The sequence below is a fragment of the Papio anubis genome, chromosome 12, assembly GCF_008728515.1.
Source record: "Papio anubis isolate 15944 chromosome 12, Panubis1.0, whole genome shotgun sequence".
NCBI classification, from domain to species: domain Eukaryota; kingdom Metazoa; phylum Chordata; class Mammalia; order Primates; family Cercopithecidae; genus Papio; species Papio anubis.
In genome coordinates, this window is record NC_044987.1 from 70,277,815 (window position 1) to 70,349,903 (window position 72,089).

The following is a 72,089-nucleotide window of genomic DNA, read 5'->3' on the forward strand; positions in this document are numbered from 1 at the left end:
GAATTCCAAAACAACAGTGTGGAAGGTAAAAGGTGTTAAGTCAAAAGATGTCACTGGATTATAAATACATTCTGGGTAGGGGCTTTATATTGTTAGCGCTTCTAAAAATTCTACTCTCTATGCAAAGGGCAAAAAGAGCTGATGCTCAGGCCACTGCTCTGTGTTTCACTTGCTTGCACTCTTTATTAAATAATGTCTTAGTTATAGTCCCAGCCACTTTATATCCTATTTGATCCTTTTTTTTTTTTTTTTGAGGTGGAGTTTCGCTTTTGTCACCCAGGCTGGAATGCAATGGTGCGATCTCGGCTCACTGCAACCTCTACCTCCCGGGTTCAAGTGACTCTCCTGCCTCAGCCTCCAAGTAGCTGGGATTACAGGCGCACGCCACCACGCCCAGCTAATTTTTGTATTTTTAGTAGAGATGGGGTTTCACTATGTCAGCCAGCCTACTCTCAAAATCCTGACCTCAGGCAATCCACCCACCTCGGCCTCTCGAAGTGCTGTGATTACAGGTGTGAGCCACTACACCCGGCCTATTTGATCCATTTTTATGAAGGTTTGTATAAATGTCCTCTGATAGACATAGTTTCATAAAAAGAAGCTCCTACCCAGGTGTGCAAGCTTAAATACCAGTACAGGAAGAATTGTTAAACGATGCTTTGTGGTAGCTAGAGAGACTACATCTGTTGAGCAGGGTGGTGAGTAATATGGCACAGATCTGAAGTTAAGGTGGTTTCTTCTTGTTGTTGTAAAAATTATGGTTGGAGCTGTTTTCAAAAAACTCATAAGAAGGGATGATTGTACACATGTGTGTTTCAGTTCATGTGTACAAATACAAAGACCGGGGACATAGGGATGTTGACTGCCACTTACAGCAGTGTTTTGAAAAGTTTAATAAGCACATGAAGTGCTTGGGCATTTTTAAAAATGCAGATTCTGACTCAGCACATCTGGGATGGGTCCTGAGATTCAGTAGCTCTAACAAGCCCCCAGGTGACATTGATGCTGCTGATCCAGAGACCACACTTAGAGGAGCAAAGACCTAGGAACCTCATGAGGAAGCACCCTGATAGCACTGCAGTCTGGTCCTCAGCCTAAATCCTTCAACTGCAACTTTGAAATCCAGAAACAATAAAAGCCAAAAGTATTTTTGTAACTCCTTTTGAGGCAAAACCTGATTTTGCTCCTGTGAAAACATTCATAATGCTTATTTCCTATATCGCATAAATATTCATGTTTTCATTGCAAAAAGATTGGTGTATATGATTATGGGAAACATCCCCAGACTGCACTGGGGTGTGATGTTATATGAGGCACAATACCATATCCAAAATATCCAGAAAATTTCTGAATTCAGAAACACCTCTGAGTCTCAGAGTTTGTGGACCTGTGACAATTTGGGGGGTGCTTACTCTATCTATAGTCTTCCTTCTTCTTCTGGAAATTGTTTTCAACTTCATGAAGCTGGGCCTACTCTGTCCTACTCCCAGCTCCCCCCACCAGCCGCAGATAATTTGATCAGGGCTGGATACTTGATCCAAATTGGGCCAATCACATTTTCTTTGTGAGACTGTAGAATTTGAATTCATAGATGTTCATCTTGGGTACGCGGACTGAGGCAGGTGAGAGAGAAAGTTGATCTGGAGAGAGAAAGAGAGAGAGGGAGAGAGGTGTAAAGAGAAACAGAAAGGAGTGTACGTGCAGCCTGAGAGTGGGAGGGGAGAGCATCAGCAGGAGTGTGAGAGGCGGACTGTGATGCTATAACATAATTAGAAAATATGTATTTGGTCTTTGTCTCTGGTTCCTGGCACAGAGCTTCTAAAACCCTTGTAACTTCTTGAGCATAGGGAGTCAGAGGTGTATCTTTTGTTATAATATTTGGCTTTTGTCCCCAGTTCCTGGTACAGAACTTCTAAAATCCTTGGAATTTCCTGAATGATAGGTGTGAGAGAAACCTCTTTTGTCATTTATAATAAGCCTCTTGCAATCATACTTGAGTTTATGTGAATGGGGTGATTCTTGGAGGGTGCAGGCTGGTTACCAGAGGAACCAGCCACGTGATTAGAAGACTGGAACTTCCAGCCCCACCTGCTGACCTGTGGGAAGGGGAGAAGGGCTGGAGATTGAGTTTATCACCAGTGGCCAATGATTTAATCAATCATGACTACGAAGTGGAACCTCCATAATGACCCTCAATGGTGGGGTTAGAGAGCTTCCTGACTGGTAAACACATCTATGCGCCAGGAGGGAGGCACACCCCAACCCCAGCGGTTCAGAAGCTCCTTCATTCTGGACCCTGCTGGCCTCTTCACCTGGCTATTCATTTGTGTCTTTCGTAATAAGCCAGGAAGCATAAGTAAAGTTCTCCCCTGCATTCCGTGAACCATTATATCAAGTTATTAAACCTGAGGAGGGGGTTGGTGGCCAAGTCTGAACAAAGTGTAAATAACCTGGGGACCAACTGCTTGCAGTCGGTGTCTGAAATGAGGGACAGTCTTGTGGGACTGAGCCTCTAATCTGTGGGGTCTGCAATAACTCTGGGTAGCTAGTGTCCGAATTGAATTCAATTTTAGGGCACCCAGTTGGTGTCCATATAGAATTGGAATATTGCTTGGTGTGGAAAACCCATACATTTGGAGTACAGAAACAGTTTCTCCTAGTACAGACCAAGAGTGAAGGCAGAGGCTTCAATCCTGATGGTTTTCTGATTTCTGGTTTTCAGTCCCAACAGCCCTTTCTTCCCTTGAGTTCTGCAGCATACAACTACCATCTTATAATAAATTTTTACATTTTGTTAATGCTAGATGGAGTGGGTTTTATTGACCCAAAAGGCCTTAACTAACACACTAACATAACTTTTTCTGTTAGTGCAGTAAAATTTTTTTTAGACTCTGGAGAATGGACATGCAAATCAAATTCCCAAGAGAATGCTGATTTATTAATTTCCATGCAGAATAACTGCCAATGGGACCAGAATACTCCTCACAGGTCAGCTTGTTCCCTGCTCGTAGGAAAATCTGCACGGGAAGTCAAGTTGTTATGAGAAGGCTGCTTGATGAGTGCAGACAGAACCAGATAATGAGGGGATCTGAGTAGACTGTCTCCAAGCTAGCCAGGATGGCTGGAGGCCCTTTTCCCTACTTTCAGGATGGAGCGAACCTGCCAAGTGGTGTACACGTGTGCCCGTGCTATGGCACCGTTGGAAAATAGGCCAACTCAGTAAAACGAGTTCACCCATAAGCCAAATCAGCTAATGAGCTATTTACCTAAAATGAGTATTTGTTAAAACATTTCATGTGTGACGGGATGGTTTCCATAGCTTTCTGAGTCTTTTCTGTCTATGGTGACTGGTGACTGTTTTATGTTCTGCAGTTCTTACACCTCTTTTTCCTTTTCTCTTCCCTTCCCTTCCCTCTTTTCTTCCTCCCCTTCTCCCTTTCCTCCCTCCCTTTTTCCTTCCTGCTTTCTCTTCTATTCTTTTTTTTTGAGACGGAGTCTTGCTCTGTCGCCCAGGCTGGGGTGCAGTGGCCGGATCTCAGCTCACTGCAAGCTCCGCCTCCCGGGTTTACGCCATTCTCCTGCCTCAGCCTCCTGAGTAGCTGGGACTACAGGCGCCCGCCACCTCGTCCGGCTAGTTTTATGTATATTTTTTAGTAGAGACGGGGTTTCACCGTGTTAGCCAGGATGGTCTCGATCTCCTGACCTCGTGATCCGCCCGTCTCGGCCTCCCAAAGTGCTGGGATTACAGGCTTGAGCCACCGCGCCCGGCCTCTTCTATTCTTATTTCAAAGATATTTTTGCCTACTTATCTAAGGTTGCCCACCTACCCTACTTCATGATCCCACCACCCCATCATCTCCTAGAGCTCAAGACTGGAAATTGCATCTTGAGAGCTAGGGTAGCCATAAAGCCAGAAACAGTGCTGGATGGAGAAAATGTGTGTGTGTGTGTGTGTGTGTGTGTGTGTGTGTGTGTGTGTGTGTGTGTGTATGTATGATGGGGGGAAGCCGGAAGGGCAAGAGCCAGACACTCCAGACAACTTGAACCACCGAGACCAAAGCAGCAGAGGCAAGACTGTCAACTGGAAATCAAACCAAGAGTCTAGAATGGAACAAGAGACTGGATTGAAGTAAGGAGATAATAATAGTAGTTTTGTATTTCTATTGCCCATTACCTATCTTATAACTTTCTATTTTTTAAAAATTGCAGTATGTGCCTTTTGGAAACATTTGTGTTATGTTGAATTTGCATAAATCTAGAGTTGCCCAACTCAGGGGGTGTTTTATTTATGATTCATCAACTTTCTCCTTTTTTCTTTTTAGCTTCTCCTTCCTACTGCTTATAGTGTGCATCTTAGACTTTTGTGCACTAGATGTCATTATTAAGCAAATTAACCCAAATTCAACGTTTGTTGCTCTGTCATGAGGCATTTTTGTGTTGACAGTGGAAGTGAAAAAATAAGACATTCATCAGAAACATATTAAGCTCTATTGCACTTTATAGCTTGTGACACCTAAATGACAAAGTAATACTGGACCACGAATATTAACCCATATTATATTTTAATGTTTTTTTGAAACAAATAAAGTCCATCTTAACCAAATAAAGTTTTTTCCACCATAAAAATTATATATATTTTTATTTCTTTCCTGCTGTTGATGTAACAATCACAATTTAGTGGTTTAAGACAACATAACTCTTTTTTTTTTTTTTTTAAGTGAGACAGGGTCTGGCTTTGTTGCCCAGGCTGAAATGCAGTGGCATGATCATGGCTCACTGTGCCCGCGACCTCCTGGGCTCAAGAGATCCTCCCATCTTAATCTCCCAAGTAGCTGGGACTACAGGTACACACCACCATGCTCAGCTAATTTTATTTTTTGTAGATACAGGGTCTCACTGTGTTGCTCAGGTTGGTCTTGAACTTCTGGGCTCAAGTGATCCTCCTGCGTCGGCCTCCCAAAATGCTGGGATTACAGGCATGAGCTACTGCACCTGGCCCACAAATTTATTATTTTACTGTTCTAGAGATCAGAAGTCTTAAAATCAAGGTGTATGTCCCTTCTGAAGGCTCTCAGAGAAAATGTTTCCTTGTCATTCCCTGTTTCTGGAGGCCACCTGCATGCCTTCACTCAGGGATGCTTTCCTGCATCTTTAAAGCCAGCAGAATACTTTATTCAAATCTGTTTCTCTGACTATATCCCCTGCTTCTGTCACCACATCAACTGTCTTCTCTCTTGCCCCTCTGTCTACCTCTTATAAGGACCCTTTTGATTATATTAGGGCTACCTAGACAATCCAGGTCCTCTCCCCATTTTGAGATCTTAATCACACCTGCAAAGTCCCTTTTATCATGTAAGGTAACATATATATGGGTTCTGGGGATTGGAGTGTGGACATCTTTGGGATGGTCTACCATAAAACTCCTTTTTACTATTTAGCCTACCATAATATTAATTTATAAAGCATTAGAAAAGAGTTCAGAAACAAAGAAAGAAGAAAAATGTAACTCATTGTTACACTACTGAAAGATAAACAAAATGAACATTTCCTTCTAACTTTAAAAAATAGTTTTTACATAGATATGTATACAATTTGAGATCCTGTTTTTTCACTAAATATTATATCAATATATTTTCCATGTTAGTCTATAGTCTGAGCAAACTTTTTTTATTGACTACACAATATTCCATTGAGTGTACACACCATATTTTACTTAAGCCTGTCTTTATTTTTGAAAAGTTATTTTTAATTTTTTGATGTTATAAATAATCCTGGACCAAATATTTTTGCTTACAAGGACTTTTGTGTTTGTATTTGTTTTTCCTTGAGATAGATTCCCAGATGCTGAATTACAATGTCAAAGGCTTTTCACAGAAAATTTTTTCAAAGAGTTTATACCAATTTTTGGAACCAACAGAAATAAGTTAGTGCCCATTTTACTATATTCTCACCAGCACCAAATAAAACGACAATCACAATAATATATTTGACAATCAGAATGTATATCTGATGGACTATCTGGTGGAATATATATCTTATACATATGACATTAATATTTGGTGGCATAGATATCTTTTGTTTTAATTTGCATTTGATTGTTTACAAGGGAGACTGAACATGTTTTCATGAGATTCTTTGCAGGCTAGCTATAATTCTTTTTTTCTTTTTTTGAGACAGAGTATCGTCTCCTCCAGACTGGAATGCAGTGGCTGGATCTCAGCTCACTGCAACCTCTGCCTCACAGGTTCAAGTGATTCTCCTGTCTCAGCCTCCCAAGTAGCTGGGATTACAGGCATGCACCACCATGCCTGGCTAATTTTTGTATTTTTAGCATAGATGGGGTTTCACCATGTTGCCCAGGCTTATCTCAAACTCCTGACCTCGAGTGATCCACCCGCCTCAGCCTCCCAAAGTGCTGGCATTACAGGTGTGAGCCATTGTGCCCAGTCTGCTAGCTATAATTCTTTGATAAATTATGAATTCAGGTCTTTACTTTTGGGGGGTCTGTGTTAGTCTGTTCTTGTGTTGCTATAAAGAAATACCTAACCCAGCTTAGGGAACATAGTGAGATCCCATCTCTAAAAGACAAAATAGTTGGACACAGTGGCATGCACTTGTAATCCCAGCTACTCGGGAGGCTGAGCTGGGAGGATCACTTCAGCCCAGGAGTTCGAGGCTGCAGTGAGCCATGATCGCACCACTGCATACCAGCCTGGGTGATACAGAGAGACTCTGTGTCTCAAACAACAACAAAAACAAACCAAAAAGACAAAAACCAAAACAAAAAAAGAAATACCTGAGACTAGGTAATTTATAAAGAAAAGAGTTTTAATTTGGCTCACAGTTCTGTGGGCTGTACAGGAAGTGTGGGGCTGGCATCTGCTCCTGGTGAGGGCCTCAGGAATCTTATAGTCATGGTAGAAGGTGAATGGGGAGCAGACGAATCACATGATGAGAGAGGAAGCCACAGAGAGAGACAAGGGTGTGGTCCCAGACTCTTAAGCAATCAAATCTCATGTGAACTAACTGACCAAAAACTGACTTATCACCAAGGGGTGTTAACCATTCATGAAGGATCTGCCCCCATGATCCAATCACCTCCCACCAGGCAATCACATTGGGAATCACATTTCAACATGAGATTTGGAGGTGACAAACATCCAAACCATATCAAGGTCAAAGTATTTTTAAAATCAATTGGTCTAAGATCTACATATTTTTGAAAGCTTATTTAATGTTTGTGATACTTGCTATAATTTTTTTCTCTCATCTGTTGTTTCTATACTTTTTTATCTAGAAGTTTTACATTTGTATATATATAGTCTAATCTATCCACTTTTTTTCTTCTTCTTCCTTGTTGTTTCAAAAATCTTCCTGTTCCAATGGTTAAATACATAGTACGTTTAATATTCATATAGTTTTTCTTATAGCTTAAAAAGTGTCTCTTTTGTCCATCTGGAATTTATGTTGGTATGAAATCCATGGAGAAGATCTGACCACCTGCTTAAATTATACCCAGAGGAGGAGCCAATTTGCACTTCTGAGTTTTCTGCAATGAGCCACCTGCCTTTTTCTCCTTGTTGAAAAGAAAGAAAAACGATGACAGAACAATGTGAAATGCTATGCTGTTTTCCTAGTTACGGGGAATAAGTTTCCCTTTTTCTGAATCTAACTTTCTCCAAATGTTCTCATCTTCTGATTAGTATTTTAACTTAAAATTGAGACAGAAATAGCCTTAGACAGAAATAAACAGAAATAGCCTCAGATTGGTATTCATGGAAAGTGCTCAAAAGTGGACAAATTAGAAAAAAAAAGCACCAAACTTTAAAAAATGTTGGAAATCATTCTCTCTGGTGTAAAATATTGTACATTTAACAAATATGAATTCTTGATAAATTGGTTCAGGTAAATTAAGCCAGAGCTGACAATCTTCCTTCAGGACAATAATCTAGACCAGCATTGTTCAGTGGAAATAAAATATGGGCCATGTATGGAACTTTAAGCCTTCTAGTAGCCACATTAAAAGGTAAATAGGAGCAGGCAAAGGTAATCTAAATGTACTTTCTTTAACCCGATATATGAAATATATTATTATTTCAACACATAATCTATGTTAGAATTATTAATAAGGTAGTTTATTTTTTTATATTAGGTCTTTGAAGTCCATTGTTTATACTATGCTTATGGTACATCTCAACTTGAATTAACCTCATTTCAAGTGTTCAGTAGCTACATGTGGCTAGTGGCTGCCATATCACACAGAGCCACTCTAGACACAGGAACACATTTTGGCTGTTTGACTCCTTTTTTTCTATACTCTACCCTGAGCAACTTTTTAAAAATGTCTCTTCTCAGGGTCAGTTGTAGCTGATTAGCTTTTGGTATTGTGTTGTTACAATCATTTTAAACATAACTCTTATGCACAGAACTTGGGTGTTGCCCAATCTTGCAGCCATGGTTTACGGACAACTGCTTGGTCACTCCTGCTATTCTGAGGTTAGCACTGAGGTTAATCCTTCCCTCTGTCACTCTCTCTGTCTGCCTCTGCCTCTGCCTCTGCCTCTCTCCTCCCACTCATTCCCCTCCATTTTCAGAATAGAAATAGCTGTCTTACTTTCTTCTGATTAAAAAAGTAATAATATATGTTTATAGGTTTTTTTTGAAAAAGAAGCAGGTGCTCAAAAGGAAAAATGAATAAAATGAAACTGTAGCTTACTACACAAAGATAACCATTAGTAGCATTTTGGTAGCTTATCTTTCAGTATTGCAAACATATATTTATGAAAACACGATCATACCATATATACTATTTTACTTTGCCTTTTACAAATAATAATACCTGTATTAAAAATGTAAATTGACCTCATTGTTCTTTATGTTCCTCCTAGTATTCCATATGTGTATTTACCATGATTTATATAACCAGCCTCCTACTATTGGACATTTAGGTTGTTTCCAATATTTCACTCTTATAACCAGTTTTTGCATGGGTGTATAATTTTCTAAGAAAAAATGTCTAAAGTAGGTCAAATTTTGATAGACAGGGATTGATTGTCCTTCAGAAGGATTAGGCAATTTACATTTCTTACAGCAGAGTGTGAAAATGCTTGTCATCCTGCATCTTGGTTGGCACCGGAAAGTATCAATCCTTTGTAATCCTGTCCATTTTAGTTTGAATCTTCCTAACTTTACTCTTACAGTTCTAGAAATATCTTAACATTGATTGTAATATATGGAGAAGTTCAAAGCTCTGAGTGAATTAAAGTGTATACTGAATATCTCCAAATGACTTCATGTACAAGAAAGGATCTAACCTGATATATCAAATAAGATAGGTTTGGTTATACTCAAGTAAGAAGCAACTCAAAATCAATTTCTTGCTCATGATCCATATCCAAGGCAATTCAGTAGGGAGTTTGTCCATCATAGACACCTGGGGGCTCAGGTTGACAGAGGTCCAGTCTGGATATTTGCTTCTAGAATCACCCTTGTTAGGTGGAAGAGGACCTAACAGATCATGCTCTGGTTCATAAAGCTTCCACCTCAACAGACCTAAGTCACTTCAGCACACATTTCACTTCCCAAAGGAAACCATGAGAACACATCTGACTTCAAAGAGGGTGGGGAAGTACAGACCTACATATACCTGGCAAGAGAACAGGACTCTGTGAGCATCCCTAACGACTGTCACACCTTGGAGGAAAGGAGATACTACCAGGTACATATTATTATCCAAATGTCACAGATAAGAAAACAGAGACTTAGTGAGTTTAAGAAATGCTCAGTGCATTTCTCAGGTGGGTGCAGGGGCTCACGCCTGTAATCCCAGCATTTTGGAGGCCAAGCAAGAGGATCGCTTGAACCCATGAGTTTAAGACCAGCCTGGGCAACATAGTGAGACCTTGTTTCTACACAACATCAAAAAAAAATTAGTTAGGTGTGCTGGAATGCACCTGTAGTCCTAGCTACTCGGGAAGCTGAGGTAGGAGGATCACATGAGCCCAGGAGGTTGACACTGCAGTGAGCCATGCTCACACCACTGCATGACAGAGTGAGACCCTATCTCAAAAAACAAAACAAAACAAAAAAGTAGCTCAAGGCCACTTAGCCAGTAAGTTGGGGATTATAATTATCTGGGATTATAATTTAGGTCTGTCTGATTTCAAACACATGCTCTTTGTAATACTTTGTCCTCTTAGGAGCATCAGCAACATCTTCACAAAGAAGGCCCAGCTTTGGGACATACATCTCCTTCTAGTTCTGTGTCAGTGCAGGTTCTTCAGATTCTCTGGGGCTGTTTTTCTCAGTCAACACATCAAATGCATCATTGTACTTTGTCCTTGGTAGGACTTCCTGCTTCCCATCTGACAAATTCTACCTGGAGTCAATTCTCCTGTTGTGGCAATTGTTCTGCAAAAGCGTCCACTGTGATGTCCTCCTCAGAAGACACATATTTTGGCCCATCATTTGTAAGCATAACAGTATCACTGCATCGGGGATATCTTCTTGCAAATATTCGATGCTCTGACTATATTTCAGTGCAAAATAGGTCCAAAGAACATTATCTTGGACAACTGTGTAGGTCTTGATAACGTGCAAGCTTCTCATCTGTGTGCATTTTGTGTTTGGGCATCATATTCTAGGAAAAGGAGACTAAGATTTGTTGAGAAACTACTGTGTGTCAGGCACTGTTCTAAGTGTTTTAATGTATTTTTATCCTCCTTTATTCTTCATAACAGCCCCTCTGAGGGAGGAGCTGTTATTCAGGGGTATAATTGTCTAATCAAATGGGATAATGAAAGTCAAAAATAGATTTCTGGTTTCAGATTTCTGAGTAGGATAATAACTATGATAATTACTCTCATGGAGAGTTTTTCAGCTTCTGCAGGATGTTTATAATTTCTAAGAGGTGTGTTTGGCCATCCCTGTAATATTTGGAAATAGGTATTGAACTTGAGAGCATATCTTTAGGATTCTCTTGTATGTGAGCAATGGAAAACTTGGCTCATCTTGGCTTAAGTAAAAAAAAAAGTGGGGGGCAATTTATTGGGTTGTGCAACTAAAAAGTACAGGCATATATAGCTTCAGGTATGATTTGATCCAGGGGATTAAATGATATGACTAGATCCAAATCTCACTCTATTTCTTGGCACTAGTTCTCCCTAGATTGATGTCAGCTTCAGGCTGTAAGTGGTAGTGAGAAGGCAGTGCCAGCCTTTTGTCTTTCCTGATTTAAGTCCAGTAGGAAAGATCATGTGTTTCTCTCTCAGCAGTTCCACAAAAACTTTATTGCATTTCATTGGCTGTGATTAGAGCAAACTCTGTTCCTTAAGCAATCCCTATGGTAGGGACTGTGATGCTGTGATTGGTCAGGCTTGACTTAATGTTCATGCCTGGAATTAGGGCTTCCTTTGTATGTGGACTTCGTTTTTTTTTTTTTCTTCTTCCAACTTTACTGGAGTATGTTTGACAAATAGAAATTATATATACTTAAGGTGTACAGCTTCTTCTTCTTCTTCTTTTTTTTTTTTTTTTTTTGAGATGGAGTCTTGCTCTGTTGTCAGTTTGGAGTGCAGTGGCAGAATCTCAGCTTGCTGCAACTTCTGACTCCCTGGTTCAAGCGGTTCTCCTGCCTCAGCCTCCCAAGTAGCTGGGATTACAGTCAGGTGCCACCACACCCGTCTAATTTTTGTATTTTTAGTAGAGACAGGTTTCACCATGTTGGCCAGGCTGGTCTCAATCTCCTGACCTCGTGATCTGCCCACCTTGGCCTCCCAAAGTGCTGGGATTACAGGCATGAGCCACCACGCCCAGCCCTCATGTTTTTTTATATATATATGTATATGTGTATATATATATGTGTGTGTATATATACACACACACACACACACATATATATACACACACATAGTGAAATAACCACCACAATCAAACTAGTTAACGTAGTTATTTTTTTTTTTGTGGTGAGAACACTTTAAGATCTACCATCTCAGCAAGTTCCAAGTATACAAAACAGTATTGCTAACAATAGTCGCCATGCTATACATTCGATCTCCAGAGCTTATTGATCTTGCATAACTGAAACTTGGTACCTTTAACCATCATCTACCCACTTCCCCTCCCACTAGCCTTGGTAACTACCATTCTGCTCTCTGCTTGTATGAGTTCAGCTAATTTAGATTCCACATGTGAGATCATGCAGTATTTGTCTTTCTGCATTTGGCTTATTTCACTTAGCATAATGTCTTCCAGATTTATCCATGTTGTTGTAAATGGTAGGATTTCCTTGTATTTATGCAAATAAACATCTTTCATGTGCAAAATTGGGATAATATAATGTATACTATATAGCTTTTTAAAATCTAACAATACACTGTGAATAATTTGCCATATTTTTAGATATTATTATATGTGATTATTAAAGACTGCGTGGTATTCTCCAGTGGATATACTACAATTTACTTACATGTGCCCCTACTTCTTTTCTGTTATATAAACATAATATCACAATGGACATGTTTGTGGACAGCTACAATTAATTTTTTTTTTTTTTTTTTGAGACGGAATCTCACTCTGTCGCCCAAGGTGGAGTGCAGTGGCACGATCTTGGCTTACTGCAGCCTCTGCCTCCCAGGTTCAAGCAATCCTCCTGCCTCGGCCTCCCAAGTAGCTGGGATTACAAGTGTGTGCCACCACACCCAGCTAATTTTTGTGTTAGTAGAGATAGGGTTTCACCATGTTGGCCAGGCTGGTCTCAAGTAATCAATCCATCTCAACCTCCCAAAGTGCTGGGATTACAGGTGTGAGCCACCATGCCCAGCCAGTTACAGTTAATTCTTCAGAATAAGTTTTAGAAGTGAAATATGTTCCCTCAAAAGGCTGTACCATCATATACAATTTTTTAAATAGCTGGTAGACAAGTAATAGAAATATCAGTAGTATATTGCTACTTTGCACAGGAATACTAAGCTACAGTTGTATACATTTAGTAGTTTCCTGGGGAAGGTCACCTGATTGACAGTCAAGCTGTTTTTGAAAAGTCATTCGACAATTCCAATTTTCCATCTGCCTTCTCCTCTAATGGACAAAAGATATTTTTCCTCTTATGGTGATTTTATCCTGTTTTGAAGTCATATCAGGCCATTAATGCCGTCTAACTAAGGTTTCGAGGGCGCATCCTAAAAAGGCTTGGAAAAAAATGCAGTATACAAGTTACAGCAGACTTCCTGGAGGAGGCAGGCTTGGTTGGGACCTGTATTTAGGTACATTCAAGTAGGCAGGAATGAACAGACTGTACACACTTTGTAGAGGCAAAAACCATTTGAGGTGCCTTGTATTAAACCAGCACAGCATAAAATCACTTGTACACAAAAGGAATACAACTAGGAAAAGTGAAAACCTATTATGCCACCTTGTTCATAATGACATTTCCCCATCAGTGAACATAATGCTTTTTGACCAGTATGTGTTTACCCTTATAAGAAGCCTCTGTTTAGGGTCTTGCCGATATCAGGGATATACCTTCTCTGGGGTAGGCCAACCTAGATTCTTTTCATTAAGGAATGAGATGGCTATTTCAGGCATGATGAGCTACAGACAAGTCAAATGAATAGTCTTTGTTTATATTTTTTCTCTATGGAAAGTGTTACTGAGCAACATTCAGATGCAATCTGCACTGTTTTTTAGTTCGTCACCAAAAGTGGGGTTGTTCTGGAAGTTTGAATAGTCTAGGATTAGCTGGCATGGCCTATTTGGTCTTAGTGGGTAAACACAGAAGTCAGTTGCCTGTTCTGGCCAAGCTTGTTCTGGCCATGTTCTATTTTTGTTTTTATTTTTTTGAGATAGGGTCTCACTCTGTCGCCCAACTGGAATGCAGTGGCACAATCTTGACTCACTGCAACCTCTGCCTCCCGGGTTCAAGCAAGTCTTGTGCCTCAGCCTTCCGAGTAGCTGGGAGTACAGGCACGCACCACCACGCCCAGCTAATTGTTGTATTTTTAATAGAGACGGGGTTTTGTCATGTTGGCCAGGCTGGTCTTGAACTTCTGACTTCAGGTGATCCGTGTGCCCTGGCCTCCCAAAATGCTGGGATTACAGGTGTGAGCCACCATGCACAGCCATGGCCAAGTTCTGTGAGCACTCTCAAGCTCCTTTACCTCTCTGGGGAAGAAATTGGAGTGTTTCCCTGTTGGGGTGGGCAGTCTCAGTAGGCAGGCTTTCTCTATCCTTAACAAAAATACTTAAAGTGTAAGTGAATATAATTGCTGGAGAAGGAGAATTTATTACAGAAATCTTGCACCTCTTTCACGTTGCACCTGTTGAAGTAGAGCTTCTGGAAAGGTGCACACAGATGTGGTGTGACTTCAGCACGAGGGTCAGTCACAATTGTCTGCCTCATTCGTATCCCATAAGAAGGAAAAAAATATGAGGAATGTTAGGAGGTGTTTGGGAATTTCTCCATGGTCCTCCAAGCCTTCTATATCAGATTAAGCCAGTAACTGAAGAAACACAAACCACTTTTATGTGAATTATAATGGCTCTAGAAATATTGCTATTACTGGGTCATTCAAAGGTATAGCTAAATAGAAATTCCAGGCAGGTGAAAATGAGAAGTTTTGGATTACTCCACTGTTTGAAGTTCCTTTGGGATAAGTACTGAGCATGGTGTCAACAGCAGTGCGACTTGGCCCAGTGCTCTGCACTTTGCATGACCCAGGCCCCAAGAGCCCAGCTCAGCAACCCAGAGCTCCCTGCAAATATGATCTGTTGGTAAAAGTGAACATACACAGGTGACAGACTGAGAAGCCTCCAGAATAAGTCCTTGTTTGCCTTCAAAATCCTCATGCTAAGGGCAGGACTTCTGTGCTATTTATTCTACATCCTCAGCACCTGCCACAGGCCTGGCCCACAGTGCGTATCAACATCTGCTAGAAAGATGAACAGATGGATGAGTGAGCTGACTAGACCAGTTCCAGCTGTCTCCAGTACTGGCCGCCTGGTGTTCATGAGTGTGCAGAGCTGTCCCTCAGCAATGAAAGACAATATGACAAAGGCTGCTGTGGAGTGCAGAGGCTACTAGCTGGAGATTTGGAGTCAGCCACATCTGGGTACTAATGTTGCTCTGTCACTTGTTTGTTGTGTGACCTTGGGCCAGTCATTTGATCTCTGAGCTTCTGTTTCCTCACATATAAAATGAGCCAAATAAAATCTACCTCACTTGGCTATTGGGAGAATGAAATCAGGTAATGCCTGTAGAATGTTTAGCTAAGTACCTGGCACATAGTGAGTGCTCAACAAATGGGTCTGTCTAGGATTCTATACATTTTTTTTTTGAGACAGGGTCTCACTCTGTCACCCAGGCTGGAGTGCAGTGGCATCATCTCGGCTCACTGCAGCCTGTACCTCCTGGGTTCAAGCGATTCTCGTGTCTCAGCTTCCCAAATAGCTGGGATTGCAGGCGTGTGCCACCAGGCCCAGCTCATTTTTTGGTATTTTCAGTAGAGACAGAGTTTCACCATGTTGGCCAGGCTGGTCCTGAACCCCTGACCTCAGATGATCCACCCACCTCGGCCTTCCAAAGTGCTGGGATTACAGGCATGAGCCACCGCACCCAGCCTTGATTCTATACATTTATAGATGCAGTGCATAGGCCAGAGAGTTAGCTTGGGAGGAACTGCACTCATCACTGTGTCTAGAGGAGGTGACATTATAGGTTCTGGAGCCTGCAATGTCAGCTGGTGTGGTCGTCAGTGCTCAGTATTGTCCTGGAAGGGGTGTAAGTCATGAATCACGAGTGAAAGGCTCAGAGGTCACATATGTGGGGACAAGGTAAGGGCAAGGCTGTGATGAGGTCACACTGCTAGATTCTCAGGATGAGAGTTATGGCTGAGTTTATAGAAGATGAGGGATGGAAGGGAACCTTATTTGGCTCTAGTCTGGGCCTTGAATTTGATGGGGCTTCCTTATGAATCAAGGTATGTTTCTAGTCCATAGGGATGAACCCTCTCTACCAAGTGCCTTCATGGGAACCATGTGACAGTTAAATTTGATTCAGGCAAGATGCACCTCTGGGCAAATTTCATTGTGAGTTCTACATGCCAGGAATTCCTACAATCTGTCACCTGAGAAAGCCCCCAGAATGTTGAGACAGGAGCCAAGCTCTGCCCTGTAAGCCAGTGGGGTGATGATTCTGTTTGTGAAATTTTAGTTGCTCAGAAATGACTGATGGTGCTGTGACTGATTACTGAATTATACCTTTGGCAATCAGTCATTCACTCAACAAATATTTATTTCTCTTCTTTGCTTTCCTCTCAGATGAAATCATAGCAGCGAGAGACTGTATATTGGAGCCGACAATGTGTCAGAAGCAAGGCATGCTCTCTGCAGCCTTTTTCATCCTGTTTGCTTCCATATACAAAGTGTCTCTGCATGTGAGTCCCGGGAGGTTTGGTGACTTTTTAATATTCCCCAGAGCTACCTTTCAAAGCAGCTTGGTTACTTGAGTTCCAGCATAGAGGCTGGATTCAATGCTGAGCAGGAACTCTAGAGAGAAGATGCAGACTGCAGCTGTTGTTTAGCATCTTTGAGCATTAACTATTCTCACTCGCAGAAAATGGAGGACTTAGATAGCAGTCACTGGAGGAGGCCAAAGGTTTTAGCAAGAGAACTGTTTTACATTTAACAGCTATTACACAAGTCACGCCCTTCTTCCTGCAGTCTATAAGTATGGTCACTCAGTGGAGCTCATGGGAATAAATACACTTGGAGGAGATAAAATCCCAGTGTTCCTGGTCTATGGGGCATGAGTTCCCCAGAGTTACTCTTTCTTCAAGCAGTCAGCAAGGTGTGGTGATGCTGAGCTCTGAACTGGAGGTTAGGATATTGGAGTTCAAAATTCCAGCTCTGCTACTTACCTGCCAGTTGACTCTGTCAGGGCTGTTGCTCCCTTGTTTACAGAACAAGGGCTGTCCCTAGAGTGACTCCCAGCTCCAGCATTCTAGAAGACTGAGTTAGCTCTGAGTGTCATTTCAAATCCTGGAAACAAAGTAATGACTGTTCAAATTAGCATACTTTGGTAACTTTGAGCAAGGGTCACAGACATTGGCACTGGGTAGCGAAATCTCAGAGCTATGGAATTTCACTCAAGTGTGAAGTCCCCAGAACTACTTATTTGTCACTGAACTTTAACATGAAATTCTTTGACAGATAATTTCATCATGTTTGACAGACTTTTATTAAACAAATGCGCTTTGAAACAATTAGCAAACTCTAGTCAATCTTTTTTTTTTTTTATTAATAGTAGTAAAAAATAGTACCAACTATTCAGTGTGTATGACATACTAAGCACTTTTTACACTGTGCTAAGCATTACTTCATTAGAGTCTTCCAATAATCATATCATTGTTCCCATTAGTATTTATTTATTTATCTATTTGAGATGGAGTCTCACTCTCAACCAGGCTGAGATGCAGTGGTGTGCTCTTGGCTCCACCTCTCGGGTTCAAGCGATTCTCCTGCCTCAGCTTCCCGAGTAGCTGGGATTACAGGAGCCCATCAACACACCCTGCTAATTTTTTGTAATTTTAGTAGACGGGGTTTCACCATGTTGGCCAGGCTGGTCTAGAACTCGGGACCTCATGTAATCCTCCCACCTCAGCCTCCCAAAGTACTGGGATTACAGGCAAGAGCCACCATGCCCCACCCACTGTTCCCATTTTATAGATGAGAAACTTGAGGTTCAGAGGAGTTCAGAGAGGTTCCCAAGGTCACATCATTAGTAAATGGAGGCAGTAGGATTTGAATCTGGCTCAGTTTAACTTCTGAATCTATGGTCTTTTCTTATGGCTAGAAATTCTAGTGTTTTGTATCACTTAGGACCAGCATCATTATAATCAACCACATTGGCAAAGTGTCTGTTATGAGCAGAAGATAGAGGAGGAGAAATCGGACATGGTCCTTGCCTTTAAGATCTTCAAATCTAGAAGACAGAGCATGCCTGTAAATGATGCAACAACATAAAGCAATAAGTGGTGTTGATAGCAAGAACTGGAGGGGCTCAGAGGCAGGAAAAATCCCTGGGGATGCTAAAAGAGCTTTACTGACAAATTTCAACTTTATTTGGATTCTAACAAATGGGGTCTGAAAAAAATGCGAGGCAAGCAGAAAGAAAAGGCCCTGGAGGAAGGAGAAGGATAAAAGCAAAGTTCTGAAGATAGGAGCGTAGTTGGTATGTTCCAAGAACACTAGGCATGACTGTTTGACATGAGTGGAGACTTTGGGGAGCAAGAGACTCATTTGGGAAGGAGACCTGGGCCTTGGGCACCAGTTAAGAATGCAGTCTCCTCCATGAAAACTAAGCAAGTGCACATACACTGGGCGTGTCTTCTTTGTAAGCAAGGACTTTGCTTACAAGGATATGCTTACTTTGTAAGCAAGAAATCAATGACCTTTATAGAGATATTAAAATTTTTTGCTACATAGAAATGGTGATTCAGACAGATAAATTTTACTGATGAAAAAACAGCGACTTAGAGAACATTTGTAAATCCCATCAAACCCTCTTAACATTCAGTTGGTCACACTGATGGAGCACACTAATGGGACTGCCTTTCACACCACCCAGGTTAAGTGCCTGTGCATTTGCTTACAAGAACTGGGAGGAAATATATGGTGATTTAAAAAGCCAGAGTAGGCCAGGTGCAGTGGCTCATACCTGTAATTCCAGTGCTTTGGAAGGCCAAGGCAAGAGGATCCCTTGAGCCCAGGAGTTTGAGACCAACCTGGGCAATATAGGGAGACCCTGTCACAAACAAACAAACAAACAAACAAACAAAGGCTAGGTGTGGTGGCACATGCTTGAGCCCAGGAGGTAGAGGCTGCAGTGAGCTCTGACTGGGCCACTGTACTCCAGCCTGGGTGACAGGGCAAGACCTTGTCTTAAAAAAATAAATAAATAAATAAAAGGCCAGGGTAGGATGGTGGCATTGTGGGCAATTATTTTTCCCTCTTTTAAAGTTGACTTTAGTATTACTGTTAAGTATTAATTTGAAATTTTATATATATATATATATATATATATATATATATATATATTTTTTTTTTTTCTCACTCTGTTGCCCAGGCTGTCGCCCAGTGGTGCCATCTCAGCTCACCACAATCTCTGCCTCTTGGGTTCAAGTGATTCTCCTGCCTCAGCCTCCCGAGTAGCTGGGATTACAGGCATGTGCCACTACGCCTGGCTTATTTTTGTATTTTTAGTAGAGACGGGGTTTCACCATGTTGAACAGGCTGGTCTTGAACTCCTGGCCTCAAGTGATCCACTCGCCTTGGACTCCCAAAGCGCTGGGATACAAGCGTGAGCCACTACGCGCAGCCGATATTTGATATATTTTTTTAAAGAACCCTTTCATGTTGGGATCCTCAGAAAAATTTTGAACTGAACATTATCTAAACCACTTCATCAGAAATTATTTCAGATTTAAAAAATGTTCATTAAAAGAAAAACAATTACAGCATATCAAAGGAGATTGCACACACCATCCCTTGGCCTAGAGTTCTTTGGCTACAGAAGGAACTCCTTTTCATCCCTCAGAAACCACTGGGGTCTCACCCCCTAACAGAGTTTACTATCCATGGTACGTTTTATCAGTAGAAAGCAGTGAAGTCCATTTTGGAGTCAATCAGGCTGTTTAAGAATCCCCGCTTCCTGTACTATTAGCTGTGTGACTCTGAGCAAGAAGTTACACAACTGAGCCTCCGTTTTCTCCTCTGTGAGATGGGGTAATAGTAGCTTCTGAACAGATGAGGACTGAAATACACGTGAAATGCGTTGAGCTGTTTGTCGCATGTGTGTACAGAACGTGATTCCTTTCACTATTTCCCACGATTTGTGATTTCATTTATCACACTGTATTCGCCACACGGGGTCCCGAGGGCAGAGATCCCGTTTTATTGATCTCTGGTACCCCATGCCTGGCCCACGGGGGCTTGCAATTAGGTGTTTACGGAAGAAAGGAACGGAGCGACTTCGAGGGCTCTGCCGGAAGCTTGGGTAGCGGCTCCGAAAGCTTCCCGCCGCCTCGCCCGGCCGCAACCGGTTTTTTTGTGCTCCTTGCTCGGTGCCCTCAGGCCGCCGTCGCCCCGAGGCTGCCTAGCTTCTCCCCTCAGCTTCTGCTCGGCGGGCAGCGGGTTTCGCCAGCCGCTCCGCCGTCAGAAGGGCGGCCAGGGCTGGGACAGGAATGAATTCCCTGCGGGTCCCGCATCCTCCTCCCGCCCCGGGGCGCCGGCGGCGCGGCGGGAAGTGCTGGGACTCGCGGCGCCCGCGCTCCAGACCCCGCGCAGGGCCGCTACTGTCCGCAGGGCCCGCGGGGCGCAGGCTGCTCGGCCGCTGGGGCTCCAGGCCGCCTGCACTGTGTCGGGAGCAGAAGCTGGGGCGGGCAGTGCCTCGGTCCCCGCTCGGGGACGCGGTGATTTTTTTTTTTCTGACTGCTGGAGCCCGTGGTGGTGGCGGTGGGGGCGTGGGCAGAGCGGCGCGGGCTGCCGGGGAGGCTGCCCTGGGAGGCCGCCCTGGGAGGGAGGCGGGCGGGCCGGGGTTTGAGGTGAGCGGCCGTAGTGAGCACTCGGAGGAGCGAGGGGCCCGGCGCAGGCCTCCAGGGTGGGAGGCGCTGACGCAGGGAGGAGGCAGCCGGGCAGCCAAAGGCCTCTCCGGGGAGTGTCCGGAGGCCAGGACGGAGCAGCGCGGAACTCGGGAGAGGATAGGCCGGGCTGGTGGAGACGCTGGGAGAGACCAGCCAAGCTAAAGAGCCAACGGGGCTTGGGGGAAGATAGAGGAGCGGGAGGAAAGGGGAAGGAGAGAAGAAAAGAGGGAGCGACACCCGGAGAGAAAGTGGGAGGGAGGCCAAGGGGACAGGGGAGGGCTGGGGAGAACGCAGGGACCGGAGCAGAAAGGAAGGAGGGATCCAGAAACTGACCCGGAGTGAGAGAGGAAGGCAGAGAGCAGCTGTGAGGGAGAGGCTTGGAGGCAGCCTCAGCAAAGAGGAGGCTTTGAGGAGGCAAGTCTGGAAGCTGAGAGAGCTCTCTCCATGATTTGCCAAATAAAAAGGCTCAACAAACAGAACAGTACGTTCCTTGGTACTCCGGTTGCTTGGTCAATAGCAGGCTAGGGCTGGCCTCAGGGGCTGCTGAGTACTTCCAGGTGACAGAACAGGAGGAAAGGGGTCCCAGGCCCCTTGAAAGGAGAGCGCGGGGCGGGGCAGGAAGGAGGGGAAGGAGGTAGTGGTTGGGGGAAAGAAGAGGAGGAGGAGAAGGAGATGGTGGTGGGGGAAGGAGAGTAGGAGAGGTGTGGGAGGAGGGAGTGGAGGGAAAGGAGAGGAGGAGGAGGGGGAAGCAGTGGGGGTGAAGGAGAGAAGGAAGAGAGCAGAGGGAGAGGGCAGATTTGTTGTCTAGGCACTGGCTGAGGGTCACGATGGAAGGAGGCAGTATTTGTTTTTAAAATTTGTTGGACAAATATTTACAAAGCAACTACAATGTCGGCACTGCCCTAGGCTCCAGGGCCAAAGAGACAACCATTAGCGTCAGCCTCATGCTGTGAGTAGTCTTGTCGGGCGACGTAGAAAATATACATCCCAGGCTGGGCGTGGTGGCTCACACCTGTAATTCTAGTATTTTGGGAGGCTATGGCGGGAGCATTGCTTGAAGCCAGGAGTTTGAGGCCGGCTTGGGAAACATAATGAAATCCTGTCTCTACAAAAAATAAAAAAATTAGTTGGCTGTGGTGGTATTCATCTGTAGTCCCAGCTACTTGGGAGGCCAAGGTGAGAGAATCACTTGAACCCAGGAGTTCAAGACTGCAGTGGACTATGATCGAACCACTGCACTCCAGCCTGGGCGATAGTGAGACCCCGTCTCAAAAAAGAAAACATACATCTGAGCAGTATGGGTAATGGGCCAGTTACTCAGGTGCACTTTGCCTCCGTTTCCTCGTCTGTAAAATGGGGTTTATTAGGAGACCTACTCTGTAGAGTTTTTTTTTTTTTTAAAGAATGTAATTAAATAGTCTTTCTTTATAAAGTAATAATGTGGTGGAAAGCACAAAGCACGCAGTCGGAAAGGGTTTACCTATGAGCATTTGCACTGCTGGGTCTTGAAGGAGAAGGCATTTGCCAAGCGAGAGCAGAATGGGAAGAACTTTCCAGGCAGAGGCCACAGAGGCCGTAAGAAGGAGGGGTGGCAAGGATGATTGTGGGCTTAATGATGGTGGTGGGCATGAGGATTACCTGCAGCAGTAGCACCCTGTGGGGAGGTCTTGCTAAATTTTCAGATTCCTGGGCCCCTCCTTAGACCTACAAGATCTGGGTCTCTGGGTAAAGCCTGGAAATCTGTTTTAACCTGCTCCCCAGAGACTTCTGATGCATCCCTCCCCTCCACTAGATCCCAGGGCTCTGTCCTGGTTCAGGCTTTATTGTGTTCAGCTGTGCCAGATTAAACACCTTTTTAATGGATCCAGCCTATAACCTGATCCTCCTTCAATCACCTCACCTGAATGACATCTCCTCTCAGAAGTCTTCCCTGACTGTCCAGGCAGAATTAATGGTTCACTTCCCTGTTCCCCTCTACCTTGAACATCCCTCTACAATTGAATGCTCCTTCATTCCATTTCATCACACCAGCTTGTATCAAGGGTCTATTGTTATCTATCACTGAAGAGAATGATTGCAAAAACCTTGAATGAACATGGAAAATGCTGATGATCAGATTTCCATTGAAAAGAAAGGGGTGTTCCTTGGGGTGGCGGTGTTGTGTTTGTAATTGTCAGAAAATGTTTAATAGAAGAAACAGAAATAACAATAATCTTGTTAGCATAATTGTGAGTGAACTTTTGCTCTTTTTTTATCCTCAAAAATACCCTAAACATCATGTTTCACGGTCTTTACAAAAACACCACAGAAACAACAGAAGCCACCTGGCCTGACGTGTCATACTGGGTATGGCCACATGGTGTCCCTCCAGCTCAGTCTAAACCTTCCAGACTACAGCCTTCCACCAGTCTCCGCTTGGCAGAGCAGCTTCGCGGGGCTAGTCGGAGCCGAGGGAACCCTAAGCTACGGGAACAGCTTCTTGGTGCTGTCACAAGAGTGGAGAGGAGACAAATGAACGTTTCTCAGGCTAGAGGAAGGCAATTTATTTGCTTCCAAGGGTTCCAGTAGACAGTTCTGACACGAAATTTCATTCTGGAGGGAGCTTTAGGATTGTCTGAAGGGAGGGAATGACAAGGGTTTAGATTTGCATAGTAGGTGGGCAGCTTTGTGGTGGTTGGGAGGAGGTTTGGATGACTTGAGAAAGACCAGGAAAAAAGCTGGAGTCTGGACTGAGAAACAGAAGGATTCGGAATTTTTTTTGTAGGAGAGGGTAAGGGGCAGCAATGGGGTTGGAAGGAGGGATTGGGGATGTGTTTGCACAGCAAGCATACTATTTATATCACACATCCGTAAGAAAAAAGTTGTAAAGAGGCCGTTTCCCATCAGTATTTTACTTCAGTTCTCTTGCCAACCTGGCCCCAAACTCTGTTCTTTTTTTTTTTTTTTTTTGCCAGTTTGGCCCCAAACTGTTTGTTAACCTACATACTGGGAAACTGTTATTTTTTCAGTTTGATAGAAAACAGGCAAACCTTTTAGCAGCATTTAGATTTCCTGTAGCACAGTGGTTCTCAAACTGGTGTGCATGAGAGTCACCTGGAGAGCTTGTTAGAGCACATGGCTGGGCCCCAACCCAGAGCTCCTCATTCAGTAGGTGTTGGGTGGAGCCTGAGAATGTGCATTTTAATAATGTTCTCAGATGATGCTGATACTGCTGGTCTGGAGAACCAACAATATAAAATAATTAATTTCCTAACAGGTTCTGCCAATTTTCCCTCCACTTTAAAAACCAAAAGCCAAAGAACCCCAGTTCTTCCCCTGGATGATGGGTATTTGTGATTGCAGTCACTTTAAAAAGTGGTAGAACGCACCTTCTGGTTTTAGTTTAATTTTTTGTTTCTTCTCACCACTGTCATTCAACACATAATCGTTTTAGATATTTATTGTTAGCTTCTGCCTGTTTAGAATTTTTGATCTTGTTGCTATGGATGGTGATTTGCTATAAAAACCTTGATGGCTGGGGAGTGGAGTGTTCCAAAGGAAAATGCTCTTATATTCAAGTCAGTTCCTCTGCTCTTATCTGTACACCACACTGTAATCCCTAGGAAGGAGACTCTAGAGGAAAAGGGGAAGGCGGGAAGGCTCAACAGCTGGGGCTGCCAGAGGTTTAACCAGTCCCCAGCCCTAGAGGGGTGCACACACACAGTGGAGCTGTCTCTTCTCCCTTTATGGGGCAGCTCTGGGCTTTGGGGTACCCAAGTCTACAGCAGGAGGGAAATGAGAACTGGTCTTAGCTCCTACAGGTACTTTGGACTTTACCTCTTCGGGTCTTATATTAGTTTCCTATTGCTGTTGTAACAAACTACCATAAATGTCATGGCTTAAAACAACTGAAGTTTATTAGCTTACAGTTCTGGACGTCCAAGTCCAAAATGGGTCTTTTGGGGCTAAAATCAAAGGCTGTGTTCCTTCTGGGGGCTCTAGGGGAGAATCCGCTCCTTGTCTTTTCCAACTTTGTTTTGTTTTGAGACAGGGTCTCCCTCTGTTGCCTGGGCCAGAGTGCAGTGGTGCAATATAGCTCACTGCAACTTTGAACTCCTGGGCTCAAGCAGTCCTTCTGCCTCGGCCTCTTATGTAGCTATGACTACAAGCACACGCCACTATATCTGGCTAATTTTGTTTTTTATTTTTTGTGGAGATAGATTCTTGCTGTGTTGCCCAGGCTGGCCTCAAGCAGTCCACCCGCCTCAGCCTCCCAAAGTGCTGGGATTACAGGCACAAGCTACTGTGCCTAGACCATTTCCAACTTTTACAGACTGCTTGCATTCCTTGGCTCCTGGACACATTACCCTGATTTTTGCTTCCATCACCACCTCTTTTCTGACTCTGAGTCTCCGGTCTTTCTTTTAAAAGGACCGTTGTAATTACATTGGGCCCACTTAGATAGTCCAGGATACTCTCCCCATTTTAACTTAATTCCATCTGCAAAGTCCCTTTGCCACATAAGGTAACATATTCATAAGGTCAGGGGATCAGGATGTGGACTTCTTTGTGGGGGGTGTACTGTAATACTCATTTATAAAGTGTACTCATAAAGAATTGAAAATACAGTTCAGACAATAGAAAGAAGAGGAACAATAAACATTTCTTTCCATTTAAAAAAGAGTTTTTACATAGTTATACTGTATATACAACTTGAAATCCTGGTATTTCAATTAAATATTGTATTTAAATATATTCTAAATTATATAAAATGTGCTAAATTATACTAAATATAGTCTATATTAATACCAACAGCAAACATTTCCATTGACTACATAAATAGTTGAGTGACTGTATCATATTTTACCTAAGCCTTCTGTTAATTTTGGAAATGTAAATCATTTTAATTTTTAAATATAAATAACTATCATAAATACTTTTGCTCGTAAGGATTTTTATGTTTGTATTTGTAAGTTTTTCCTTGGGATAGGCTCCTGAATGTGGAGTCACTGGATCAAAGGTTTTTACACAAAATGTTTTTCAAAGGGTTTATATTAATTTTCAGAACCATCAAGTTCTGAGAATTAGGATGTGAATATCTTTGGTGTCATTATTCTGCCTACCACAGGCCTCAAGTTTCTCGTCTGTAGAATGGTAATAATAATTACTACTCCCCAGGCAGCTGAGAAGATCAAAGACACATCTCTGAAGAAAGCTTGGTAAGCAGTGAAGACCTGCACATGTGGTAGTTACTGCTCTCATGACCTGAGCTTACCTGGGTGGGCAGGTTGCAAAAGGGGCTCATGCTCATGACTCAGTTATACCACACTACAACGCTGATACTTGAGAGATTGTGTGTGTGCGCATATGCATAGGGTATGGGGTAGGAACAGTTTTCTAAGCAGCAGCCACTTTCTTTCAGACAGGCCCAGCAAACCTATGGAAAACTGTCTGGAACTGTGGTTCTCCACCCTCACTGTGCATCAGAATTACCCCATGAGCTTTTAAGAAGCACAGATTCCCTGAGTTCCATACCCAAGTGATTCTGGTTCAGTTAGTCCAGGTGGAGCTCAGTCTTCTTGTTTTTACCAAAGTTCCCCAGGTGATTGTGATGCAATAGAGATTAAAAAGATGCTGAACTAGGCCATCTGTGGGAAGCCTGGGGAACAAAACCTGGGAAAAGCTGGAATGGCTTAATGGCAAAGGCAAGACATATAGATGGCTTTAAGAGGCACCAAGGGCTATTATCTCTCCCTGTCTCTCAGCTCTGTGGCCCAACTATTAACCCAGAAAAATTACCCAGTGGGAGCCGGTTGAGGAGCTCTGGTTTTAACAAGACAGTTAAGAGCTCTTGTTTTGTGCCACCAGATGTTGCTTTCCTCAGTCAATAAGGAGGCCAAGACAGGCCTCTAAGCAGCACATTCCTGGAGCAGCCCAAGCTCTGCAAGGGGAAGTGCTCTTTTGACATCCCCTTCTGTTTCACTGGTGAGTAGAGAGGATGCGAGCAGAGGCCTCCCTGACTCATGTCCCCTACCTACAACCTCCCAGTGAACAGGAGGGCAATAATCAGTCTCCCAGGGCAAAAGCAGGAAACTGATTAGTTGGGGACAAGGAGCGAGGCAGTAAGGGCACCTTTTCTCAGATGTTGTGTTTTTCCAGGATGGTTATTAAGAGGAGCAGCCTCCTTTGACCTGGAAAAAGAGGCCACTTGCAATCTGAGTTTCCAGTTTCAAGATGTAGAAGCATTGCCATTGGGGGCTGCATGGAATTTTAACTGCCAAATTAAGAGGCTTTAAGATTGACTTTGGATTCTGTCCTGTAGACAATATTCACTTCACTCAGAAGCCCTAATCATTTTTGTATAAGAGCAATGGGATACATACATATATATGCATTGTATGTCAGTGTAATGACTAACATAGTGCCTGACACACGATAAGCACAATAAGCATTACACACACACACACACACACACACACACAGTTTACACTACTTACATACGTTATCTCATTTATTCTTCACAAGAACCCTGGGAAGCAGAGATTACCATTTTCTCCACTTTACAAATGAAGAAATAGTGACTTATGTTGATTGTGTCATTTGTCCAGTGATGAAAAGCTGGTGAATGGCAGGACCAGGGTTCAAGCCCAACCACCTGAGTCCAGATCTTGTTCTCTTACTACATTGCCTTTTACCAACAGATGTGTTCATTTGGTTGCAAGAGGCTGTGGGAAAGATTGGTTGGAGGGAGGGTGGGGCAGGAGTGCCTTTTCTAGAAGACCCTGAGGAAAAGGTTGACACATGCACAGTTCAGGGTCTGTTGCTGTCCTCTAGCCCTACCTGGACTCTGAGCCCACCTGAACCAGGGGCAAGGAGACCACTGGAGACCATGGCCCACCAGTGGGTGAGTCTGGAATTGCTAATCAGGGGCTTGAGATTTCACATGCCGGGGGGAGCCTTGCATCTCCAGAGCCCACCAAGGCAAAGGATCTTGGCCCCTGCCATATGGCTTGCCGCTTATCACTGGGCTTCTCTCCTTTCCCCTTCCCACCTCCTTCCCCTTCCTCTTCCTCATCATCTTCCTCCTCCTTCTGCTTCTCTTTCCCCTTCTTTTTCTTCTTCTGCTGCTTTTTCTCCCTTTCTCCCCATCTCCTCCACTGCTACCTCTGACTTCTGTCTGTCTGTCCCCTTCATTCAATTAGCATTTACCCCATCAGATTCTTTGCTATGTGAGGAGGTTCCAGGCTTGGCTGGAATCCCTGCTCTGGTGTGAATCAGACTGCGTAGTCCTCCGGGGCTTCTTCCTTAGAGAGCTTGGTCCTGTGCTCTTGGTCCTAAGCCCTCAGCCGGACCTTACTGAATGAGCCCATTGCTGATGCTGAATTCAATATGGCTGCCCAAAGGACCCATGGCCTTTGGATATAGTCCTTGGATGGCCCTGCTGACTCTTGCAGGCCTGTATAGCTGTGTTGGTTCAGTCCCGCAGGGCCAGATATTCTTTTTCTTCCTTCCATAGGGAAAGCTGTTTAGTACTTGTGCAGTTGCCAAACTGAAGCCAAGAGAACACTGGCTGCTGAGTGACTGCAGAGTGAACAACCCCAACTCTCCTGTAGTTCCGACATTTTGCCCTGCTTGCTCTCACCCTTCGTGATTTCTTATGTGTGTGTCAAGGGATGTCTTTGTGGGTGTCCAGACATTCGTGTGAACACAAAGCACTGGCTCCTGGGAAGAGAAGAGCGGTGGCTTCTTTATTATCTAACTTTGGAATCTGCATATTAAAATCCATACTGTCTCCAGGGGGATGCTTTAATAGCTCTAATGAGCCTTTCTGTAGGTCTCAAGGGAAACCCACCTCAATTAATTAGGAAAACAATTAATTAGGCTGTGCATTAATTGTGAATTTCAATGTGTATCTGATTTGGGCCAGATGTGGCCACTTTACAGTCACTGTTAGATACTAGAAGCCTCTCTAGATTTTACAGATGAAGAAACTAAGGCCCTGAGAGGAGAGTGAGGTTAGGTTTGTATGGCCAGAACCTAAATGCTGCTTCAGTACATCTCCCTGGTTCAGGAAGGCATTAAGCAGGCTGAGCACTCTGTACATAGGCTAATTTAACAGAGAAATCACCAACCTTGCAGCCATTGGTGAGCCAGTGTGTTATATTCTTGAAGGACCAGCAGACAGGACATTGCCCTGGCTTTACCTTCCAAATCCATGAAGGATGATTAGACTGGGAAATATAGGCTACTCTTTAAAGGAAGGAACTGCAGTTGCTCAGCAGCTATTACCAAAAGCACTGGAGGAAGAACTAATGAAAGGAGTCTGTTGTGGGTTACATTGTATCCCCACAAAAGATATATTTTAGTTTCAACCCTGGGTATTGGAGAAGGTGACTTTATTTGGCAATAGGGTCTTTGCAGATAGAATAAAGTTAAGATGAAATCATTAAGGTGGCCCTAATCCAATATGACTGGTGTCCTTATAAGAAAAGAAAAATACCATGTAAAGACAGGGACGCATAGGGAGAATGTTGTATGATGACAGACACAGAGATTGGAGTGGTGCACATGCAAGCCAAGTAATGACGAGGATTGCTGACCGCCACCGACAGCTAAGAAGAGGCCAGGAAGTATTCTACCAGGGTCTCAGAGGAAACACCACCCCCTCAACACCTTGATTTCATCCTCCTAGCCTCTAGAACCGTGGGACAATACTTGTTTTAAGCTACTTGGTTTGTGGCACTTTATTACAGCAGTCTAGGAAACTAATACAGGACCCAACATAGTAAGCCTCTTTTCTGTGTGTACCTGATGCTTTGAGGCATAGGACCCATGTGAATTGGGCCATCTCATCATGGCCATGATACCATTAGAGAGGGAGGCTGTGTGTGGGGCTTGGGGGAAAACTGGGGGTTGCTTAGAATGGCCTGTGCTAGTCAACATCCCCCTCTCCTTTCCACTTTCCCATTCCTTTACGCTGTCTCCCTTCCAATCTAAGTTCCAATCCCTTGAGTCTGAGCTCTTGGGATCTCAGTTGATTCAAGTGATGGAACCGAAGGTGACTGATATATTCACACACTATTTGCCTCCCCAACGAGAAGCTTGTTGGTCCAGCTGCATCTTCACTTGCTGGGCTGTCTGGGCCTTGAGTGGGGTTGAGGGGGAAGATGATGGAAAGTGGTGACGTCCAGTTTCTCCGCAACTTTAGGGGGGTGAGCCCTGGCTGTTAGTGTTAGTTCTCCTAGAATCAGCAGCTTGTTTGCCTAGCTATTTTTGTGGTGAACATTGCATTCTTCTTCAGTATCCACATTCTCCCTCACTCTTTGTGTAAACTTTGTGATTTGGGAGGGGATGAGCAACCCTAAGGTCCAAGTCTAAGCCAGTCAGATAGTTCTACCCCCTTGCCACAGTGCCAACGCACAGATAGACCAGGTCTAAGCCAATTAGCACATGATTCTCCCCTGATCACAGGGGAGTTCTGTTGTGTGATCAAAGGAGTTCATCCTTTCTCTGGCTAGATATGAACAAGGAAGTACATCACCCTCAGTGCCTGGCAGCCATCCTGTGACCATGAGGAGAGTCAGCTTCAAATGATCCTTTGGGTAAAAGAGCAAAGAATCAGAAAGATCCTGGTTCCTTGATGACTTCAACAAGCCATTAGGTCAATCAACATCCTGATATTTGCTCTATTTGTGGATTCTAGTGAGGTGAGTCCATACATCTTCATGTTTCAAACCCATTTGAGTTATTTTGTCCTCTTATGTTGTGGTTTTCACATATGACTACACATTTTGTTTTTTCATATTCCTCCTTTAAAAAAGTGGAGCCTAATTTTCCCCTACCATTAGTGTGGGCTTGTCTTCGTGATTTTTTTGTAAAGCATAGAGAATGTGGCAGGAGTGACAGTGAGTGACTTCTGAGATTAGGACACGAAGGCATTGTGTCTTCCTCCTTGCTTTCTCTATTGGATCACTCACTCTTGAGGAAGTCAGCTCCTGTGTCATGAGGGCACTCAAACAGCCCTATGAAGAGGTCCATGTGGTAAGGAACAGAGGACTTCTGCCAGCAGTCAGCACTGACTTGCCAGGTATGTGAATGTGCCATCTTGGAAGCAAGTTCTCCAACTCCAGACAAGCTTTCTAATAACCGTTGCCCCTGCTGACATCTTGACTGCAACCCCACGAAGGAACCTGAGCCAGCACCACCAAGCTAAGCCACTCCTAAATTCCTGACTTGCAGAAAATGTGCGAAAATAAATGTTTATTGTGTTAAGCCATTAAGTTTTGGGGGTAATTTGTTATGTTGCAGAAGATAACTAATACTCTTATATCTGAAGGCATCCTCACAGATGCACCTTCCTAGCTATAATCACTGAGATCCAGTATTGAGTTGAACACAGTTCATTTAACCGGGGTCACTGCCTTTGTTTCATTCTGGAGCCCCAGAGAAGTAGCCAGACCAGAGAGAAGGAATGACTGGGTTGTGTGTCTTGGTCATATGTTTCCCTTGGCCAGCCTGTTGTGACATCATAGGGCATTGGACAGTGCCACAGTTTCCTGTGGCTCAGCATGATGTGGGAGGCACAGAATGAATTCCTAGTCACCAGAGAGAAGTATGAAAGTGGCTGGGCAAATAGAATGTGAATAGGGTTTATAGCTGGGAATGAGAAGTGACAGGACATCTGAACTTATATCAGAGTGGGTAGATAATAACAAAAAAGCAGATTGCCACCCCTATTCCAATGCCTTGGTCCTCTGTAACTCTGGGAAAAAGAAGGGAACCTCAGTGGAATGGAGCTTAAAAATAAATTGTAATAGCAAAGCAAATTCCTACTGTTTTTAAACAAATGAATTTATTGTATATAAATATCTCAATAAAGCTACTTTTTAATTGATACATAATAATTATTCATATTTATGGGGTACATGTGATATTTTGACAGGTGCATACAATGTGCACTGAAGTTCTATTTCTTGTGTGCTTGAGCTGTGGGCTTAATTTCATAGCCACAACACTAGTAAGAAAACTTGTTTGCTCCCAGCGTGTTCCTTCTTCCCCTGCGCCACAACATAAGCAGTGGATTGACTGTGTCTCAGGCTCTCTTCCCTTGTGGGGTCCTGGAGACTCATGTTAACTCGTCTGCAGCCTACATCTTCCTGCTCGTAAAGCTATTTCACATGTCCCCACTCCCAAGCCTCGACAGCTCTTATTTTGCTGTAGTTCCTCAGACATGAGTTAGCCCTGTTTGGTCTGTAAAAATCTCTCATTTGTGCTGATGTCACCCTTCCTGTCATCACTGGTAAAGAGCGAGTCATTTTTGTATGGTGTCTGATGTTGTTACCTCTCCTTCCAAATCTTTCACCATTTTTTTTCTCTGTTCAGATAATTATTGAGCTGGGGTGAGAGAAGTGTTCTTTCCCAACTATTATTATTTTTCCACGATGCTCTAAAATGAATCATCTTATTCTCATTTTAATATATAACAGTGAATATTTCAACCTTTATTGTATTCTTTTTTCATTCTTAGGCTCAAGCACCACTTCTTCCTTGAGGCCTTTGCTCATTTCTCTCCTCCCTTTCTAATGTAGGCCAGTCTCCCCATTATGTATTCATACCTCTGTGGTTTGCATACATTGTATTGTATTAAAATCATCTGTTCATGCATATTTCCCTCTCTGAGAGCTTACAGAAGCAGACACTAGATCTGATTTATTTGTGTATCCTCAGTGCTGGTGTAAAGTAGGTGCTCAGTAAATGTTTGATGAACTAAGGTCTAAAAGCTCATAGCTCTGTGGTTCTGTTGAATTTCTATTGCAGATTTGTAGAGATTTCTCAATACTTAGAGCCTAGAAGAAAGGTCAGTATTTTTCCAGAGCTTTTGGCCTTGCTCAAGGGGTTTAGTGCATAAAGGGAATGGTTTAGGAGGAAGGGGTCTGACTTTCCAATACACGTAGATCAGGATTATTTTAAACATAGGAAAGAGGATAATCTGCATTTCTCATTAATAATTAGGATGAAGTTTGCATCCATGTTTCTACTCATATATTAGCTCAAAAATGTTGGTTCTTCAATATAACAAGGAAAACTTGAAATGAGTCCAGCCTTCAAAGGGCTGAATAGGCATGTCCTTCTGTTTCCACTTAAGTTCTGATTGCAGTCATTATCCACTGATGGTTCCTTGCCTCTACCAGGCCCAGACTCAGCGGGTAGTCTGAGTGTGCTCCCTGTTGCTCAGGTCTGAGCTGAGCACATGCACACTGACCTGAATACACTCAAGCTGAGTAGAGAGCAGCTGAGGACATACTGTCCAGGTATGCACAGCTTCAGGAACTGCAGACTGCGGCTGGGGTAGGTGGCTTTGGTTTAGGACTTGGTATTTCACAAGGGCTCTCTCCTTGCTCTTAGAGGCCTCTGGCCCTGAAATGATGGTCCCCGTGATGTTCCGTGGATCTTCTTCCCCACCTTCACTCTACTTCTCTAGCAATTAGACTGGAGCACTGATCATCTGTAGGAAGATGATGATGGCATTCTTCCCTCTCTGGCCCCTTCTCCTACTCCCTGAGCTCAGCCCTGCATTCCTAAGAGGTCCAGTGGTGATTCTGTTCTGGGACTCAGGCCAGCATAGCCCTATGTCAGCCTGGCTCCCTCTTCTACCTGAGCTCCAGATCAGCCTACTTCCTGCTGTCTGCTGTTTAGAAATACTCTCTGCAGCCCAGTCTCAACTGTGGCTTTTGGTTCAGCAGGCACCCCTTTCAACAGTCCCCTTACCTGCTTCACTAATTAGGCACCAACTGCTGACTGCAATCACTAATCTCAGGTCTCAGCTGTGGGGCTCGGATTCATCCTCTCCAAACACATGCCTATCCAAGGGGGGCAGACACCATTGAAGTTGGTGAAGAGCAGTTTCACATATGCTCACATGGCATCCTCCAATCCCACAGAGGAAATGAGCTACATAAAACCTTTGTTCATCCAATATGCTAGGGACCAGAACAAAAGAATTTAGAATTAACTATGATTGGACTATTCAATTCTTTGATTAAAAAGTGCAGGGAAGTTGGTTGCGTGGGCAATTAGAGTGGCTCTAAAATGGGCAATGTTGTCGTTCCAGTAAGCTGCTCAACAAGAAATGAGCATTACCCAGGCAGAGGGAAGCCATAATAAGGGAGAGTTACCAGCCATCCATGCTGCCCTTGACACATCATCTTGGGAACCTAGTGTTCGATGGACATTAAGGGATGGCTGTGTGACAATTGCTACCAGTTTAAGGTTTTTGCAAGAGCCACTGGTTATTTCCTCCAGGAATTCATATGCCATATGGGCACTTGTCAGGTGAAATTAGTGCCTGGATTATGGTTATGGAGTTAGACTTTTCTCAGCTGCTTTAACTGAGAGAGAACACCTGGGACATGATCCAGTTCAGTAGTAGCCAATTATTGCTGCATGTTAGACTAATGTGAGTTTAAAAAAATTCCTATTCCCACACTGCATGCCAACCGATTACATCAGAATCTCTGGGAGTGGGACCTAGGCATCAGGGTTTTAAAAAGCTTTTCAGGTTATTGAAAGCTGCTAGTCTAGTCACACTCTCCTGATCAAAATCCTGTATTAAAATTGAATAGTTAATATATACAAAATGATAATTCATAAGCAGCATCTAAATAAATGTAACTACTTAGGTGCAATGCAGAAATTCTTTTGTGCTGGATTTTCATTGCTGTCGGTTATTGCTCTCTATTATCCTGGTTTTCTTTATTCTGCTTTCAGGAAAATCCATAAACATTTGCTTGCTTTGATTCCCAGTGCTGAAAAGTCTTGGGCCTGTTCTGGGAAACTGACAAAGTGCTGAGAGCTTAGAGAATAATTCCACCTTTGGAACAGAGATCAAATTTAAAAAGCCCTCTTAAATATTTGGAGTTGCTTTAAAACTCCAAATATTTAAAGGAAATATTTGGAGTTGAAAGAGATGGAAAAGATGATAACAGAAATGAAAACTCAAAGACTAAGGAGGGTATCAGAAACTTTAAAAAAGTATACAAAAACAATGTTACTAAGTTTAAAAATCCTGAAATTAGAGATTAACCATCTGTGCATCATCCAGCTCTTTGATAGTTTCACAGAGTTGAAACAAAACCCATCAGCTTAAACCAACTCCAAAGTGTCAGCATTCAAACTCGACAGAGACTGGCTCATTATGGACCTGCTTTAGATGACTAAAGCCAGCTGTGAAGTTAGTCACAGCCTGAATTCCATTGCCTGTTACTTTTAAAACATTTAGTTATTTTATAAAAGTTCCAAAAACATATAGTTTAAAAAGTTAAAGAGTACTATAAGGATTACAATAAGAAGCAACAGTTTTATGCACCACTTCCTCATTCCTGATTTTCTGCTCCCCAGAGATGCTTTGCATTCATTGGCTATTTTTATTGGTATTGATCTCCCTATTTCTAAGTAACATGCTTATACTGCTATTTCCTAAACTTTCTGTTTTAGACCTTCCCTATTAACTTCCTATTATGGAAGATAAGGATATCTTTTAGTTCTCTTACCTCTTTTCTACCCTCCCCTCAAACTTCCCTCCTTTGTCACTCCCCTAATATAGTTATAAGTTTTAGTTAGATCAAAATTCAATATTTACCTTCTTATGACCACTTAGGTATATTACAGCCAGCCAGGAAATAACCTATGATTATATTTCCTTTTGTTTATGACATTTTATTTTTCTTGGAGTTAATGATTATCTTATTTTCTCAGTTGCTAGGGATTTTTTTTTTTTTTTTTTGTATACACGTGCCATGGTGGTTTACTGTACCCATCAACCTGTCACCTATATTAGGTGTTTCTCCTAATGCTATCCCTCCCCTAGCCCACCACCCCCAACAGGCCTTGGTGTGTGATGTTCCCCTCCCTGTGTCCATGTGTTCTCACTGTTCAACTCCCACTTTTGAGTGAGAACATGTGGTGTTTGGTTTTCTGTTCCTGTGTAAGTTTGCTGAGAATGATGGTTTCCAGCCTCATCCATGACCCTGCAAAGGACATGAACTCATCCTTTTGTATGGTTGCACAGTATTTCATGGTGCATATGCGCCACATTGTCTTTATCCAGTCTGTCATTGATGGGCATTTGGGTTGGTTGCAAGTCTTTGCTATTGTGAATAGTGCTCCAATAAACATAGGTGTCCATGTATCTTTATAGTAGAATGATTTATAATCCTTTGGGTATATACCCAGTAATGAGATTGCTGGGTCAAATGGTATTTCTGGTTCTAGATCCTTGAGGAATTGCCACACTGTCTTCCACAATGTTTGAACTAATTTACACTCCCACCAACAGTGTAAAAGCGTCTCCACATCCTCTCCAGCATCTGTTGTTTCCTGACATTTTAATGATCGCTATTCTAACTGGCATGAGATGGTATCTCATTGTGGTTTTGATTTGCATTTCTCTAATGACCAGTGATGACGAGCATTTTTTCATATGTCCGTTGCCCACATAAATGTCTTCTTTTGAGAAATGACTGTTCATATCCTTTGCCCACTTTTTGATGGGGTTGTTTGTTTTTTTTCTTGTAAGTTTGTTTAAGTTTCTTGTAGTTTCTGGATATTAGCCCTTTGTCAGATGGATAGGTTGCAAAAATCTTCTCCTATTCTGTAGGTTGCCTATTTACTCTGATGATAGTTTCTTTTGCTGCGCAGAAGCTCTTTAGTTTAATTAGATCCCATTTGTCAAGTTTGGCTTTTGTTGCCATTGCTTTTGGTGTTTTAGTCATGAAGTCTTTGACCATGCCTATGTCCTGAACGGCATTGCCTAGGTTTTCTTCTAGAGTTTTTATGGGTTAAGGCCTTACGTTTAAGTCTTTAATCCATCTTGAGTTAATTTTTGTACAAGGTGTAAGAAGGGGGTCCAGTTTCAGTTTTCTGCATATGACTGGCCAGTTTATCCCAACACCATTTATTAAATAGGGAATCCTTTCCCCATTGCTTGTTTTTGTCAGGTTTGTCAAAGATCAGATGGTTTTAGATGTGTGGCATTATCTCTGAGGCCTCTGTTCTGTTCCATTGGTCTATGTATCTGTTTTGGTACCAGTGCCATGCTGTTTTGGTTACAATAACTTGTAATATAGTTTGAAGTCAAGGAGCCTGCTGCTTCCAGCTTTGTTTTTTTTTTTGCTTAGGATTGTCTTGGCTATATGCGCTCTTTTTTGGTTCCATGTGAAATTTAAAGTAGTTTTTTTCTAATTCTGTGAAGAAAGTCAATGGTAGCTTGATGGGGATGGCATTGAATCTATAAATTACCTTGGGCAGTATGGCCATTTTCAAGATATTGATTCTTCCTACCCATGAGCATGGAATGTTTTTCCATTTGTTTGTGTCCCCTTATTTCCTCGTGCAGTGATTTGTAGTTCTCCTTGAAGAGGTCCTTCACATCCCTTGTAAGCTGTATTCCTGGGTATTTTATTCTCTTTATAGCAATTGTGAATGTGAGTTCATTCATGATTTGGCCCTCTGTTTGTCTGTTATTGGTGTGTGGGGATGCCTGTGATTTTTGCACATTGATTTTGTATCCTGAGACTTTGCTGAGGTTGCTTATCAGCTTAAGGAGATTTTGGGCTGAGACAATGGGGTTTTCTAAATATACAATCGTGTCACCTGCAAACAGAGGCAATTTGACTTCCTCCCTTCCTATCTGAATATCCTTTATTTCCTTCTCTTGTCTGATTGCCCTGGCCAGAACTTCCAATACTATGTTGAATAGGAGTGGTGAGAGAGGGCATCCTTGTCTTGTGCCGGTTTTCAAAGGGAATGCTTCCGGTTTTTGCCCATTCAGTATATTGGCTGTGGGTTTGTCACAAAAAGCTCTTATTATTTTGAGATACGTTCCATCAAAAACCTAGTTTACTGAGAGTTTTTAGCATGAAGAGGTGTTGAATTTTGCCGAAGGCCTTTTCTGCATCTGTTGAGATAATCATGTGGTTTTTGTCATTGGTTCTGTTTATGTAGTGAATTACGTTGATTGATATGTGTATTTTGAACTAGCCTTGCATCCCAGGGATGAAGCCGACTTGATAGTGGTGGATAAGCTTTTTGATGTGCTGGTGGATTTGGTTTGTCAGTATTTTATTGAAGATTTTTGCATCAATGTTGATCAGGGATATTGGCTTGAGATTTTCTTTTTTTCTTGTGTCTCTGCCAGGTTTATCAGGATGATGCTGGCCTCATAAAATGAGTAAGGGAAGAGTCTCTCTTTTTCTATTGTTTGGAATAGTTTCAGAAGGAATGGTACCAGGTCCTCTTTGTACCTCTGGTAGAATTCGGCTGTGAATCCATCTGGTCCTGGACTTTTTTGGTTGGTAGGCTATTCATTACTTCCTCAACTTCAGAACTTGTTATTGGTCTGTTCAGGGATTCGACTTCTTCCTGGTTTAGTCTTGGGAGGGTGTATGTGTCCAGGAATTTATCCATTTCTTCTAGATTTTCTAGTTTATTTGTGTAGAGGTGTTTATAGTATTCTCTGATGGTAGTTTGTATTTCTGTGGGATCAGTGGTGATATCCCTTTTATCATTTTTTATTGTGTCGAGTTGATTCTTCTCTCTTTTCTTCTTTATTAGTCTAGTGGTATGTCTATTTTGTTAATCTTTTCAAAAAACCAGCTCCTGGATTCATTGATTTTTTGAAGGTTTTTCATGTCTCTGTCTCCTTCAGTTCTGCTCTGATCTTAGTTATTTCTTGTCTTCTGCTAGATTTTGAATTTGTTTGTTCTTGCTTTTCTAGTTCTTTTAATTGCGATGTTACAGTGTCGATTTTAGATCTTTCCTGGTTTCTCTTGTGAGCATTTAGTGCTATAAATTTCCCACTAAACACTGTGTTAGCTGCATCCCAGAGATTCTGGTATGTTGTATCTTTGCTCTCATTGGTTTCAAATAAGTTATTTATTTCTGCCTTAGTTTCGTTATTTACTCAGTAGTCATTCAGGAGCAGGTTGTTTAGTTTCCATGTAGTTGTGTGGTTTTGAGGAGTTTCTTAATCCTGAGTTCTAACTTGATTGCGCTGTGGTCTGAGAGACAGTTTGTTGTGATTTCTGTTCTTTTGCATTTGCTGAAGAGTGTTTTACTTCCAATAATGTGGTCAATTTTAGAATAAGTGCAATGTGATGCTGAGAAGAATGTATATTCTGTTGATTTTGTGTGGAGAGTTCTGCAGATGTCTATTAGGTCCACTTGGTCCAGAACTGAGTTCAAGTCCTGAATATCCTTATTAATTTTCTGTCTCGTTGATCTGTCTAATATTGACAGTGGGGTGTTAAAGTCTCCCATTATTATTGTGTGGGAGTCTACATCTCTTTGTAGGTCTCTAAGAACTTTATGAATCTGGGTGCTCCTGTATTGGGTGCATATATACTTAGGATAGTTAGCTCTTCTTGTTGCATTGATCCCTTTGCCATTATGTAATGACCTTCTTTGTCTCTTTTGATCTTTATTGGTTTAAAGTCTGTTTTATCAGAGACTAGGATTGCAACCCCTGTTTTTTTTTTTTTTTTTTGCTTTCCATTTGTTTGAGAAATATTCCCCCATCCCTTTATTTTGAGCCTATGTGTGTCTCTGCATGTGAGATGGGTCTCCTGAATGCAGCACACTGATGGGTCTTGACTCTTTATCCAATTTGTCAGTCTGTGTCTTTTAATTGGGGCATTTAGCCCATTTACATTTAAGGTTAATATTGTTATGTGTGAATTTGATCCTGTCATTATGATGCTAGCTGGTTATTTTTCCCCTTAGTTGATGCAGTTTCTTTATAGTGATGATGATCTTTATAATTTGGTATACTTTTGCAGTGGTTGGTACTGGTTGTTCCTTTCCATGTTTAGTGCTTCCTTCAGGAGCTCTTGTAAGGCAGACCTGGTGGTGACAAAATCTCTCATCATTTGCTTGTCTGTAAAGGATTTTATTTCTTCTTTTCTTATGAAGTTTAGTTTGGCTGGATATGGAATTCTGGGTTGAAACTTCTTTTCTTTAAGAATGTTGAATATTGGCCCCCACTCTCTTCTGGCTTGTAGGGTTTCTGCAGAGAGATCTGCTGTTAGTCTGATGGGCTTCCCTTTGTGGGTAACCTGACCTTTCTCTCTGGCTGCCCTTAACATTTTTTTCCTTCATTTCAACCTTGGTGATTCTGACGATTATGTGTCTTGGGGTTGCTCTTCTCAAGGAGTATCTTTGTGGTGTTCTCTGTATTTCCTGAATTTGAATGTTGGCCTGTCTCACTAGGTTGGGGAAGTTCTGGATAATATCCTGAAGAGTGTTTTCCAACTTGATTCCGTTATCCCCATCACTTTCAGGTATACCAGTCAAACGTAGGTTTGATCTTTTCACATAGTCACATATTTCTTGGAGGCTCTGCTTATTCCTTTTCATTCTTTTTTCTCTAATCTTGTCTTCATGCTTTATTTCATTAAGCTGATCTTCAATCTCTGATATCCTTTCTTCTGCTGGATCGATTTGACTATTAATACTTGTGTATGCTTCACGAAGTTCTCGTGCTGTGTTTTTCAGCTCCATCAGGTCATTTATATTCTTCTCTAAGCTGGTAATTCTAGTTAGCAATTCCTCTACCCCTTTTTCAAGGTTCTTAGCTTCCTTGCATTGGATTAGAACATGTTCCTTTAGCTCAGAGGAGTTTGTTATTACCCACCTTCTGAAGCCTACTTCAGAAGTAGTAGTTAGTTCGTCAAACTCATTATCCATCCAGTTTTGTTCCCTTGCTGGTAAGGAGTTCTGATCTTTGGAGAAGAAGCATTCTGGTTTTTGGAATGTTCAGCCTTTCCATCTTTATGGATTCATCCACCTTTGGTCTTTGATGCTGGTGACCTTTGGATGGGGTTTTTGTGTGGACATCCTTTTTGTTGATGTTGATGTTATTCCTTTCTGTTTGTTAGTTTTCTTTCTAACAGGCCCCTCTGCTGCAGTTCTACTGGAGTTTGCTGGAGGTCCACTCCGGGCCCTGTTTGCCTGGGTTTCACCAGTGGAGGCTGCAGAACAGTAAAAATTACTGCCCGTTCCTTTCTCTGGAAGCTTCGTCCCAGAGGGGCACCTGTCAGATGCCAGCCAGAACTCTTCTATCTGTATGAGGGGTCTGTCAACCCTTGCTGGGAGGTGTCTCCCAGTCAGGAGGCACAGGGATCAGGGACCCACTTGAGGAGGCAGCCCATCCCTTAGTAGAGCTCGAGTGCTGTGCTGGGAGATCCCCTGCTCGCTTCAGAGCCGGCAGGCAGGAGTGTTTAAGTCTGCTGAAGCTGTGCCCATAGCTGCCCTTTCCCCCAGATGCTCTGTCCCAGGGAGATGGGAGTTTTATCTATAAGCCCCTGACTGAGGCTGCTGCCTTTCTCTCGGAGATGCCCTGCCCAGAGAGGAGGAATCTAGAGAGGCAGTCTGGTTATAGCAGCTTTGCTGAGCTGCAGTGGGCTCTGCTGAGTTCGAACTTCCCAGGGCTTTGTTTACACTGTGAGGGGAAAACCATCTAATGAAGCCTCAGTAATGGCAGATGCCCCTCCCCCTACCAAGCTTGAGCATCCTAGTTCAACATCAGACTGCAGTGCTGGCAGCAAGAATTTCAAGCCGGTGGATCTTAGCTTGCTAGGCTCTGTGGGGGTGGGATCTGCTGAGCTAGACCACTTGGTTCCCTGGCTTCAGCCCCCTTTTCAGGGGAGTGAATGGTTCTGTCTTGCTGGTGTTCCAGGTGCCACTGGGGTATGAAAAAAACTGCAGCTAGCTCAGTGTCTGCCCACACAGCCACACAGTTTTGTGCTTGAAATCCAAGGCTCTGGTGGTATAGGCATCTGAGGAACTCTTCTGGTCTGCAGGTTGCGAAGACCATGGGAAAAGTGTAGTACCTGGGCCAGAATGCACCTTTCCTCATGGCACAGTCCCTCACGGCTTCCCTTGGCTAGGGGAGGGAGTTCTCTGACCCCTTGTGCTTCCTGGGTAAGGCAACACCTCACCCTGTTTTGGCTCACCCTCTGTGGACTGTACCCACTGTCTAACCAGTCCCAGTGAGATGAGCTGGGTACCTCAGTTGGAAATGCAGAAATCACCCACCTTCTGTTGATCTCTCTAGGAGCTGCAGGCTGAAGCTGTTCCTATTTGGCCATCTTGCCAACCACTCCAGTTTTTGTTTGTTTGTTTTGTTTTTGTTTTTTAACCTGAACTCATCCCCAGTTGTTCCCTTAACTTTCACAGAGCTGTAAAACTCCTCTCAGCAAGGTTCAGCCAGTACACTGGGAAATCTAGCAGCTCCACTTCTTTCTGAACGCATCCCTCCCACAGCCCTCTGTCTTCCTACTCCAGTTTGAATGGGCAGTTCTCCAGGACCAGCTATCTTTATTGAACTCCTTTTTCCTCTCTCCCATTTGGATCTTTGCCTCTAGAATTCAATATTTTTCTCTCTAGTTTTACTCTTTTATTTTGTTGGAGTATATCCTTCAGTTTGTTTTTCAGAAAGGGTGCATGTAGCTATTTTTTTGGTGACCTTGCATATTTGAAAAGTCTGAAAAAAAGTGAGGATGGGAAAGGGGAAGCTGGGCAGGGCCAGGGTGCTGGATGGCTGGGGAACAGAAGACAAGAACCTATCCTAGGGAGGCAGAAAGGTAGTAGGAAGCTGGACTATGTTGAGGCTCCAGGCCCCCTGATCAGTGTTCCATTGGAATTCACTTACAAAACACAATTTAAAAGATAAAATTAAGAAGAATTTCAAGATGATGATAGCAAGGCAATAATCCAAGCATGTAGGTTCCTTCTGGTCTGGGGCCCTGTGTAACTACACATTGCAATATCCTTATGAAGTCAGTCCTGGTGGAAGAAAAATGGTTTATGCATTAAGTCATACTCTTCAACTTTACCCATCCGGAAGAATTCAAAGACATTTTTTAACTCCTTCCATGTACTAAAATAAATTCCAGGTGTATTACAAATTTATATGTAAAAAAACAGACAAGACAATAACACAAGAGCAAAATGTAGGAGAACATGAACATAACCTGGTGATGGGGAAGATGTTTTTAATCAAAACAATGAATGAAGATGCCATAAAGGAAAACATAGTCATATTTGCTTGTATAAACTTTATATTACATGGAAAAATATTTATAAACAAAGCCAAAAGACAAATGATAGACTGGGGAAAAGTTGCAGCTTATAAAACAGGTAAGGGGCCAGGTGTAGTGGCTCACATCTGTAATCCCAGCACTTTGGGAGACTGAGATGGGAGGATTGCTTGAACCTGGGAGTTTGAGACCAGCCTGGGCACATAGCAAGATCCTGTCTCTACAAAAAAATAAAAAATTAACTGAGCATGGTGGTGTGTGCCTGTAGTCCTAGCTACTCAGGAGAGTGAGGCAGGAGGATACCTTGAGCACAGGAGTTTGAGGCTGCAGTAAGCTATGGTCACACTACTACACTCCAGCCTGGGCACCAGTGCAAGATCCTGTCTAAAAGAAATGGGCAAAGGATTTTATGTTTAAAACATTTAAATACCTCTACAAACTGATAAAGACATCTCAGTTGGAAAATAGGCAAAGGCTATAAATAGGCAATTTGTGAGAGGATGTCTAAATACTATGTAAAAAAGTGTTAAGGAAATGCAAATCAAAGGGAAAGTGAGATAATACATCTCACACATTATGTTGAGAAAAATTAAGCAGATAAAATCTGTAGTAGGGATTTTTGCTAGGGAAAGGGCACTCTCTCACATTACTGATAGAAATTGAACTGTTACAGAATTTATGGAGAGAAAAAAACATGCATATGATGCAATAATTTCATGTCTGGGAATCTATCATGTGGAAATTAAGGTACTAAGAAATAAGGATACGCTTACAAATGTGTTTGTTGCAGCATTTTTGTTGTGGCAACAGACAATAATAAAACAAGCATACAAATAAAAATAATGGAAGATAACCTAATATCCATCAATACATACATTGTTGAATAAATTGTAATATGTTCATAATTTAAATAATTATGCAACCATTAGAAAAAAATGAGTTATATCTATATTAATTGATATGGATTGGATTTGTGTCCCCACCCAAATCTCATGTTGAATTAGAGGAGGGGCCTGATGTGAGGTGATTGGATAATGGGGGCAAATATCCCCCTTGCTGTTCTCATAATAGTGAGTTCTCATGAGATCTGATGGTTAAAAAGTGTGTGGCACTTCCCCCTTCCCTCTCTGTCTCTCCTGCTCTACCGTTGTGAAGATATACATGCTTCCTCTTCACCTTCCATCATGATTGTAAGTTTCCTGAGGCCTCCCAGTCATGCTTCCTGTTAAGCCTGTGGAACTGTGAGTCAATTAAACCTCTTTTCTTTATAAATTACCCAGTCTCAGGTAGTTCTTTATAGCAGTGTGAGGATGGACTAATACCGAAAATTGGTACTAGAAGAGTGGGGCACTGCTATAAAGATACCTGAAAATGTGGAAGCAAATTAGGAACTGGGTAATGGGCAGGAGTTGGAACAGTTTGGGGGCCTCAGAAGAAGATAGGAAGATGAGGGAAAGTTTGGATCTTCCTAGAGATTTGTTGAATGGTTTTGACCAAAATGCTGACAGGGATATGGACAATGAAGTCCAGGCTGAGGTAGTATCAGATGGAGATGAAGAACTTATTGGGAACTGGATTAAAGGTTACTTTTGCTATGCTTTAGCAAAGAGACTAGTAGCATTTGCCTCTGTGCTGGCAGTACTTTGCCCTGCCCCTGAGATCTGTGGAACTTTGAACTTGAGAGAGATGATTCAGGCTATCTGGCAGAAGAAATTTCTAAGTAGCAAAACCTTGAAGATATGTCCTGGCTGCTCCTAAAAGCCTATGCTCATTTGCATAAAGAAAGAGATAGTCTGAAATTGGAACTTATATTTAAAAGGGAAGCAGACTATAAAAGTCTGGAAAATCTGTAGCTCTGCCATGTGGTAGAAAAGAAAAACCCATTTTCTGGGGAGAAATTCAGGCCCAAGCCAGCTGCAGAAATTTGCATAAGTAAGGAGGAACTGAATGTTAGTAGCCAAGACAATGGGGAAAATGTCTCCAGGGCATTTCAGACACCTTTGTTGCAGCCCCTCCTATCACAGGCCTGGAGACCTAGGAGGGAAAAATGGTTTCCTGGGGTGGGCCCAGGGCTCCGCTGTTCTGTGCAGCCTCTGGACATGGCACTCTGCATCCCAGCCATTCTAGCTTCAGCTATGGCTAAAAGGGGCCAAGGTACAGCTCAGGCCATTGCTTTTCCAGGTGCACAGTGCAAGCCTCAAACTTTCTACATGGTGTTGGGCCTTCCAGTACACAGAAGGCAAGAGTTGAGGTTTGAGAACCTCTGCCTAGATTTCAAAGGCTGTATTGAAATGCCTGGAAGTCCAGGCAGAAGTCTGCTTCAGGACCAGAGCCCTCATGGAGAACCTCTACTAGGGCAGTGCAGAGGGGAAATGTGGGGTTGGAGCCCACATCCAGATTCCCCACTGGGGCACTGCTTAATGGAGCTGTGAGAAGAGGGTTACTGTCCATCAGGCTCCAGAATGGTAGATCCACTGACAGCTTGCCCTGTGCACCTGGAAAAGCCACAGGCACTTAAGGCCAGTCCATTAGAGCAGCCACAGGGGTGTACCCTGCGAAGCCACAGGGGCCAAGCTTCCCAACGCCTTGGGAACCTACCCCTTGCATCATTGTGGCCTGGATGTGAGACATAGAGTCAAAGGAGATAATTTTGGAACTTTAAGATTTAATGATGACCCTGCTGGGTTTTAGACTTGCATGGGGCCTGTAGCCTCTTTGTTTTGACCTTTTTTTCCCATTTGGAATGCGAGCATTTTCCCAATGCCCATACTCCCGTTGTATCTTGGAAGCAGTGAACTTGTTTTTGATTTTACAGGCTCATAGGCAGAAGGGACTTACTTTGTCTCAGATGAGACTTTGGACTGTGCGCTTTTGAGTTAATGCTGAAGTGAGTTAAGACTGGAGGACTGTTGAGAAGGGATAATTGTATTTTGTAATGTGAGAAGGACATGAGATTTTGGAGGGGTAAGGGGTGGAAGGTGGAATGATATGGTTTGTGTTTGTGTCCTCACCCAAATCTCATGTCAAATTGGAAGAGGGGACTGGTGGGAGGTGATTGGATCATGGGGACAAATTTCTTCCTTGCTGTTCTCATGAGAGTGAGTGAATTCTCATGAGATCTGATGTTTTAAAAGTGTGTGGCACTTCCCTCTTCCCTCTCTCTCTCCTGCTTCACCATTGTGAAGATGTGCTTACCTCCCCTTTGCCTTCCACCATGATTGTAAGTTTCCTTAGGCTTCCCAGTCATGCTTCCTGTTAAGCCAGTGGAACTGTGCACCAATTAAACCTCTTTTCTTTACTCAGTATCAGGTAGTTCTTTATTGCAGCATGAGCATGGACCAATACACTAATTGACCTAGAGAGATTTTTAGTTCAGTAAGAAAAACATATTGTAGAGAAATGTATACAGTGAAACCATATTTGTGTGTGTGTGCAAAATAATGCTCAAATTCCCAAACTATGTATACTGGTGTATGATTGTGCTAATGTATGATACTGGAGAAGGTGTGAAAGACACATAGTTTTTGAACCTTGATTTTGCTGTTAGCTGGAGATGAGGAAGGGAGGATAATATATGGAAGGATAGGATAGATATTGTTTTGGTGAAAAGAAGTAGGTCTAAAGCCAGAATGAAATGTGGATGATTGTCTAATGGAGAAAGGCTTTTGGTCTCTGAAACCTTTTGCAAAGCTTACTGTTGTGAGCTAGGCTTTGGTTGTTGCTCCAACTCCTGACTTTTGGGTTCCAAAGTCAATAATAGTTGTAGCATAATTTAATTTCAAAGGTTTAGGAGTCCTACAATCAAGCCAAAAAATGAAGGATCCTTTTAGAGGAATTAAAAGCTGACTAACATTAGATTTCTTCTCTGAGCCAATACATTCTAAAAGTCAGCAATAGAAGGTCTGTGGAAATTTAAGAGAAATAGAATGTGATAAAGACGTTTTCCCCAGCCATTTTGTCATCAATGTAGGGCAGCAACAGTTTCATTTTCTGATCTCCAAAGGCTAAGAAAAATTACTACTCAAGTATCCTTTCTGTAAAAATGACTCAAAACATTTATCCACATGATATGAAAATAAGTCAAAACAAGACCCTAAGTTGGGGAATTTGGGATTGGAAAGAGGCAGTAATAACCAATTAAATATACAAAAATTTAGGATGATGTCAGGAAGATGGCAAAATAGAAAGTTCTATCCCTCATACCCCTGTAGAAACACCAATTTTGTCAACCACTCATAGACAAGAATACTTTTGTGGGCGCCTCAGAGTCCAGCTGAGAGATTGCAACACTCTGGTGGAACAAAAAATTCAAGAGCCGGTATATTGAAGAGGTTAAAAAAGTAATTTCACTTTACCCACATTACCCCGTCACCCAAAAGCTCAGGGCTGAGAGAGGCCCCCTGTGCTGAGAGAGGCCCATAACTTCTCCCACAGGGGAAGTGAGCACTCAACTTCTACAGTCTTTTGGGACACTGCCCAGGAGGCTCATTTCTATCTCATCTCAATGAATGAGAACAGAATGCCAAGAGGATTGGCATGGCTGAGTTGTCTGGGAGCAGCTAGGAGGAGGGAGAAAAGGTGGGAGTGTATAGCCGCTGGCATGTGATTATCAGCAGGCTCACAAATGGTACCAAGAGGCCTGCCATGAGCCCCATAGGACAACTCACCTGTGGAACTCCCAACAAGTAGACACATGATCCCAACACCCTGCCTTTCCACCCTGTGGACAGTGCCCTACATGGTCCTGTGTGTAACACACACAAGCTCCTACAGATAACACATGGATCTCAATAGCAGGTACAGATATTAGCAGCTGGCTCTTTTCTGATAGTTTGGGAAAAAGCACACAATCTTGAACACCTCAGAGCACGGTCGTAGGGAAAATAAATGGAAGACTCTTAGCAATAGGCATGGCTTTTTAAGGTCAAGAGAAGTCACACAATCTTAAGACTTCTCCTCTAAGAAGGATCAAGACGAGTGGATAGATACACCAATAGAACAGGCCTGAGAGACACCCAAAGTCTCTAGCCATGCTCACTGGTGTAGGTCTTCCACTCCTAAAGCCAGTCAACAAAGACTGGAGGAAGTGATTGCCTCTTCAAATGTGAAGACAACAATGCAAAGTTTCAAGAAACCTAAAGAATCAAGGAACTATAATACCACTGAAGGAGCAAAATAAAGCTCCAGTGGCTGACGTCAAAAAATGGAGGTATATAAATCACCAAATAGTTTCAAACAATCATTTTAAAGAAGCTCAGTGAACTACCAGAGAAAATAGATAGATAATTTTAAAAAATCAGTTAAACGACACATGAATAAAATTAGAAGTTCAACAAAGAAAAATAGACCATTAGTAAAAACCAAACTGAAATTCTGGATATGCAGAATACAATATCTGGACTAAAAAATTCAATAGAGATCTTCAATAACAAACTCAATCAGGCAAAAGAAAGAATTAGTAAACTCAAAGATGATTTGAAATTATTCAGTCAGAAAAATAAAAAGAAAAAAGAATGAAAAAATAATGAGGAAGGCCTGCGGAACTTACGGGACACCACTGAACAAACCAACAGATATGTTATGGGAATCCAGGAAGGAGCAGAGAAAGAGAAAGGAGCAGAAAACTTATTAAAGAAGTAACAATAGAGAACCTCTCAAATCTGGAGAGGGAAATTAACATCCATATCTGTGAAGCCCAAATAGCCCAAGTAACTCCAAACAGGTTGAGCTGAGCATAAATAGGTCTGCAAGAAAACTATACCTAGCAAAGCTATCCTTCAGAAGTGAAGTAGGAATAAAGACTTTCCTAGACAGACAAAACTGAGGGAGTTCATCACCACTAGATAGCCTTACAAGAAATACTAAGGAAAATTCTTCAAGTTGAAATGAAAGAATGCTAACTGGCAATTAAAAATGTATGAAGGTATAAAACTCATTGGTAAAGGTAAGTAGAGAGTCAAATTTAGAATGCTCTTAATACTTTAATGGTGATGTATAAGTCACTTTGAACTCTAGGATAAAGGTTAAACAAAAAGTATTAACAATAACTACAGCTGCAATAATTAGTGAATACTCAATGTGAAAGATGTTATTTATTACATCAATAACATATAATATGTGTATGGGGGAAAAGTGTAGAATTGTTATATGCAATCAAAATTAAGTTGTTAAAATAGACTGCTATAAGATGTTTTATACAAGCTTCATAGTAATCGTAAAGAAAAAGCCTGAAGTAGAGACACAAAAGATAAAGGAATCAAAGCAGACTACTACCCTAAAAAAATCAAATCACAAAAGATGATAAGAGAGAAAAAATTATAAAACAGAAAACAAATAACAAAATGTCAACAATAAGTCCTTACTTATCAATAATTACTCAAATATAAATGGCCTAAGTTCCCCAATCAAAAGATATGGAGTGATTGAATGGATTAAAAAAAATCCAACTCTGTGCTACTTAAAATTGACTCACTTAAGATTTAAGGACACACATATGCTGAAAGTGAAGGGATAGAAAAATATATTGCATGCAAATAGTAACCAAAAGAGGCAGGAGTCACTATACTTATATGAGACAAGACAGACTTTAAGTCAGAAATTGTCACAAGAGATAAAGAAGGTGATCATATAATGAGAAGGGGCCAATTCATCAACAGAATATAATAATTGTAAACATATATGCAACCATCATTGGAGTACCTAAGTATATAAAGCAAATATTACCAGAACTGAAGGGAGAAATAGACAGTAATACAATAATGGTAGGGGACTTAAATACTCCAATGTTAACAATGGATGGATAATCCAGACAGGTAATCAATAAGGAAACATGGACTTGAACAACACTATAGACCAAATGGACCTAACAACATGTATAGAACATTCCATCCCAAAGCAGCAGAATACACATTCTTCTTAAGTGCATATAAAATGTTCTTTGGAATACATTATATATTGGGCTACAAAATGAGTCTTAATACATTTAAGAAGACTGAAATTATATTGAATATATCTTCTGACCACACTAGTATGAACCTAGAAGTCAATAATAGTAGAGAATTGGAAAACTTGCAAATATGTGTAAATTAAGCAATATACTCCTGAAAAACCAATGGGTGAAAGAAGAAATCAGAAATATTTTGAAACAAACGAAAAGTGAAAACAAAGTTTATTAAAACTTATGAGATGCAGCAAAATCAGTTTGAAGAAGGAAGTTTACAGTGATAAATACCTACAGTAATAAAGAAATTTCAGATAATCTAACTTTATACTCCAAGGAACTGGAAAAATAATAAATAGCCCAAAGTTACCAGAGGAAGGAAATAATAAAGATTAGAACAGAAATAAATGAAGTAGAGGTTAGAAAAACAATAGAAAAGATCAATGAAACTGAGAATTGTTTTTTTAAAAGATAAAATTGACAAACCATTAGCCAGACTAAGAACAAAAGACAGAAGACTCAAATAAATAAAATTATGAATGACAGAGAGAAACAGATAAATTCCTAGACATATATTATACAACCTACCATGACTGAACCATGAAGAGATAGAAAATCTGAACAGACCAGTAATGAGCAAGGAGATTGAATTACTAATAAAAAATCTTCTAATAAGGAAAAGCCCAGGACCAGATGGCTTCACTGGTGAATTCTGCCAAATGTGTAAAGAAGAGTCATTGCCAGTGCTTCTCAAATTTTTCCAAAAAGCTGAAGAAGGAACTTCCAAACTTATTCCATGAGGTAGGCGTTACCCAATGCTAAAGCCAGACAAGGACGACACAAGAACATCCACTGTGAACATAAATACAAAATTCTCAACAAAATACCAGCAAATTGAACTCAACAGGATAGTCAAAGGGTGATATACAATAATTGAATGGGAGTCTTCCCTCAGATGCAAAAATAAATCCACATATGCAAATTATTAAAGCATATTAACAGAATGAAAAATCATATGGTCATCTCAATAGAGGCAGAAAAAGCAGTGGACAAATTCAGCATCTTTTTATGATAAAAATTCTCCACAAATTAGGTGTAAGAAGAATATACCTCAATATAATAAATGCCATGTATGACAAGCCCACAGTTACCACATTTAACAGTAAAAAGCTATAAGCTTTTCCTGTAAGATCAGAAATAAGAAAAGGATGAGGCCGGGTGCAGTGGCTCACGCCTGTAATCCCAGCACTTTGGGAGGCCGAGGCAGGCGGATCACGAGGTCAGGAGATCGAGACCATCCCATCCCGGCTCACACAGTGAAACCCCATCTCTACTAAAAATACCAAAAAAAAAAAAAAAAAAAAACTAGCCGGGCGTGATGGCAGGCACCTGTAGTCCCAGCTACTCGGGAGGCTGAGGCAGGAGAATGGCGTGAACCCGGGAGGTGGAGCTTGCAGTGAGCCAAGATCACGCCACTGCACTCCAGCCTGGGCAACAGAGCGAGACTCCATCTCAAAAAGAAAAGAAAAGAAAAGAAAAGAAAAGGATGCTCACTCTCACCACTTCTATTCAACATAGTTCTGAAAGTGCTAGCCAGAGCAATTAAGCATGAAAAAAAAAGATAATTTGGAGACACAAATAAATGGAAAGATATCCCATATTTATAGATTGGAATAATTAATACTGTTAAAATGTCCATACTATCCAAAGTGATCTCTAGATGCAATGCAATCCCTGTCAAAAATCTAATGTCGGCCAGGTGTGGTGGCTCATGCCTGTAATCCCAGCACTTTGGGAGGCTGAGGTGGGCAGATCACCTGAGGCTAGGAGTTTGAGACCAGCCTGACCAATATGGCAAAACCCTGTCTCTGCTAAAAACACAAAAAATTAGCTGGGCATAGTGGTGGGCACCTGTCCTCCCACCTACTTGGGAGGCTGAGGCAGGAGAATCACTTGAACCTGGGAGGCGGAGGTTGCAGTGAGCTGAGATTATGCCATTGCACTCCAGCCTGGGCAATAAGAGCGAAATTCCATCTCAAAAAAAAAAAAAAAAAAATCTAATGTCGTTTTTCACAGAAATAGAAAAAAATCCCCAAACTTGTATGGAATGACAAATGACCCCAAATAGCTAAAGAAATCTTCAGCAAAAATAACAAAGCTAGAGGCATTACACTACCTGATTATAAAATTGACTGTAAAGCTATAGTAATCAAAATGGCATGGTACTGGCATATAAACAAACATAGGCTGGGCACGGTGGCTTATGCCTGCAATCTCAGCACTTTAGAAGGTTGAGGTGGGTGGATTGCTTGAGCCCAGGAGTTTGAGACCAGCCTGGGCAACGTGGTGAAACTGTCTCTACAAAACAAAACAAGCCCCAAAATTAGCTAGATGTGATGGTATACCTCTGTAGTCCCAGATACTTGGGAGGCTGAGATGGGAGGATCACCTGAGCCTGAGGAAGTTGAGGGTGCAGTGAACTGTGATTTCACCATGGCACTCTAGGCTGTGTGACAGAATGAGTCCCTGTTTCAAAAAAAAAAAAAAAAAAAAAAAAAAAAACTCAGACATATAAGTCAATGGAACAGAATAGAGCCCAGAAATCAATCCATACATTTACTTACAGTCAATTTATGTTTGGCAAAAGGTGCCAAAAACACAAAAGGGGGAAAGGACAGGCTCTTCGATAAATAGTGTTGGGAAAACTGAATGTTCCAATGGAGAAAACAGGGACCCTCTTTCATACCATATACCTCTGTTGGACTCTTATTTCATACCGTGTACAAAAACAACTCAACATGGATTACAGCCTTAATCATTAGACCAGAAACTGTAAAACAAAACAAAACAAAACAAAAAAACTAGAAGAAAATATGAGGAAAATGCTTTATGACATTATCCTGTGCAATGATTTTTTTTTTATATGCCCTGGAAAGTACAGACAATAAAAGCAAAAATAGACAAACAGGATTGCATCAAACTAAAAATCTTCTACACATGACTGTTTCCTTTGTTATATAGCCCATGTCCTTCCTTTCTTTTCCTATTAACTCTTTCAGATGTATGGTTTGCAAATATATGCTCCTATGGGATGGGGGTATGTATTTGCAAACCATACATCTGTAAAAGGGTTACTATTCATAATATTTAAGGGACTCAAACAACTCAATAGCAAGGAAACAACTCAATTTAAAAATATGCAAAGGAGAAACGTCCCTGCCTGACAGCTCTAAAGAAAGCAGTGGTTCTCCCAGCATGGCGTTTGAGCTCTGAGAATGGATAGACTGCCTCCTCAAGTGGGTCCCTGACCCCCATGTAGCCTAACTGTAACCTCCCAGTAGGGGCCAACAGACACCTCATAAGGTGGGTGCCCCACTGGGATGAAACTTCCAGAGGAAGGATTAGGCAGCAATATTTGCTGTTCTGCAGCCTCCGCTGGTGATACCCAGGCAAACGGTCTGGAGTGGACCTCCAGCAAACTCCAACAGATCTGCAGCTGAGGGACCTGACTGCTTGAAAGAAAACTATTAAACAGAAAGGAATAGCATCAACATCAACAAAAAGGACATCAACACCAAACCCTACCTGAAGGTCACCAACATCAAAGACCAATTCTAAAAACCAGAGTGCCTCTTCTCCAAAGGATGGCAGCTCTTGCCAGCAATGGAACAAAGCTGGATGGAGAATGACTTTGATGAGTTGACAGAAGTAGGCTTCAGAAGGTCGGTAATAACAAACTTCTCTGAGCTAAAGAAGCATGTTCTAACCAATTGCAATGAAGCTAAAAACCTTAAAAAAAGGTTAGACAAATAGCTAACTAGAATAAACAGTGTACAGAAGACCTTAAATGACCTGATGGAGCTGAAAACCATGGCACGAGAAGTTTGTAACACATGTACAAGCTTCAATAGCCAATTCGATCAAGTGGAAGAAAGATATTAGTGATTTAAGATTGAATTAATGAAACATAGTGAAAAGTTTAGAGAAAAAAGAGTAAAAAGAAACAAACAAAGTCTCCAAGAAATATGGGAATATGTGAAAAGACCAAATCTACAATTGATGGGTGTACCTGAAAGTGATGAGGAGAATGGAACCAAGTTGGAAAACACTCTTCAGGATATTATCCAGGAGAACTTCCCCAACCTAGCAAGACAGGCCAACATTCAAATTCAGGAAATACAAAGAACACTATAAAGATACTCCTTGAGAAGAGCAACCCCAAGACACATAATTGTCAGATTCACCAAGGTTGAAATGAAGGAAAAAAAACATTAAGGGCAGCCAGAAAGAAAGGTCAGGTTACCCACAAAGGGAAGCCCATCAGACTAACAGCAGATTTCTCAGCAGAAACCTTACAAGCTAGAAGAGAGTGGGGGCCAATATTCTACATTCTTAAAGAAAAGAATTTTCAACCCAGAATTTCATATCCAGGCAAACTAAGCTTCATAAGTGAAGGAGAAATAAAATCCTTTACAGACAAGCAAATGCTGAGAGATTTTGTCACCACCAGGCCTGCCTTATAAGAGCTCCTGAAGGAAGTACTAAACATGAAAAAGAACAACTGGTACCAGTCACTGCAAAACATGCCAAATTGTAAAGACCATTGATGCTATGAATAAAGGGGCAAAATAACTAGCTAGCATCATAATGACAGAATCAAATTCACACATAACAATATTAACCTTAAATGTAAATGGGCTAAATGCCCCAGTTAAAAGACAGACTGGCAAATTGAATAGTCAAGACCCATCAGTGTGCTGTACTCAGGAGACCCATTTCATGTGCGGAGACACACATAGGTTCAAAATAAAGGGATAGAGGAAGATCTACCAAGCAAACGGAAATAATAATAATAAAAAAAGGAAGGGGTTGCAATCCTAGTCTCTGATAAAACAGACTTTAAACCAACAAAGATCAAAAGAGACAAAGAAGGCCATTATACAACGGTAAAGGGATCAATTCAACAAGAAGAGCTAACTATCCTGAATATATATGCACCCAATACAGGAGCACCCAGATTCATAAAGCAAGTCCTTAGAGACCTACAAAGAGACTTAGACTCCCACACAATAATAATGGGAGATTTTAACACCCTACTGTCAATATTAGACATATCAATGAGACAGAAGGTTCACAAAGATATTCAGGACTTGAACTCAGCTCGGCATCAAGCAGACTTAATAGGCATCTACAGAACTCTCCATCCCAAATCAACAGAATATACATTCTTCTCAGCACCACATCGCACTTATTCCAAAATTGACCACATAGTTGGAAGTAAAGCACTCCTCAGCAAATAGAAAAAAACAGAAATTATAACAAACTATCTCTCAGACCACAGTGCAATCAAATTAGAACTCAGGATTAAGAAACTCACTTAAAACCACACAACTACATGGAAACTAAACAACCTGCTCCTGAATGACTACTGGGTACATAACGAAATGAAGGCAGAAATAAAGATGTTCTCTGAAACCAATGAGAGCAAAGATACAACATACCAGAATCTCTGGGACACATTTAAAGCAGTGTGTAGAGGGAAATTTATAGCACTAGATATCCACAAGAGAAAGCAGGAAAGATCTAAAATTGACACCCTAACATCACAATTAAAAGAACTAGAGAAGCAAGAGCAAACACATTCAAAAGCTAGCAGAAGACAAGAAATAACTAAGGTCAGAGCAGAATTGAAGGCAATAGAGACACAAAAAACCCTTCAAAAAAATCAATGAATCCAGGAGTTGGTCTTTTGAAAAGATCAACAAAATTGACAGACCACTAACAAGACTAATAAAGAAGAAAAGAAGAATCAAATAGATGCTGTAAAAAATGATAAAGGGGATATCACCACCAATCCCACAGAAATACAAACTACCATCAGAGAATACTATAAATACCTCTATGCAAATAAAATAGAAAATCTAGAAGAAACAGATAAATTAATTGACACATACACCCTCCCAAGACCAAACCAGGAAGAAGTTGAATCTCTGAAAAGACCAATAACCGGCTCTGAAATTGAGGTGATAATAGGCTATCAACCAAAAAAAGTCCAGGACCAGACAGATTCACAGCCAAATTCTACCAGAGGTACAAAGAGGAGCTGGTATCATTCCTTCTGAAACTATTCCAATCAATAGAAAAAGAGGGAATCCTCTCTTACTCATTTTATGAGGCCAGCATCACCCTGATACCAAAGCCTGGCAGAGACACAACAAAAAAAGAGAATTTTAGACCAATATCCCTGATGAACATTGATGCAAAAATCCTCAATAAAATATTGGCAAAATTAATCCAGCAGCACATCAAAAAGCTTATCTACCATGATCAAGTTGGCTTCATCTCTGGTATGCAAGGCTGGTTCAACATACACAAATCCACCAACGTAATCCATCACATAAACAGAACCAACGACAAAAACCACATGATTATCTCAATAGATGCAGAAAAGGCCTTTGACAAAATTCAACAGCCCTTCATGCTAAAAACTCTCAATAAACTAGGTATTGATGGAACGTATCTCAAAATAATAAGAGCTATTTATGACAAACCCACAGCCAATATCATACTGAATGGGCAAAAACTGGAAGCATTCCCTTTGAAAACCGGCACAAGACAAGGATACCCTCTCTCACCACTCCTATTCAACATAGTGTTAGAAGTTCTGGCCAGGGCAATCAGGCAATAGAAAAATAGGCAAAGGAACTGAATAGACATTTATTAAAAGAAGACATGCAAATGGCCAACATATCAAAATACTCAGCATCAGTAATCATTAGAGATATATAAAATAAAACCACAATTAGATATCACCTTGCACTTATTAGACACCTGTAACTAAAAAGACAAAAGATAACAAGTGTTGGTGGGAACATGGAGAAAAGGGATTTTTTTTTTTTTTTTGAGATGGAGTCTTGCTTTGTCACCCAGGCTGGAGTGCAGTGGCACAATCTCAGCTCACTGCAACCTCCACCTCCCTGGTTCAAGCAATTCCCCTGCCTCAGCCTCCCAGGTAGCTGGGATTACAGGCGCACGCCACCACACCTGGCTATTTTTTTTGTATTTTTAGTAGAGACAAGTTTTCCCCATGTTGGCCAGACTGGTCTCAAACTCCTGACCTCAAGTGATCCACCCACCTTGGCCTCCCAAAGTGCTGGGATTACAGGTGTGAGCCACCACACCCGGCTGAGAAAAGGGAACTTTTGTATACTGCTGATGGGAACGTAAATTGGTAAAGCCGTTATGAAAACAGTATGGAGTTTCCTCAAAAAAGTTATAAACACAACTATCATATGATCTAGCAATCTCACTTCTGAATATGTATCCAAAGGAAATGAAGTCAGTATGTAAGAGGGATAGCCACACTCCCATATTCATTGCAGGATTATTCACAATAGCCAAAATACAGAATCAAACTAAGTGTCCATCAACAGATGAATAAATAAAAGAAAATGTTATACAGTCATGTGTCACTTAATGATGGAGATATATTCTGGGAAATGTGTTTTTAGGTGATCTTGTTGTTGTGTGGACATCATAGAGTATATTTACATAAACCCAGAAGGTATAGCTAACTACACATCCAGACTATACATATTGCCTATTGCTCCTAGGCTGCAAACCTGTAGCATGTGACTACACTGAATACTGCAGATAATTGTAACATAATGGTACGTATTTGTGTATCTAAACATAGAAAAAGTACAATAAAAATATGGTATAAAAGATAAAAATGGTATACCTGTATAGGGCAGTTACCATAACTGAGCTTGCAGGACTGGAAGTTGCTCTGGGTGAGTCTGTGAGTGAGTGGTGAGTGAATGTGAAGGCCTAGAACATTTCTGTACACTACTGTAGACTTTATAAACACTGGACACTTGGCCTACACCAAATTTATAAAAAGATTTTTTCTTTCCTCAATAATAAATTAACCTTAGCTTATTGTGATGTTTTAACTTTATATACTTTTCAATATTTTAAAACTTAGTGACTCTTGTAAAACTTAGCTTAAACCACAAACACATTGTACAGCTGTATGAAAACATTTTCTTTCTTTATTTTCTTCTATAAGCTTTTCTCCATTTCTAAATTTTTTATTTTCTCTTTTGACTTTTAATGTTTTTGTTAAAAATGAAGACATAAACACACACATTAGCCCAGGCCTGCACAGGGTCAGGGTCATCAATATCACTGTCTTCCAACTTCACATCTTCTCTCACTGGAGAGTCTTTTGGGGCAATAACACGCATAGAGGTGTCATCTTCTGTGATAACGTCTTCTTCTGCAATACCTCCTGAAAACATTGCCTGAGGCTGTTTTAAAGTTAACTTTTTAAAAAAAATAAGTAGAAGGAGTACACTCTAAAATAATGATAAAAAGTATAGTATAGGCCGGGCACAGTGGCTCATGGCTGTAATCCCAGAACTTTGGGAGGCTGAGGCGGGAGGATCACCTGAGGTCAGGAGTTCGAGAGCAGCCTGGCCAACATGGTGAAACCCTGTCTCTACTGAAAATACAAAAGTTAGCCAGGCTTGGTTGTGGCGTGCCTGTAATCCCAGCTACTCGGGAGGCTGAGGCTGGAGAACCGCTTGAACCCAGGAGGTGGAGGTTGCAGTGAGTGGAGATCACGCCATTGCACCCTAGCCTGGGCAACAAGAGTGAAACTCCATCTGAAAAATAAAAAGTATAGTATAGTAAATACATAAACCAGTAATATAGTTGTTTATTATCATTATCAAGTATTACTGTACATAATTGTGCTATGCTTTTATACCGCTAGCAGTACAGTAGGTTTCTTTATACTAGCATCACCACAAATATGTGAGTAATGAGTAATGCACTGCACTACACCATTATGAGGGCTACAATGTAATAAGACAATAGGGATTTTTCAACTTCATTATAATCTTATGAGACCAGTGTAATACATGTAGTTCATCATTGACTGAAATGTCATTGTGCAGTGCATGACTTATACACACACACACACAATGGAATATTATTCAGCATTAAAAAAGAAGGAAATTCTTTCATTTTTGACAACATGGATGAATCTGGAGAACATAATGTTACGTGAAATAAGCCAGGCACAGAAAGACAAATACTACATGGTCTCACTTACGTGTGGAATCTGAAAAAGTTGAACTTGTAAAAACAGAGTAGAATGGTGGTTGCCAGGGAATGGGGGTGGGGAGTGGTGAGAGAATGGGGACATATTGGCCAAAGGTTATAAAGTCTTTTTTTTTTTTTTTTTTTTTTTGAGACAGAGTCTCTCTGTCACCAGGCTGGAGTGTAGTGGCACTATCTCAGCTCACTGCAAACTCTGCCTCCCGGGTTCAAGTGATTCTCCTGTCTCAGCCTCCCGAGTAGCTGGGACTATAGGCGCCCTCCAGCATGCCTGGCTAATTTTTGTATTTTTTTTTTTTTTGTAATTTTTGTAGGCACATCCTGCACAGCCCTAGATCCCTTAAACCTTGATTCCATACAACACATGTTTTTGTGAGCTCAAAGTTGGGGCAAAGTGGCTGGGGCAAAGTTACAAATTAACAGCATCTCAGCAAAGCAATTGTTCAAGGTACAGGTCAAAATGGAATTTCTATGTCTTCCCTTTCTGCATAGACACAGTAACAGTCTGATCTCTCTTTCTTTTCCCTACAAATTATACTTCAATAAAGAAAAAATAATGCTACTATAGGCAACAAAATGGAATGCAAAAGGCATACACCTTTAAGTATTTACCTAGTTATTTTTAATAGCATATTCAGGTTGTAAAAGAACACAAGCTCATTGTTATTAATTTTAAAATGCAGAAAAATTATAAAGAGAGAAAACCCCATAGTCTCATCATCCAAAGGCAACACTATTAATGTTTTTATGAATTTTTCTTTCTCTGTGCATCTCTCTATATTTTAAAAAATACTGTTTAATATTCTATTGCATTATATTATGAATATTTACTCCATTAAATATTCTTTGAACAGTTAACTTTTAGAGGTTTTATGATATTTCATTGTAAGATGTGCTATAAGTTATTCATTTTCGCACTTGGGGACATTTATGTTGCTTCTAGTTTTTAGGTATATTTAAGAAAAAATTCTTCTACAAGTGCCTTATTAATTATGTTGAACTGCATCAATAACATTTTCTTTACATACATTCTGAGAATTACTGGGTTAAGAAGCATAAACATTTAAAAATAACTTGATGCCTGTTGCCAAGTAATTTTCCAGAAAGTTAGTTCTAATTTTTCCTTCCACTAGCTGTGTATGAGAGTGCACATCTCACTGCGCTCTTTAATGTCAGAGTAGGAAATAAAAGCTCTGCCAATTTGATAGGTAAAAGGGACTGTTTCCTTAAATGTTTTTCCTTTTGAAAAATTAAGTGTAATTTGTTCTTTCTTTCTTTTAAAATCAATATAGTAGAACATTTGGAAAATACAGAAAACCATGGGGAAGAAAATAACAATCAAATGTTTATCACTTTTGAGTATACACAGTGTTTTCACACATATTCTATTGAGTCCTTCAAGCAATTTCATGAGATATGGCCGTTAGTGTTGTTCCTACTTTACAGGTATCCCTACTACAGGTCAGAGAGGTTAAGTGAGTTACCTACGTCATACAGGTAGTGAGAGGTGGTGCCGGGCACTAGATCAGCCCTTTGGACATTTAATCTCAAGATTTACCCATTGTACTAGTTTCCCTGGGGGGACTGGAGATGAGAGGTTAGGGGTATCAAATACATTCCTGGTTACTCAGAGCAAGGGGTTCATTGTTTGGTGCTGGAAGAATTAGTGGGGGTGTGGTCCAGAAGCAGTGGAAAGAAAGCCTAGGACCAAGAGTGAAGGGTCCTGGTTTCCAGTCCCACCTTTCCCATGGATTTGATGTGTGATATGGAAGTCATGTCTCCTTCTGAATCTCAGTTTCACAATTTCGTAAATCAGGATGGGCCTGAAAAGCCAGGATACCGTTAGCTGCTGGGCCTCTGATACTTGGCTCAGCCTCATCCACCTCTGCTATGACTCTAGTGGCTGGGCCTTTGTTTTGCCTCAGCAGGGAGAGACTGGTTTCCAGGCCACATTCGAGGGAAGCAGGCACTGGGAACAACAGAGCAAGCTCTCCCGCTATGTAGTGATTCTTAGCACAGGTTGGGGAGGTCAGCCTCAGGTGGTACAGAGACCCTGACAGCCCTAGGGATTAATGTAGCACCCTGGGGTCCTTTTGACTCTGCTTCCACAGTGAAAGTTTGGAAGGTCATGAGCTGTATCACAAGAGGTTGACACTAGTGTGGGCATAAGCTCCCTCTACATTCACAGAACTCTTCTGATTTATAACAGAAGGCCAGGTTTGGGAGGCAGAGCCTGGGCTTTGTAACCTGTAGTAGGTAGCCTCACACTATCCAGATCACTTTGGCAATGAATACATTGTTATCTGCACTGTTATCTGGCTTTCTTCCCTGTTTGCTCTAAACATCAAACTTTGATTCTCTGGCCTTCTTTAAAATTCTGGTTTCTTGACTTCAGGTGCTGGCAGGCTCTGCTTCTGGCCCTGGATTTCACACCCCTGATGTGACATTATATCGTCTTCACCCCTCAAACAAGTTCTCTCCTCTTGGTTTGGACATTTCTTCTCCCTTTCCTGTTGGACTTCCTGGTTAGGACAGATTCACTGGGTCTGAGAGAGAAACAAACTGAGAATGGCAGTCCTAAGAATGCCTCCTTCCACTTCAGCCTTTTAGTTCACACCAGGTCTTGAGGATTTAGATTTCATTTTAGTTTATACCTTGTAATCATAAATTGTCAATGAAATGACCATATAGGATGGTCTGAGATATTACATTTGGGGTTTCGGTTAGTCTTGGTTTTATGCAAAGACACACCATGGGAACTGGGTGGTGTGTTAGTAGATGTATAAGGCTAGTGATCCAGAGATTCTCATATCCCAGCACTTGAAATTCCCAAGGGAACCTTATGCATAAGACAATATGCTGCCAACATCCATTCATCCAACAAATGCTTATTGAACACCTGTTATGTGTCAAGCATTGTTCTAGGTGTTGGGATACAGTAGTGAAGAAAATAGACAAAAACTCTTGTCCTCATGGAGCTTCTTACATTGTGGTGAGAATGGGAATAGAACACAAGAGTGGGGGCAGCTCAGGGCACCAGGAAGGAGGGTGAAGGGTATAATTTGTATAATCCCAGAGGCAGACTCTCCACATTTCACAATCACATGAATGACCAGTCTGACTGGCTCTGCTGCAGTATCATTTGGAAATATGGCTGTTGTTTTCTGTTTTTAGATTATTCATAATTATAGCAGCCAGCATAGAATATGCCCTTTATGCCACGCACTATGCAATATATTAATTCATCCTCATGTCAACCCTGTAAAGGGGATATTATCACCTCCATTTTACAGATAAAGAAATTGAGGCATGGTAAGGTTAAATAATATTCTCAGTGTCACACAGCTAGATTGTCTATCTGCCTACAAAGATGTGCTCTGAAACAGTAGCCCCATTACTGCCCCAGCCCTGGAGAAATGCCACTAGGCCTACACAGGAAAATGGAGGCAAAGCCAAGAAGAAGGATGGCATGAAACCAGTTATATATTGTTCAGAGTCCCATTTAACTTACTCTTTTCCACATCAAAGCCACCAAACAAAAACTGTTTATAAAACAGTTAGAGGAACTCTCTTATAGAAGCAGCTGGTGAAAGTGGCCGGTTGCTAGGTGTTGCTAGGGCAACTTAGCTGGGAGTCTGGTCGTGAAGTAATTAAGCAGGGTGTATAAATTACCTCAGCTGGTTTTCCCTAGAATAGGCAGTTCTCTGTGTGCAAGGAGGTGACTAGGTTCTCTCTTTTCTCCCAACGTCAAAAACAGATAGGAAGCCTTTTGAAGATGCATAGGAACATGTCATGGTAGGGTGATGGGCTCCTCTTCAGATCCCACAGAACAGCTGGGGTCAGCCAGGGCGAGATCAAGGGTGAATGTAGGTAGATGCCAGCAAGGGAAGAGCATGATCAGAGCCTGTGAGTGGGCTGGGAGTGAGGGCAGGAGCCAGGAGGCAGGACCAGAGCTGACAGAAACCAGAGAACAGGCACAATAGCAGGAAAAATACCCCCACACGTGCCACAGGAGGCCAGGCCTTGCCAGTATGAGGACTCACCAGAATTTACAATGAGATGGAATGAAGGAACTACACAGGGCTAGAAAGGAATTATCAACTTGTGATTATAACCTATCTACTCCTATTAACAGCAACATTTATTGAGTAAAGTGTCAGGCCCTGTACCAAGATTTAATTTAGATTTAATGTAAGATGAGATTTAGATTTACATTTAAAAATCTACGTTTAGATTTAATGTAATCCTATTAACGTAGGTAGTATTATCTGCCATTTCACAGACGAAGAACTGAAGGATTAATTATTTAACTTGTCCACTGTTATTCAGATAATTAACAGTGGATTCTGGAATCAAACCCATTTCTGTCTAGCTTTAAAACAGAGACCTTTAAGCACCCTGCTAACTTGTAGTTATTCCACTTATGGGGGTTTCCATGTTCAGCTTGCTTTAAAAGCACCAAACGACTTTTGACACTGCATGCCATGGCCAGGGTTGGTGAGCTTGTTGAAGGCCTTACCAGCTTCCTGAGACTGTCACGCTCACTTTTCAGTGTCTCTAGAGCCTTGCCGTGGAGGCAGTGTTCATTTTGGCCTTTGACTATCTGGGAGAAAAAATAAATTATTTCCATAAATACAGTGATCAGAGTCAAAAGAAGTCACAGTGTGTATTCATTATCTATTGCTGCACAGTAGATCACCCCAAACTTTAACTGCTTAAAACAACAAACATTTGTTATATCACACAGTTTCTGAGAATCAGGAATGCAGGAGCAGCTTAGCTGAGTGGTTCTAGCTCAAGGTCTCTCATGAGATTGTAGTCATGATGTTGGCAATGGTCTCATCTGAAAGCTTGACTGGAGCTGAAGGATCTACTTTCAAAATGGCTCACTCCTATGGCTATTGGCAGGCAGGATGCCTCAGTTCCTCTCTATAGGACTGTATGCATGGCTTCATGAAATGGCAACTCATTTTACCCAGAGTGACTGATTGGAGAGAGAAATTGAGAGATGGAGAGATTGAGAGATTGAGAGAGAGAGAGAGCGCAAAAGAGTGCAATGCATTTTTTTACCTAGAGTTACACACCATCACTTCTCCATATTCTGTTTGTTAAGAGTGAGTCACTAAGTACAAGGGGAGAAAAGTTAATCTGCACCTCTCGAGTGGAGGCGTATAAAAAATATGGGACATATTTTTGAAATCATCACACAGCATAAACAAAGACCTAGGTGGAAAAAATTATATGGCTAAATGCGGAGATGTGGAGTGGACAAAAGTCCTCTTGAGACGGCTGCTGGTGCTAGGCAACACATTTGTGTTCTGAACACAGGGGAGCATGTGCTTGCATGAGTCTCTGATGACTGCCACCATCCAGATAACAATGATTCATTCCATTTTCTCTTTGTCTAGAGAAAAATCTCATTCTGTGCAAGCCAAGCTGTTTATGGATCTTTCTATCTATTCATCCATTCATATGGGACCCAGGGCATGATAACAGCTATTCAAACTGTGGAATGTTAATTAGATGGAAAAATGTACACATCAGCTATCTCCATTTCAACTGAGAAATCTGGCCGAGGTACATAATTTGCTTCAATGTCATCTGTGTCAAGATTTTGAAAGGGTGGCAATATATCACTGTGTTAGACAAAAGGCATGGGATAAAAGGGGAAGGAACTATTCATGGCAACATGGGTTTCAGGATATTAATAAGTGCAAATATTTGCTTCTCTATGCAAGCATTAAAGCTCCCTTCTTATTTCTTGGTTCTCATGCCCAAAGTTATTTGCTTTTTACTACTGACATTGAAGCAGAATATTAGCTTATCTTTTGGCTCTGAAATGTAGCTTTTATGACAGGGAAGTGCAACAAACAACCTTAGTACCGACTAGCCCCCTCTGTCTTGGCTGTGATTCAGGGAGTCTATAGTGAAGAGAAGTGATAGATAGCCAAGTGTGATATTAAATAGACTTTGAGAGATAGCTCCTAATGGTGTCCACTTTGGCCCTGGCTCTTTCCCTCTCTTCCTTCCTTCCCCTCTCCTTTCCATGGTAGAATAGCTGACCCCATTGAGTAGATGGATGTCATTGGCCTTGACATCATGAACCTTGATCCTAGAGCAGTCTCAGTTGTTCCCTTGGAATATAGCTCAGATACCTCTCACATGGACGATTACATTGCCAAGGAAGTCAGAATTGCTTCCTAAGTAGAAGGGTGATGCAGACTCCTTGCAGAGGAGACAGGATAGCGCCCCACCCCCAAACTTCTGGTAACTTATAGGGTAACTTATAGCAAGCAGGACAGTCTCAGGAAGAGCATACTCCATATGTTAGACTCTGTGTGCTATGTGGATTCTTCCTCACACATTGGGTAGTGACTGGGTAGCACTTAAACTATATACTTCTCTAGACCACAAATATTCCACAAGAGGGAGAACAGACATTTTTTTTTTTCTCATTTCTCCATTCTCTCGTGTACTTCATTAGTAGGGGAAGTAGGGGTTTATCTTGTGGGAGAGAATTAGTCTGGAAGGAAACTTCTCCTTGGGTTGTGAGATGTCTGATTTTAGACATAGTACAGGAACATCCACTGCAGCCCAGAGGGGAAGACCTGCCTGTTTCTTCTACCCTCAGGCATCACAGAACCAGAATCTACCCTCTTCTCCCAGGGGAGTCAGTAGCCCCTGTGTAAACGTGACAAGAGAAGGAGTCACTGACCCACGTTACCTGTCTCTAATTTCTAAAAGCCAGATGGCTAGAGATAATAGATATGAAATCACCTTCACATAGTGGGCTGTTGATCAATATTTGTTGAATAAATGAATAAACTCTAAGGTGGTACAAAGGTACAGCAATATGATTACAGGTATTTATTTCATTGCCGTAATCCTCATGTCAAAGCATGAAAGGTCTGGGTTCTGTCAGAGAACACCATCCTGTTCTCTTCAGTTTACATTCCAAAGTGAGAGAAAATTATTATTTTCCTCCTCCTCCTCCTCCACTTCCTCCTCCTCCTCCTCTCCTCTCTTCTCCTTCCTTCCTTCCTTCCTTCCTGCCTTCCTGCCTTCTTTTCTTTTCCTTCTTTCTTCTTCCTTTCTTCTTTCTTCCTTCTCCTTCTTCCTCACTACTATGTTAATGAGGAGAAAACTTTTTAAAGTTTAAATTTTTTACCTAAGAATACAGCTAACCAGGGAGGTGAAAGATCTCTACGGGGAGAATTATGAGACACTGCTCAAAAGAAATCAGAGATGACACAAACAAATGGAAAAGCTTTCCATGTTCATGGATAGAAAGAATATCATTAAAATGGCCATACTGCCCAAAGCAATTTACAGATTTAATGCTATTCCTATCAAACCACCAATGACATTCTTCACAGAACTAGAAAAAGATATTCTAAAATTCACATGGAACAAAGAAAGAGCCCAAATAGCCAAGGCAATCCTAAGCCAAAACCAAAAACCAACCAACCAAACAACAAAGCTGGAGGCATTACATTATCCGACTTGAAACTATACCACAGGGCTATAGTAGTCAAAACAACATGGTGCTGGTACAAAAACAGACACATAGACCAACGAAACAGATTAGAGAGCCCAGAAATAAGGCTGCACACCTACGATCATCTGATCTTCAATAAAGATGACAAAAACAGGTAAAAGGGAAAGGACTCCCTATTCAGTAACTGGTGCTGGGATAATTGGCTAGCCATATGCAGAAGGTTGAAACTGGACCCCTTTCTTACACTATATACAAAAATCAACTCAAGATGGATTAAATACTTAAATGTAAAGCCCCAAACTATAAAAATCCTGGAAGACAACCTAGGCAATACCATTCTGGACATAGGAATAGGAAAAGATTTCATGACAAAGACTCCAAAAGCAATCGCAACAAAAGCAAAACCTGAAAAGTGGGATCTAAGTAAACTTAAGAGCTTCTTCACAGCAAAAGAAACTATCAAAAGAGTAAATAGACAACCTACAGAATGGGAGAAAATATTTGCAACCTATGCATCTGGCAAAGGCCTAATATCCAGCGTCTATAAGGAACTTAAATTTATGAGAAAATGACAAACCACCTCATTAAAATGTGGGCAAAGGACATGAACAGACACTTTTCAAAAGAAGATATACATGTGACCAACAAGCATATGAAAAAAAGCTAAATATCACTGATAATTAGAGAAATGCAAATCAAAATTACAGCGAGATACCATCTCACACCAGTTAGAATGGCTGTTATTAAAAAGTCAAAAAATAACAGATGCTGATGCGGTTGCAGAGAAAAGGGAACATTTATACACTGCCTGTGGGTGTATAAGTTAGTTCAACCATTGTAAAAAGCAGTATGGCAGTTCCTCAAAGAGCTAAAAAACAGAACTACCATTTGATCCAGCAATTGCATTATAGGGTATATACCCAAAGGAATATAAATCATTCTACCACAAGGACACATACATTCATATGTTCATTGCAGCACTGTTCACAATAGCAAAGACATGGAATCAACCTAAATGCCCATCAATGACAGATTGGATAAAGAAAATGTGGTACCTATACACCATGGAACACTATGTGGCCATAAAAAAGAACGAGATTTTTGCAGGAACATGGATGGAACTGGAGGCCATTTTCCTTAGCAAACTAACACAGAAAACCAAATACCACATGTTCTCACTTAGAAGTGGGAGCTAAATCGTGAGAACTCATGGACACATAGAAGATAACAACAGACACCTGGGTATACCTGAGGGTAGAGGTAGAGAGGAGAAAGAGGATCAGAAAAATAGGCATCTATTGGGTACTAGGCTTAGTACTGGGTGATGAAATAATCTGTGCAACAAACCACCATGACATGAAGTTGTATAACAAACCTGCATATGTACCTCAGAACCTAAAATAAAAGTAAAAAAAAATACAGTTTAAATTTTTGTCAGAATTGTACATGCACATAAAATCTCAATTAGTCCTACCCGGTTTACTTAATACAAAAAGCAACCCCCAGCCACCTCACCTATTTCCCCTTCCACAGAAGCAACCACTTTCACCTTTTCTAGTTATATTTTGATCCTTACCACGTTACCTTCAACAATATATCTGTATTGATGCTTCCTGATTTTTCGTTTGTTTCAGGCATCATATATTGACCTCTCCCTATGGAAATTGAAGATTTAGCTCTGTTTTTTTCCTCTTGTCCCACCAAACACATGCACCCTTCCCATTTTCCCATCCTCTCAACATAATTATAATTTTGGTTAGATCAATATTCAATGTTTAAAATATTATGGCCATGTATGCTATTCAGGTCTAAGCCATTATAGTAAATAACTTTTTGGTTTCTCTGGAATTATCACACATGCCTTTTGCTCATGTGTATGTTGGCTATTTCATGTACTTATCACCAATACGGCCCTAAACTCTCCAAAGATTGTCTAAATTTCCTTTCATTCACATCAGATATCCTTTCAATTCATCTTCTTAAAGTAGTTTTTTCCATAGCCTTCTGAACTGCTGATTGGTTTCCCTAGTTGGTACAAAGCTATTATCCTGAGACATCCTTTCATCATCAATTTAGGGATTCCCTTTGCATCTCTTCCCTTTGGGACTCCTATTTCCTGTATTCTATTCTTCCTCTTTTTTGGTTTAACCTCTAATTTGGGTGAAGTACATCCTCAGTAGCTTCTTGAGAAAGGGGAAGTGGGAGATACATTTTTTGAGACCTTGCCTATCTGAAAATTTATGTTTGGAATTTCACTCTTGATTGATAGTTTGGCTAAGATTTTTAGACTACATATTTGTTATATATGACCTATTTTTTTTCCCTCTGGAAATGTGTAGGCTCTTCTTTGTCTCCTGTGTTTGAAAGTTCACATTGATGTGCCTTGGTTTGGGTATTTTTGATTATTTTTCCAGGGCACTCCCTTTCAGTCTGGAAACTCATTGCCTATACATCTGAGAAATCTTTAATTGGTGTTAGAGGGTCTTCTGTTTCTGGGATTCCTATTATGGAGATATTTGAGCTACCGAATTGGCTCTTTAATTATCTTACCTTATATTTTTCCTTTTCCATCAGTCTGGGTAGTTTCCTTAGCTCTTCAGTCCTTCTGTTGAGTTTCTCATTTTCACTCTTGTATTTTTAATTTCCTAGAGCTCTTCCTTGTTCTTTGAATGTGCCACTCCCCTTTTATAGCGTCCTATTCTTGTTTCATAGATATATTCTTTTAGTTCTGTGAGCATATTAAAGTTATTTTTAAATGTTTTCCTTGTATGGCCTGTTTCCTCCCCACTCCCACCCCCTGTCCTATTTCTTTTTGTCTCTGTCCGTCATGTTGGAGACTTTCCTAAGCTGCCTGGTAATTCTCAGATATCTGCTCATGCTTAGGAGCCAGGGACTAAAAATCTGTAGAGGATGTTTGTACACTGGAAACTTTTCTGTAGGGTTATCCAGCTATGCCATTTGCTGTGGAAAACCCCAATGCCAATTTTTAAAAACTATTTTCTCTTGAACCAGCCAGATACCTTTTATAGACCCTACCACTCTGCTGACTGGAAGGCAAAGGCCTGGTTGCTGATGTTCTAGGAGCCCAGTGCGGGTAGCAAGATGGGAGTCTCAACACTTCATATGTGTATGTTCACTTAATTTAATGTGGTATCTTGGCCTTCAACTGATTCTGTTGTTCTTCAGTCCAGACACCTTTTATTTTGTGCTCTACAGAGAATAAACCTCCTGTATTCTTCAGAAGGGGGAAGGGTAGTCACCTGGGGGCATACAGGCAGGGAAATAAGCTCTAATTGCTTCTTAAATAATTCTTAACCAATCTAACTTGTTTTACCTTCTCCATCCCCAGATCCAGAGGCATCAGTGCTGCTCATCTCCATGCTTTTTATTATTGTGTTAATTCTCAGCTTTCTCCACTGTCAGTTTAAGATTGAGCTTCAGCTCTACCAAGTCAGTGACCATTTAACCAATTGCTTACCATTTCTCCAGATTTTGTTGTTGTGGTCTCTTCCCTATGTTCCCTGCCCTTGTTGTTTTTGTTTTTTATGAGGTCTCTGACCCTGGGTAGCTAACTCTTGCTCTCCTGTGACTGCTTTCCCTCTTCCCACCACTGCCTGCTCTCTAGTGTCATCACACTGAGGTCCGGGGCAGGCTATAGCACCTTCAACTCCTTGGCACAGGGAGTTTTACCCAATTGCAGTGGGACTGTCTATGGAAGTGATCAAGAGCCATTTTGAGTACCAAGGCCAGCTCAGAGATTAAACAGAGGAAAAAGAGATGACTTCTGTCAACAAATTAAGAGAGGCCATCTGGTAGGAGGTGGCATCTGAACCAGTTTCTGAGAAGACCATTGATGTTTCAGTTCAGTTAAATTCAAATTCACATGTTCTGTGAATAAGCAGGCATTGGGTTGGGATACAAAGTTGCTATAGCATAGGGGTTTAAATAGGGGGTTCCAGATAATGCCTGCATTTGAATCCTGGGTCCTTGATTACTGACTGTAATTTGCTTAGATTCTATAATCCTCAGTTTCCCAGTTGAGAAAATGGGGGTAATAATAGTACTTTTCTCAGGGGTTGTTGGGAAAGTAAATTAAATGCAAGAGTGCATATAAAGTAGTCAAGGAACTATAGCATAGTATATATAGACAGTGGCTCAGTATGCAGACTGTGCCAGAACACCTGGATCTGAATCCTGGCAGTGACTTAGTAGCTCTGAGAACTTGGGCAAGTTACTTAAACTTTCTGTGCCTCAGTTTATTTATCCGTACACTGGAGATAATGTACTGTCAAGATTAAATGAGGTAATGTGTAGAAAGAACTTAATACAATGCCTGGTGCATAGACAACAATAATACTTATTAAAAGGAGTATAACATGTTACTAGGACAACCCTTGAACAAGAGTGCCTGTGTAAATCCCACATCTGTCAACAACCAGGTGTCCTGGGTCGAGTTCCTTAATATTTCTTTGCCTTAGTTTCCTCATCTATAAAATAAATAGAATCATACCCACTTTGCAAGGTTGTTGTGAGGATGAAATGAGTTAATACATACATAGCACTGAGTACCTGTAAGTGTTGGTTATTACTATTGCACCAGATTTAGTTGTCTTTCTTTTCTTTTCTTTTCTTTTCTCTGTTCCTATTCTCTTTTCCCTTTCTCTCTCTTCCTTTTTTCTTTTGTTTCTTTCCGCTCTCTCTCTTTCTTTCCCTTCCTCCCTCCCTTCCTTCCTTCCCTCCTTCTTCTTTTTTTTTTTTTTTTCTGTTCCTTGTAGAGCAGTTCTAACCCACAGGCAGTGTACCCAGAGTAGCCCAAATTAAGTTGTTTTTCTTCCATTTGCTTTTTCCCTAGTGTATTCCACCAAGGGAGGATTCTGTCACAAGTGTACCTCACAGGTCATGTAGCAGGGATGTCCTGGGAACACAAACTGAACCCGGGCCTGCCTGATTTCACAGTCTGATCACTTAAACTTATCACAGACTACTCTATCCTGCTGCAGAAAAACTGAGGAGAAAGAGCAACTTCTGCCAGGGTATAGAGAATGGCCCTGTCAGAGGAGGTGGTAGTTCAGCCAGGAGCTGAGTCACTCATAATCTCCTCTTCCTGCATTAAAAGGTGGTGTCAGGAGGAGACCTTGGAGACACTTCTGCCAGAGACAGGGGCTGCTGGATCCCCCAGGAGGTGATGGGAGAGGAAAGCCAGGCTCTTCTGTGGGTGTCACCTGCCAGGCCCTGGCCCTAACAGGTGTGTAGCTCAGAGCCCAGACTGAATGTAGTGAGGACAGGAGGCTGCAGACATCACTCAGTGGCCTGATAATTGGATATTTCTATAACGACAAATTACAGTTGTTTCTCTTGTCATCAGTGTGAAAACATTTCCGAGGCCGTGATTTCCCAGGAGGGGCCGTGGTTGTTATCCAGTTAAGATTATGGAAATGCTGGCATAGGGGATGTGAAGCATGGCTGAATGAAGCTGTGTTTCTGCAACACTGGCTTCTGGGTATTCGGCCCTAATGTTGAATGCAGAGAGAGGATCAGGCTCCTGTCATAACATTATCACTGTTAATTCTGCATGAGTGTCATGTTGAGATGAGCTGGGAGCCTTGTAGTTTGTTATTCGGCTTCAGTCTCTACTGTTTTTCAATTTGACCAAAAGACGTTGTCAGATATAAACATCAGTGGAAGGTCCAGCTGTCCTTTGCTTGGAAAATGCTGAGAATTCACAGTGAAGATTCATCTTGGAAGCTTGCTCTCCAGTCACTGGCCTGTTACCTGAGCACTGATGTTCAAACATGGGTAAGAAAGTTCAAAGTGTC

The 72,089-nt window shown here is 41.6% G+C and overlaps 1 long non-coding RNA gene across 1 annotated transcript; it reads right to left on the reverse strand.

Annotated features, from left to right (window-relative positions):
• Positions 1-1,629: 1,629 nt before the first annotated feature.
• LOC110741222 lies at positions 1,630-18,754 on the reverse strand. The gene is made up of 3 exons (XR_002517075.2): positions 18,713-18,754; positions 16,914-17,034; positions 1,630-1,640 (listed from the first exon to the last, which is right to left on the reverse strand). It is a non-coding gene; the product is annotated as an uncharacterized LOC110741222 (long non-coding RNA).
• Positions 18,755-72,089: the final 53,335 nt, after the last annotated feature.